At 35.8% G+C, this 59,037-nt stretch overlaps 5 protein-coding genes across 5 annotated transcripts; 2 read left to right on the forward strand and 3 right to left on the reverse strand.

Moving 5' to 3' along the window:
- Positions 1–7,185: 7,185 nt before the first annotated feature.
- LOC136800407 (5-hydroxytryptamine receptor 1D-like) lies at positions 7,186–8,847 on the forward strand. The gene has a single exon (XM_067057068.1). It carries the CDS (start codon positions 7,326–7,328, stop codon positions 8,565–8,567), a length of 1,242 nt encoding a protein of 413 aa, XP_066913169.1. The 5' UTR covers positions 7,186–7,325; the 3' UTR covers positions 8,568–8,847.
- A 2,536-nt stretch (positions 8,848–11,383) lies between these two features.
- On the reverse strand, positions 11,384–11,878 carry LOC136799393 (uncharacterized). Its single transcript, XM_067056109.1, has one exon. The coding sequence runs from the start codon at positions 11,876–11,878 to the stop codon at positions 11,384–11,386; it is 495 nt and encodes a 164-aa protein (XP_066912210.1).
- A 3,925-nt stretch (positions 11,879–15,803) lies between these two features.
- Positions 15,804–25,044, forward strand: LOC136799403 (proteoglycan 4-like). Its single transcript, XM_067056120.1, has 10 exons — positions 15,804–16,111; positions 17,054–17,277; positions 17,849–17,993; positions 18,842–19,248; positions 20,234–20,331; positions 21,026–21,101; positions 22,053–22,152; positions 22,739–22,871; positions 23,843–24,014; positions 24,742–25,044. The coding sequence occupies exons 1-10, from the start codon at positions 15,865–15,867 to the stop codon at positions 25,042–25,044; spliced, it is 1,905 nt and encodes a 634-aa protein (XP_066912221.1). The 5' UTR covers positions 15,804–15,864.
- A 4,726-nt stretch (positions 25,045–29,770) lies between these two features.
- LOC136799426 (uncharacterized) lies at positions 29,771–31,580 on the reverse strand. Its single transcript, XM_067056137.1, has 2 exons — positions 30,665–31,580; positions 29,771–30,117 (listed from the first exon to the last, which is right to left on the reverse strand). The coding sequence occupies exons 1-2, from the start codon at positions 31,578–31,580 to the stop codon at positions 29,771–29,773; spliced, it is 1,263 nt and encodes a 420-aa protein (XP_066912238.1).
- A 1,791-nt stretch (positions 31,581–33,371) lies between these two features.
- Positions 33,372–38,887, reverse strand: LOC136800415 (uncharacterized). Its single transcript, XM_067057077.1, has 5 exons — positions 38,188–38,887; positions 36,893–36,940; positions 35,605–35,721; positions 34,766–34,924; positions 33,372–33,627 (listed from the first exon to the last, which is right to left on the reverse strand). Exons 1-5 carry the CDS (start codon positions 38,222–38,224, stop codon positions 33,536–33,538), a joined length of 453 nt encoding a protein of 150 aa, XP_066913178.1. The 5' UTR covers positions 38,225–38,887; the 3' UTR covers positions 33,372–33,535.
- Between the last annotated feature and the right edge of the window lie 20,150 nt (positions 38,888–59,037).

A 59,037-nucleotide genomic window follows, 5' to 3' on the forward strand; every position in this document is an offset into this window, starting at 1 on the left:
TTTATATATATATTATGGACATTTAAACCTTGAGATATTTGAAAATTTAATTGTACTTATAAAAAAGTGTGTATTTTTGCATTTTCTTTTTTTCGCTTGTGTTTTTTTTTCATCTTCATTTTTTTTTTTCTGAAAATGAAAATAAAAAAAATGAGAAAAGGGTACTTATGCACTGTCCGCTCACACTTTTTCATCTCTGCTAATAACTGTTATTTTTTATCCCAATGAATTGTATTAAAAAAATTGTATTCAAAATAACAATTTTTTCATCGTCTATCATAAACCTATTTTCCTAATTTTTCCTTTTTTTTTCCTACTATCAGATATATCTTTAGTGCATAATAAAAAGAAAACATATATTTTTTTTGTGTCTCATCTTAACCGCTGAGGATTTGATAAGGAAAAAGAAACGCACATTTTTTTTACCATTGTGAAATTCAGAAATGATGAAGTGAAGTTTTAGGTATATTTTTGTTTCCTTTTTTTGGTATGGTATAGACTAAATGCAATGGATCCTGAAATCCTAAGGTTGTGTGGTATCAAAATTTTGCAGGGAATCTTCTCTCAAATATTATGAACTTGATTGTACTAAGTCGGGTACTAACGTTGGCGTTAATGATTTAATACCTGAATTATGGTGATTTATTCGTCCTCACTGTCCTAAATTTACGCCATAAAATTACCGCAAATTAAAAACTTCGAGTACTTTTAATACACGTTTTTTTTTATAAGGAACAGTTTATAAGGAACTCGAGGCTGAAAATGGTCCAAAAAATAAGGAATTGTTAAGGAACTGCTCAGGCTGAGAATAAGAAAACAAGTTTTAAGGAATCCAATTTTTGCGAATTCAAACTTAGCAGCTATGTAAATAAGGAATTCGATAAGGAACTTTGAGGCTGAAATTCTCTGTAAAAATAAGGAACTCCAGGCTCAGAGCAAAGTTAAGGTTCCTTATAAAAAAAAACGTGTAGTTTTTCCTTTATGTTTTTTAAGGGATAACTCATTTTTTGATAACTTGTTTTTACCAATTTGAAACGTATATTTTTTCTGTAACAGACTTCTAGATTCCCACACTTTGGAAGTAAAAAACAAAATAGCGTGCGTAGAGAATCTTTTTTTTTGACACTTTTTCCCATTGTCTATATATGCGAAAAAAGGACTGGGACGGTTTTAGTGGGATAAAACGGACAAAAAAATGCCCGCACGGCAATTGACGGCCTATTTCATCAATCTTCGTTGACAACTTTTAAATAATTCTTTTTTTCCTTTCTTCGACTGCACTCTTTTTTATAAGAACCAGTAAAATTTGACTCAGACTGGACTGTTTTTATTTATTTCAAATTTCAGGCTTAAATCTTTTTACGATGTTCTTAATACGCTTAATTTTTTAACTTAAAAACTGAAAATGTGTTAAAAATCTGCTAAAATTTGTACTTTCTTAGTAATTTCTGAAATCTGAGGCTCAGACTGTTCTTAAGTTGTTCTTAGTTTTTGGCCAATTTTCAGGTTCGTGTTCTTATGAAATTATTAGGATAATAAGTTTTATAGGAAAAAGCGTGTGATCAAAAACAATAAAAAAAACAAAAAAGGTTCTTGTAAATACGAACTAAACACCCTCAACAGTAATCATTTTCTTCTAATACAGGATATATTTACTGGACAAATTTCGAAATTTAGTCTCCTCTTACGCTAAATATACATTAAGCTAAAGGTTAGGGAATACGCTCTTTTTTCATAAGAGCCTGTAAAATTTTGCTTCGCGTAGGTTTGACGATGCTTAAATAAATTGCTCTTATTTGGGACTCTTATTTGATTATGTAACTTTAAAACATTGAATATAAAAATCCTTGTCCAGTTTGTTTCAACTTTGTGATTCAACTGTGATCAGCAATTTCAAGCAAACTTTGACTCGTTCCGTTCTTCAAGATGATGTTAGAACATGAGAAGTTGTAGTTTTGTATTGTTTTCCATAAGAATCTTTATGGAAATATCAATTCAAACTGCAACTCTGAAGCTTTAAAGTAAAGTTTATTGGTTTAGTTAAAGCGTTAATAATGAAGTTAAGTAAATCGGTAAAATCACGACGACGAACGAAAATTTAACAGGCTAGTGAGTTTCAACCAATCAAATTTCGTATTTTCACTAGCCTATTACATTTTTTGTCCGTCGTCGTGATTATCCTGGTATGCTTAACCTCAGTAATAACATTGCTGGATAAGCTCTTATTAACTTTTGATTTCTAAAAGAACTAAAGTGTAGAATCAAAATGCAGCACTTTTTTGACCAGTGACTATGGACAGTGGATAATGTGCCGATAAATAGCCAATAAGCCTACAAAAGATTGAACTATCTAAACTTTTTCAAAAGATTTTTCTAAATCAAAAGTTATTACTCTTTTTGTACGAAAAACTGGAATAAAAAATTGGTCAAAAACCACTATTTTCAAGCTTTTGAGGCGAATAAACTTTTATAAAAATCTTCCAAAAATCCATTTTTGTTTGGCAAAAGATACACCATCTGGTGCAAAAAACTTTTCAAAGTTTTTCGCTGAAAATAAGGTCCTCAAAATTGAAATACTTTTCTTCGCAAAAGTCTTCATTTTCTTCTTCATCAACTTTTTTCATCGCAATTTTTACCTTTTTTTGATTCAGGAATGGTTGACCTAACAGAAAATATATAACATGTCATGGTTTTCCTGCGAAAATCCTGTTGTAAATAATGTCCGATAACAACACCTGCATTCCTTTCAGTTCTCTTTATGTCAAAGGATGCTAAAAGATCTTTTACTCGAAAAGTTGATTTCAGTACAGGGTGTCCCTAATTAAAGTATCGAGTCGAAACACAACTATGAGTAGAAAGTTTTATGTGCGTGTTCACAAAATTGCATTTTAAGCTCTCCCTCTTTTTTCTTTGTCATTACGATTATAATTTATACGTTGTAACTACCTTTTGTAATAAGCCTGTGTGATGGAGAACGTTCTTATATTTTAGCGATAACACACACAAACTTTTCTACTCAATCGCATGTTCAAACTCGATACTTTAATTAGGAACACCCTGTATTTGAACATGAAAGTTATCTTTTAGGTTCTTTAATACATTTAACAAAGAATTGCCTTTATAAATTATTGTTTAATCAAATCCCTTAAGATTAATTAAGAATCTGATTGCGAAAATGACGCTATGAACTTTAAAAAGACGTTAATAATATGTTGCATTACCTTCTTTTATAAAAAGTGCTAAGTTTTAATGGGTAATTAACTTTTTTGTTTCGAAGTTTTTTCAAACTGTTCGCAAAGAGTTGAACTGTTTTAAATTTTTCCGTAAAATTTTCTAGATAAATGCATCGTAAGTTATGACTGTTTTTCTATGAAAAATTGGGATGAAAAATAGGTCAAAAGTCACTATTTTAAAGATTTTGAGACTAATAAGCTTTTAGAAAATTTTTCCAAAAATCTGTTTTTAGTTCGATAAAAGATACACCATCTACCGCAAATAAATTTTCAAAATGTTATTTCTTCGCCGAAAATAAGCCCTTCAAAGTTGAAATACTCTTATTCGTAAAAGTCTTCATTTTCTTCTTCATCAAATTATTTTATTGCGCGATTCTTAAAGGCGTAGTGGCGTAGTGGTTATCTTGCTTGACTTCTGTCCAGGAGGCTCGAGTTCGATACCCACCGTGGCACTACGATTCACTTGGCAAGTGAATGCTTCTTCGCCGGGTCAACCCATGCCATGTGAGGGGAATTGGGTACCATAACTCTGATACAAGAGTATGGGTAGATATTCCAGACATTGTGGTGTGCCGAGACACTTAGGAGGATCTCCGTTCTCCCGTGTAGTTCGAGTGTCGTGGTATACACCATGGCTCGGCAGCTCGCATCTGCAGGGTTGCAATGTCTGCTTGCGCTGTGATTCCTACTCTACCGTCGGAGGGCATATCTATCAGTATCAAGGATAATTGGGCTAACAGAAAGTGTATAACTTAGTTTTGTGGGTTACCTCAAGTAGAAATTTATATTTTGTACATACATAAATATTAGAAATTCACTATGGTCAGAGCCCTTAACCACAATAAGTTGAACCCTTCTCTTACTCTTACTTTGAGACTTTTCTTCATAATATTTATGACGTAATGTTTGATTTCAAAAGAACCGCGTAAAGAGACTCTAAATTTCATCCGTCTGCGGATCTACGGAAGTACACTTTTTGTTCCACATTCGAAATTTCAAAAATCCCATCATGAAATATTTGAAAATTATAAAAATAATTTTTTGGATACTGAAAATCTCAAAATGAGCAGATTTACCACTATAAGCCCGCCCTCACCATAAGGGGTACAGTGCATAATTCGAGCTCAAATTTTAAACATAAATGAAGCCTTCTGCTCAAAATCTATTGCAAAATGTCTCCTCTTTCTGGTTTACCTAAATAACCTCCATATTGTATCCTATTTGTTTTGAAAGTAAAACCTCATTCACGTTTCTTAGGTTTTTGCTTGGTTTGGTTTTTTAGCCTCATCATGTGAATTTTCCAGAAATGTATACTTGTGTACATCATATGATTGAACTGTTTTGAATTTTTCGGTAAAATTTTCTAGATAAATGCATCGTAACTTGTTTTTCTATGAAAAATTGGGATGAAAGATAGGTCAAAAGTCACTATTTTAAAGATTTTGAGACTAATAAGCTTTTAGAAAATTTTTCCAAAAATCTGTCTTTAGTTCGATAAAAGATACACCATCTACCGCAAATAAATTTTCAAAATGTTATTTCTTCGCCGAAAATAAGCCCTTCAAAGTTGAAATACTCTTATTCGTAAAAGTCTTCATTTTCTTCTTCATCAAATTATTTTATTGCGCGATTCTTAAAGGCGTAGTGGTGTAGTGGTTATCTTGCTTGACTTCTGTCCAGGAGGCTCGAGTTCGATACCCACCGTGTCACTACGATTCACTTGGCAAGTGAATGCTTCTTCGCCGGGTCAACCCATGTCATGTGAGGGGAATTGGGTACCATAACTCTGATACAAGAGTATGGGTAGATATTCCAGACATTGTGGTGTGCCGAGACACTTAGGAGGATCTCCGTTCTCCCGTGCAGTTCGAGTATCGTGGTATACACCATGGCTCGGCAGCTCGCATCTGCAGGGTTGCAATGTCTGCTTGCGCTGTGATTCCTACTCTACCGTGGGTAGGACCCATTCCGATGCATCGGAGGGCATATCTATCAGTATCAAGGATAATTGGGCTAACAGAAAGTGTATAACACTTAGTTTTGTGGGTTACCTCAAGTAGAAATTTATATTTTGTACACACATAAATATTAGAAATTCACTATGGTCTGAGCCCTTAACCACAATGTTGAACCCTTCTCTTACTCTTAATTTGAGACTTTTCTTCATAATATTTATGACGTAATGTTTGATTTCAAAAGAACCGCGTAAAGAGACTCTAAATTTCATCCGTCTGCGGATCTACGGAAGTACACTTTTTGTTCCACATTCGAAATTTCAAAAATCCCATCATGAAATAATTGAAAATTATAAAAATAATTTTTTGGATACTGAAAATCTCAAAATGAGCAGTTTTACCACGTAAGCCCGCCCTCACCGTAAGGGGTACAGTGCATAATTCGAGCTCAAATTTTAAAACCTAAATGAAGCCTTCTGCTCAAAATCCATTGCAAAATGTCTCCTCTTTCTGGTTTACCTAAATAACCTCCATATTGTATCCTATTTGTTTTGAAAGTAAAACCTCATTCACGTTTCTTAGGTTTTTGCTTGGTTTGGTTTTTTAGCCTCATCATGTGAATTTTCCAGAAATGTATACTTGTGCTTACAAAGATGGTAGAGTTAAGCACGACTCGCCCCCAGTCCCTTAGTTCACTTATTATGATTTTGTTAGGAGCTCTGGATTGGATTACGTCTATCATTGTAATCAAAAGGTGGTGCAAGTGGTTCTGAGTACAAGATTCCCAGCCGGCCCACAACGTTGTTTTAACGTTCATCTAACGTTATATGGACGTTGTGAACGTTAGATAAACGTTAAAACAACGTTGTGTGCTAGCTGGGTTGAGTAAAGAGTACGAAGCGTTGATGTATGTGGAAACTGTTTTTTATATTTTGTGTTCATTCCAACATGAATACTACGGTGGTTTATGTTGTTAAAGGTTTTGTTTTTAAGTATAAGTGTAATCGTTTGCTTACTCATCAATTTTAATTCTCAAGCTTTTTCACATTGGATTGACACAGATGTGGAGAAAGATTGGTCAGAAAAAGGAAAATAAAAACACTTTTTTTTTGCTTTTATCAGCATAATACAAACCTTTAATTTTTTGACTATCATTTGTATTTAACAATTGAATAAGTCTATTTAATTCGTATTTAGGGTCCAACACTACTGCCTCTAAATGGCAGCTCCTTCTTATGTGGGTAGTTCACTATTAGAATATAATAAGTTGCAGGTCATTAGCAGCACATTCTAAATACACCCCTGTCTCACAGCCCCGGTGGATTTTTTTTCCTTAGTCAAGATAAAAATTCCTATTAAAATCCCAATGGGGATAGAAATTCTATAGTTAAAAAATCCAATGGTGATGGTTTTGGAGTACAATTTTTAAACATTGAGTTTCGGATGGGGATGAAATCAAAGTCAACTTCCCAATGGGGCTGAAATTCTACGATAGTTTCCCACCGGGGACGAAGTTTTTGCCAAATTTTCCAGTGGGGCTGGGCTCCCAGCGGGTCTGTGACACAGAGGTGTCTAAATATTTATAGTAGATCCTATTCATTTACTCAATCCCTGGTTTGCAAAATATTCTCTTTTGTGTGAAGAGTGATATTGATAAACATACTTTTATGACTCTAAATCTTCAACTTTGTCAATATTTTCATAATTTTTCTTTAGGTCTTTCTTAGAAACAAAATAGGAAGACAAAAACAAAACAAAAAAGACAACAAAGAAACCAGAAGGAAAAATCACAATAAAGGAATCAGTCTCTTTTACGAAAAAAGGAAACACCTTGTCACTTTGGAAGTTGTGGGGATTTTCCGTTCTTAAATCGACGGTTAAAGATATCTATTCGCAATAAAAACACCATACGTATCCGATTGCTTTCCCTATATGATCACTACCTCATCACTGAAGTAAAGGGAAATCTATTTTAAAACCTAATACAGAAAAAAAGAAGGACATTCAAGGAAAAAGTGTAATAATTTGTTCGAAGCGAAGATTTCAGCTGAAAGAATTCCAGTTTGGCTATCGTTATTAAGACGTCGGGCGCCAATAAGATAGTTTGACGTGACACATTTTTGCTACAAAACAAGATATGGCTACGCAGGATTTTAACATAACTTTCATGAACTCAAGCACTCAACTTAACAACACTTATAAGCTACGTAACCAAACAGTAATTGGTAGAAGGGTGGTTATGGCGGGATGTGGAAACCTTGAATTTAATCCACCATATCACATCTCGGGCGTTGTTATTGCTTCTTTCATCGTTATGGTGAATATCTTGGTTTTAGCCTTGATAAGTAAAAATAAAAAACTGCGACGGACACCGGCTAACTTTTTACTGTTGAGTTTCTCACTGAATGATATTATAAGTGGATTTTCAATTATTGTTCATATGATACCATATTACTATCTCACGGTAAACGGATGTCTAAAATTCCGCTTAGTCTTCAACCAAAGTTACATGATCGCTTCACATATGATTTCCTATCTTCTTCTACTAAACGCAGTCGGTCATCTCTTACTCCTATCCAGTGAAAGATTCATATCTTTGTACTACGCGCTTAGATATCAATCTCTCGTGACGCGTGGTCGCATCATAATGGCATGTTGTATTGTGTGGACAATTGCTTCACTTATGACTCTGGTTCAACTCTTCTGGATTATTCCTTACATGACCAGTAAGAATCCTGCATCATCTATCGAAATGTTCCGTCTCCACAGTTACAGATATACCTTAGTCATCATAATAGCGTTCTTCTTCATCCCGGCAATCGTTCTTATCACGCAGTACTCATGGTTATTTTTCCTCATTCAGAGACTCATCCAATCAGCACCTGGATCGCGGAAGACAAATCGCTCCTTAAAGGAACGCAAAGCGCTTATCATCTACTGCGCTATGTTCCTATGTTTTCTAGTATGTACATTACCATACATGGTTCTACAACTACTTTACAACATCAAGCCACGATCGCTTCTCAATTTCCCATCCGCTCTTCTTGAAGGTATATTCCTGCTCCGATTCATCGTATCAATTATAAACCCTCTACTATACACTCTCTATAAACGAGACTTCAGGCAAGCAGCTACAGTTACGCTTCTAAATCCTCTTAGAAAACTCTTTCGGAAAGACTTTGATTACTATAACCGGCAGCATATTTACTTAAGCACGCGTGATGCGAATTCAAGTTATATAGATAATACATCGACGTTCGATTCCTCAACTACTCAATACAATAACAATACCTTAATGGCATCACCTTGCACAAACACTGATAAACTAAGCCCAACTTCGTTTTCGAGTTGCGAGAAAAATAGTTTATTATGTAAATGATGTAAGAAATAATATTTTGAGTAGTGGATGTCATTGCTACAGTAGACTCTCTCTAATTCGACCTTCAATAGATCAATAATTTTCTCGCGTAATAGAGGAAAATTCAAAATATGAGAAGTCTTTTGAACAAAATTCAAGCTCAATATTTTGGTTCGAATTACAGAAAGATTCTAATCTTAGAAGTTCGAGTTTGAGGGAGTATTTTCAAGTTTTCTAAATAATTTCGGATAAAATATGGAGCCGGAGGAAAAGCTGCTATGAATGGTTGGAATTGAATACTACAGCTTTTTCTGTTCTACTATGATGCGTCATATGGGCTTAATCAAATAATTAGCGCTGTTAGCAGGTATGGCAACCCAAATAGTTGTAAACTCGGACCTTAAAAATCTAGTTTCCTCACAGCGTAGACAAGAAGGACATAAAATTTTTGATATGTATATAATAATGTTTAAAGAAGATATTTCTTTTTATAATATATAAAAAGTTACACATTGAGAGTAATGTAAATGTTAACTGAAAGATGTTTTTCTTGAATTCAATTTTGCTTGTCATTCTTTATACAAACCTCGTCATAGGAGACAGTGGTATTCCCGCACTCCCACATACACTAGAAAACTCGACCGAAAATCCAAAATTTGAAGATTTATCTTAAATTTCATCTCTTAGGAAAATTACACTAAATTTTTTTTTATCCCCACTGTAAAAAGTCATTAAAAATATCGGATATTTAATTTGTAGATACAGAAGTCCCGATAACTATAGCAAATAGAGGAATTAAGGAAATCTTAGGTGCATAGACGGTTATCAGTCTTGACTTTCGTGCTGGAGAACAGAGTTCAACTCCGATTCAGTGCTGTATATATATAAATTTTACCAAATACTATTCCTAGTAATATAGGGGGGGGGGGTGCTATACACTCCAATCATCATAATAAATTATCAACCAGAAATCATTTCCTTGCAAGTGCCCGGTTGCACAACTCATCCAAAGACAGTCCACTCGAATCAACCACTTGATCAAGAAGAGTTTTACAAGGCCTTCCTCTTTTTGTGTACTTATCACAATTGAAGGCAAGCAATTTAATGGATCGATATACGGGCATTGTAATAAAGTGTTGGACATAATTTTGTTGTTGCTTACGAATAAATGTCGACAAATCTGAAGTCCCACAAAGGTTATGTAGTTGGTGATACAATATCGATAATCATTTTCACTTTCATTTATGTATCGATAACCTCCTCGATGAACCATACGTCGTAGAAATCCACGATAGGTAGCGTCAAGTCAATCCATTTGGTTGGTGTTAGTGTTCCAATTTTGACACGCATATGTCAGCGTGCTTCGTACAAAACTGTTCAGAAATTTTATACGCGTTTTAAGATTTGTCCTCATATTTTGGAGCAAGTTGCCCATATCAGTGAATTTACTGATCGCTAACTGTATTCGATGGTTGATCTCTAGATCTCCTGTGTTAGGTTGATCGAAACGGATCAAGATGGATAAAATTCTCATCATTTTTGATAACAGTTTTCCTTAAGTTGAGAATTGACTTTGGGTATTCACCTTCCGATTGGTTTAGGATCATGGATTCAGTTTTTTGCGCGTTTATGTTCAGTCCGAATTTCGTGAATGTTTCGTTCAAGAGATTCGCCGATTTTCGAAGATCAGATTCAGTGAGAAGGAATAGAATGAGATCGTCTGCATATCCATTCCAGGGTAGTGACTTAGTACCAAACGTGGGTTGATTATTCCATCTCATTTCCATTCTTTCGTCGCGACTGACAGATCTGGGATTAATTCGACAGGAGTGTTCATAAAAATTGATGTTGTCGTTTTCGCATTTATTAACAAATGTAGGCATTACATGATTCATATATAAATTGAAGAGGAGGGGGCTTTCGGGACCTCGGGACCCCCTTGTCGCACACCAGAGGTAGTCGTAAAAGTTTTATCTGCTTCGGGGAATGTCAAAGAAGTTTTATCGTAGAGTTCTTCTAGTATTCTGATAGTGGCGGGGCATTCGTTATTGGGAAATCGAGATGTTATCGATCGAAACAGCCAAGATCGAGAAATGTGGTCATAGGCTGCAGTTAGGTCTACAAAAAAGAGAAATAGTGGTTGCTTTTTCCTATCTGTGATTTGTTAAATTCGTTTTAAAATAAAAATGCCGTCAGTAGTTCCTCTATTTTGTCGGAAGCCGTTTTGTTCATCTGTGAGCTGACCATCATACCAGGGACGGAGGCGTTCAAGGATGATATTAACCAATAACTTGCATATTGTAGAACCGATGCTCAAACCACGATATTTCGTATAGTTTAGTGTTTCTTATTGTAGGAATATTTTCCGATGCGGTTTCGTTAATAGATTTCAGTAGGTTATCGTTGAGTGCTGTATTGTCATTCTGTAAATTCATTATATCAAGACTTTCGGTTGCGGCTTTTTTTAATTTGTGAAGAATTTCTTGATCGTACAGGGAAGTATAGTCAAGGCGTTTAGTTTGGGTTTTCTTTTTCCTTTTTTCATATCGTGCTATCTTAGTGCAGGGTGTTGTTAGTGACGCAATAACCAATCGGTGATCACTATCAAAGTCGTAACTATTGTACACTCTACAGCTTGTTATAAATTGTCTGATCCAGCTACAGTATAGGATGAAATCATAGATCTTTTTGGTAACATTGTCTGGTGAGTGCCAGGTAACGACACTCTTTATGGGTAAACCAAGTATTTATAACCGATAGTTTTTGTGTATTAAACATTTCATGGAATCTTTCACCATTATTATTGGCAATAAGATCGTTGACAATCACGTGTTCTTTTAGCTACGAATTGTATACCAGGAGGCTGAAGTGGTGGCATTGAAATCTCCGATACAAATTATCTTTCTGTTATTGTCTGTATTTAGTTGCTTCCTCAAGCTAGCATAGAAGATGTCTTTACTTGAAGTTGTGCTTTCTTCCGTTGGTGCATAACAGTTAACTATTCTCGTTGAGCAGCCGTATATATTAATATCTGCTACAATAAGTCTCGCATTTATATATTTGATATCCTCGATAGCTATATTACGATCGACTTTTATCGCAATCCCGACTCCATGAATTCGTTTTGTGGCGTATCCAGACCAGTCTTCGTATTTTTTGTTTAGTTCATTAAGTTCTATTAATGCCGAGCCGTTTTTACGGCGGACTTCTTGAAGTCTGCATATGGACAGATTGGCTTTTCCGATCTCCTTGACAACTTTCTCGAGTTTCTCGTCTTCTCTGGTTGTGCGTACATTGATTGTACCGAGTTTCCAGTTGTGGAAATGTTTCATGTAGATAACTAATGTGATGATGTTCGACCAGGTGATTGGGGCGTGCCAGGTCAATGCTCTCGTCCCAAGACAAACAAAATCAGCTCACTCCATTTGTCATGAGTATTAGTTCATGGGTGTTGTCATCAGTTGTTATTATTATCTGAAAGACAAAGCTCCTTGCTCCAACTTTCTTGAGGTATCCGGCTTTTAGTGGCCGGGTTTCCCCCAGTTTATGTGAAGATTGCACCCATAGACTTATTCACTAATTCTTAATGGAGTGACTTTTTTATCTGTGAATATGTGCCATGTGAGGGGAATGGGGTAACAGGGGGGTGTAAATCATCACAAGAGTGTGGAGAGATATGCCTGGCCCTATGATGTGGTACCAAATACTTGTCAGGGTTTAACAATGCGATAATACCCTGTCTTCATGATTAGTTCGAGTATAGTTACTACACCAGCAGCTCTCTTTGTCACAGGCACGAGTTGTCAGAGAGTCAGGTAAGCGTATTAATGTCCCTATCCTAGCGGCAGTGGATACTATGGACTCCCTATTTCTATTTAAAATCCATTTTTGTTAAATCTGAGTTATGTTAAGAGGTTTTATAAATAGGAGTCAATATTTCAGGAAATTTTTACGGTACCAACGAATGTCCATGAAACATTTGGTTTAGAGAGGTTCGAAGGGGAAACTCTTCTATAAAAGTGCCTTATACACGTTTTTTATAAGAACATATCCAAAATCTTTAAAGCCTTCGGATGTTCTTAACTTTTTGAGTTTTAAGCCTAAAATGTTCTTAATATGTTCTTACTCTCACCATTTTTCGAGCATTTTTGCCCATTTTCCTAAATAATTGGATGTTTTAGAGTCTGCAAAGTCTTAACAGTCTTAAATTTTTTTTGGCCATCGAAGCCTTATGTCCTTATAAAAAACGTATAACATCCACCGTCAAAAAGTCAGTTTATGAAGGTTTTATCTTGCCTATTCTCCTCTACAGAGCCTGTATTCGTGCCATGTTACACTGACAGGCTACTTCGTAAAATGCTAACTTCATGGGTCCAAGAAAAACGTCCCAGAGGTGCCCCAGATTACACTGAATTTTGGTCGAGATGAGTGGTATGAATGTGCTCAGGATAGAAATGTTTGGCGTAATGTGATTAATCGTTCTACCTAAATTCTTAGTAATAGTTATTGGTATTATTTTTAGATTATACATTTTCTTTTTTATTTGTCGTCTTTGTCTAGCGCTGTGATTCTTGTCCTTAGGGCAAGGCCTTTTCCCTATGCTTAGTGTAGGCTCTACTAATGTTTGTTTTGCGTTCGTTTAAAAAGGTTCACAATTTAGAAGCAAAATACAGTGACAATTTATCGGTGAATCTCGTATAGAAGGACACAACCTGATGCCCACTGCTCAAATGTTTCAAATACCAGAACTGCTTTGAGTTTAAGTCTTTAGATAAACTTACTGTATATCCTAAGCTTACGTTTTCTTTCGGCCAAGTTCCTCCCTCTAAAGCAAAGTGTGGAGGAAGTTAAAAGATGCTATTTTTTAGTGAGAACTCTACGCACAAAAAGTGATAATTACTTCTTTATTGGTGTAGAGGGTATTTGTAAAATCACATTTTAAAATATGAAAGGACTTGTGATAAATTTTGGATATGATGACACAGAGTTAACAACACCGCCTCCTCAAATCCATTTCTACTTTTTAGCTTGGAGTTGTCAAGTTTATAATATTTACCCTATTCGGTATGCAACTTTTCTAAAAAAAATTTCACCGTATTCCTTATCAATAAGCTTACCTCAAATTCAAAAGAGAACATGGTAGCTTACTTTTGATTACGATATATCTTGCATTTACAAACTCTGATAAAAGCTCTTTTTAGTAAATCTCTGTATAACCATAATGAGGATAACGATCCCTTGTCATAAAGCAATTAACAACGATTGAAACTAATCAGAATAGCCTATTCATTTAATACCCACAGATATCTTCAACAAAATACTAGATAGAGCTACTCATTTTTTTTCTTTATTCTATGCGAGTAGTTTCTTTACTAAAAGTGGTTGTCCACCTATTCCGGCCAATTGAAGAAACCGCCCTTTCACAAATCAAAAATCAGGATTCTCAGAACCCATTAGCCTTTTCACGGTGTGAATTAGAGAGTGCGTGATTTACACGCTTTTATTTTTATAAGAATACACTTTATAAGAATGTCCATGATGAAAACAGCCGAAAAATTAAGAATATGCTAAGAATATCACCATCATAGAATTTTGCTACTCAAGCTAAGAATGCAATTTTTAGACCATTTTAAATTATAAATTGTCAATTAGGATCCTAACCTAAGAATGCTGTAAGCCCGGGGGGGGGGGTACTACCCTTGTCGACCGACGGGGGTGCTCCGCTGAGATTCGAAAAATGGACCCTACGTGGGAAAGGAAATTTGCGAAAAAGTGACCCTGAATGGGACTGAAATTCCAAAATTTTCTCAATATTTCTACTTTTTCCCCTAATTTTCCAAAAATTGGCACCCTACGAGGGACTGATTTTTCTATTTTGATGTTTTTGCGACCCTACCTGGGACTCGTGGAGGTTAAAAAAGGTACCCTGACCAGCGGAGCATCCCCGTAACCCATCTTGCCCTAGTACCCCCCCCCCCCCCGGGGCTGTAAGAATATTTTAGGATGATTTTCCCAAAAAGGTTAAGAATATCCATGATGAAATGGATTTACACCATTCTTATAAAAAAAACGTGTATATAGACAGAATCATTTGAATTAGAGAAGGTGTGATCGATATAAAAAATCATCTGAAATAAAGAAAAAGCGAGATCGGTACCTAGGATATAGTGAGAAGCAGAAAAGCTGATCCATATAACGTTAGATGAACGTTAAAACAACGTTGTGTACTAGCTGGGGAGAAACAGAAGTCAGACCTTTTAATTTCCGAAAAGCTGATTTTTCTTTGGCTGTAAAGGTACCGTAAAGGTTCCGGTCCATAATAAACCGAAATGATGACGTCAAAAATTCAAGCCCCTTTTAGGTTAAACTTTGACGTCATTTTAGTTTATGCTTTGCTTCGGCACCTACAGTCTGTTCCTCTAAAGGATCCTGCATTGTAATACGCATGCGTAATTTGTCGTTCTTTTAGACCACATGTAGTTAATTCCCGTGATAAACGAATGGGAATGAATCGCTAGGGGTGGTACAGTCACTTTCAGTCGGGGTTGTGGACGGCGAAATATGTCGTTTTTTATGAAATTTGTCGTTCTTTTTGTCTATTTTTAGTAATGCAGGATTCTTTAGATAAACCCCCTCCCTAGATCATAGAAGTTCTATCTAGTGTTTAAAATAAGATATCAGTGATGCTACTTGCTTTATTTAAACCTTTTAGCATTATAGTTCCATTCAATAGATAGATCAGTCAAAAGCATATCTGAAATCCTTCATAGATTATTTTGATTCGATGGATTTAAAACTTAATAAAAGCTCAATGTTGTCTGATAATATTTGAAAGTAGGAAAAGTAAAACTGTTCGCCTTTATTTGGTTTATTGTTGCTAACTCGTAGTACAATTTAAAATAAATTTTGATGTTTGATAATTTTGATAAAGTTTGTAAGATTCGATCGCTGAAATCCCATCGAAATCTTACAAAGTTGATATTTGACTGGTCGAGCCAATCAAAGTTTTTTGACCAGATTTGATTAGATTCTATATTCGATTGAGTACATTATTTGATTAATTCAATTAAATTAACAATTGCAGTTCAATCAAGGACACTTGTATAGCGTAGCTGGACTGAGCACAAATTTATTTTCTTTGAACCATGTGTGTCGTCGTAATGCAAGTGTCCTTGGTTCAATTGCACTTTGATTGGCTATGTAATTTTTTTTCATAAGACGGACATTTTTCCCAATAAAATAAGCTATAATATTTGATTCAAATAAATCTGGTTCTCATAGGTTATATGGACTGGTCAATAATAATCAAAAACTTGATATGAAAAATGGCACATTTTTGCCACTTTATATTTTACTTATCTCCCTAATATTTCACCGTGGGGACACACAGACAGTAAGTATCACACGTCAAGATAATGGAGGTGATGTCTTTCAAGGAATAACAGACTGTTCAAAATATGATGGAGAATATTTAAGAGATAATGAATGTGTTTGTAAAAGATTGAATACGCCTGGCACATTTTTTACTGGATGTTTGTATGGAGATGATGTAGCAAGCAAGACAGGTATCTTTTAAAGGGATAATCAGATGGTTTGTAATATTTGGCATGTGGGATCCTTCTATTGTCCTGAGCAAAATCTCAAAATATTGTGGCCTAAATATTTTCCAAAGTCGAGATATTTAAGTTACAAGTTTTTGGCTTTTAGGATGAAAACAATAGAATTTCAACGCAAGAACCGTGTAAGAACTCATCTTTAAAAATATCAAATTTTGATATCTCGATTTTGGAAGATTGTTTCGCAAAAATACTTTGAGGTTTTACTAAGGACCACGGAAGGTTTCTATAATCTAAATATCCCAATATCTTATTTTTCCTTTAACTTTTTTTTCTACCTGTCTTTTCATCTGTCTAAAAAGATTTTGGGCGAGGTTTGGACATTCAGAGAGGTACTTCCAGTGGTTTGCGTGATGGTACTGTCCTGACTGAACTTTCGGGGAAACATGATACAGGGTTGACACAGGGGTTGTTTTTCACCAGGATCAATTTCTTTTCACTTTGCCTGGAGATATCCATGTTATGTTCTCCCCTTTTCAATGTATATATCAAGTTATAAAATCATTGGACGGGTTCCTATCTAGGTGATAACTGATGCAAACACTGCATGTTACCTACGATGTCGGTCAAAATATATTGAGAATTTTAGTTGATTCCTCGTTTTTAGCATTTTAAAGTTTGGGCGAAGAAGTGGCTTTAGGGCTATTTGTTATTTAATCGAATATTTCAATTTGGGTGGTGGGCTTTATAGACTTCCAGGCCATATTCTGAGCCCTTTTGGACCGTTCTTGAACTTTTGGATCCTGAGATCCTAAGGTCCTAAGTCTCATGTTAAAACTAAGAGTTAAAACTACACATCGTTTGTGGTTTTGAAAATTCGTGGGAATTTCCCTTTTTTTCTAAAACATTGCGACCATGATTGTATGAAAGTTCTGTTCTGTTCATATTTAGGTTGTCCTTTGAAGCTTCTTGGTAGCTCCTCCGTCACATATCTTTCTCATCATGACGATCTTTTGCGAAAGAGTATACAATACACAGACAACACACCACTCAATACTTGTACGAAACTCGAGATCCTTAAGGTTGATCAATGGTCAAATGTAGATTTTTGGCAACCTTCTGGAACGCCAGGACTTATTGGAACACTTAAAGTTGACAACGGATTTCAGTTAACGGTCAGTATCTACCAAATTTGTCCCTGGAGTATAATAAGCGCAATTCCATCGAGTTTCTGGTAGCTATTATCAACTTTTTTATGCTTACTGATAGCGCCAAATAATATTCTCTGGGTCAATCAGTAACTTAAATAAAGCCTGGGATACACGGGGACGAGGTTGTTGTTTTTTCAAACGAGTTCTTAAAGACTACTGGTTCGCCAGTCCAATGGGATGGAATCACGTGGGAGTTGGGTAAGTGCATGAAGAAAAAAGTTGTCAGCGGGAGGAGCTGAAAATTAATCAGCAATCTTATACTAACTCTTTTTCTTCCTCCTATACAGATCCTTAGCAAACGCCCGCCACCTACGTTTCCACCCTCCAATATTATATAGTTTTATAATTTAATGAATTCATGATACTCATGACGTAATGTTTTCTACGGAAAGACCCCGGTTTTTGCAAGTAGTGGCAAAATTTTATACAACTTTTGTCTAGTTTAAATTTGCCACTACTGGCTGAAACCGGGGTATTTCCGTAGAAAACATTACGTCATGAATATCATGATTATAAAACTCCTTTCCATTTACAGTGGATACTTACTCCAGACCAAGCAGTATGGGAGAATTTGAAAGGGCGTGTTTTACGAATTTCAATGAAATGTACGTTAGTTGAACAAAACAATGATGTTTCGATCAGAAATCTTTGTCTACCAATCAAAGTTACCGGAACACGAGGTTTGTGAAAACTGTTCTCACTCAAGACCATGTTTAGAAGTTACGGTTTTGTTTCACTCCGTATAAATGTTTGTAACGGACAGGAAGCGTTCATACTGATTTCGGAACGAAATCAATAAATCGAAAAATTTCGGAAATAGGTGGGTTCCGCTCCGATGAAAATAGTGGAGCAAAACCATTTTGACCTGTTCTTCTTTGTGGCATCTTTTTTTTGACGTTTCGAATATTGACCAAACAAAAGACAAGTTGCAATTTGCATACTTTTTGATCACGTTACCAAAGTCTCCTCTTGGGATTGGCCTATTTTTTATGATCAAAAAGTTTGCAAAGTAAAGCGATTTTGGTACGTAAGCTCCATCTTTTAACAATAAAAAGAGGCAAAAGCCTTCCAGACCAGTGTTTTTATAATGACTACGTATTGACGTTCACACAGTGTTTGGGGACGTTTCGTTTCGGAGTGATACAAAACCGTAACGTCTGAACATGGTCTAAGGGTCTAAGTCCTTGGCAAATATTGATGCGCTTTCTTTCTGCTACATTTGCTTTCTGAGTTTGAAGCCTGCAAATTTGGACAACACTTGAAATCACTCAAAAGCAATAAAACATATATATATATAAGCTTTCACATATCAGTTCGGTAAGACATTTGACACTCTCTAATTGGATTATCATTGGGGATTTTCCATCGAATCAGGGAGCTTTCGAATAGTAGAAATTCGTTTATGTGTGTTTCATGTAAAGGATGGCTTTCAATGTTATCGAATAATGGTGCATATCGAATAGTAGAACGTCGAATTAGAGAGCTCTATTGTCAAAACTTTGTTAACTCTATACCTAACTTACTTCAGTTTACGCAACTCCTCTATCTCCGAATTTTCCAACGACAACAACAACAACAACAACCACAACGACTACCACAACCACACCGACTACCACAACCACACCCACAACAACTCCTTTGACTACTACTACAATAAAATCTACTCAAGAGACCACGGCTCCTATAACGACTGCGCCACCAATAGAACCAGTCACCACGACACAGAAAACAACACTTGTAACCATACCTGTCCAAACTGGCGACCCAACAACCAAAGACCCTACGATCCCACAAACAACATCCTCTATAAAGGTAACAACAACACCTTCAGGGACGGAAGACCCTCCCACAACTTTGCAACCAGATCTCACCACATCTCAAACTACTACTGCTGAAAGCAAAAACGAAACGACTCTTGGAGCTCCTATTATTAAGGTTAATTAATCGAACTAGTAATACTATTCAAACCCATTAGCTTACCAAGCCCTTAATACGCTGTTTGTTTGACTTAGGTGTGTCTTAGCAAGTCTTAGGGAAAACAAACTTCAATCCCACCAGGAATCTCTCAAGAAATACTTATTTTAGTGACATTAAAGTAAGTAGGTTTGAGACCGTTGTCGGGGGCGACCTGAAGGCTCCCTTTTCTCTAGCTATCTACCCGAAGGTAGAGGAGAGCACAACTCCTTCCCTTGCGGATTTCTCCCCTACCCTTTATCCGTCTCTTTAGTTGCTGAGCATCAAGCAGAGAGGCATCAAGTACCATTTTGGGAATCTTTGGTATAACTCGGCTGGGGATCGAAATCACAACCTTGCGCACCGTGCCCGGGGGGGGGGGCACTCATATGATCTGGCCGACGTCATGTGCCACGCTTAAGGGTGGGGTTTTTCAGCATCCCAAAATGCACTGTAAGGGTGTGTTTCTGTGAGATTGTACTGCAAGGGTCGAATTTTAAAACAAATTCAAAATAATTGTTAAAAAGAAAGGTTTTTACTTCTCGTTTGTTTGAAAAAACTTCTATTGTCTGATAATTACAGCTGACAAGAATAATTTTCTCAGTTTTTCTTTGAAATTTTCCAAGATTCTTCTTTCACGCTGACTTACCGCTGAGAAACATAGTGCACTATAAGGGTTTGGTAAATCAAGAGAAAATGCACTGAAAGGGTACCTTTTCAGCCATATTGAACTGCACTGTAAGGGTACGATTTTGAAAAGCAGATTTTGCGCGGCACCGTCGTTTCGAAATCGAGTGCCCCCCTTGGATACTCTACCTTCATTTTACGGCCACTGACATTAAACGTGTCTAATAAAAGCCGAAAAACTATAGACTTTGCACTAACGTTACTTTCAACCGATGATATTGTTTCATTTTAAAGATTTATATCACTTTTAACCAATAGAATCGCTCCATTTCTTCATTAGGATGACGATTCAAATGTTGTTGTCATTGCAGGAGGAGCTGCAGGAGGTGTCATATTTTTACTCATTATAATCATCGTGCTATACTGCTTGATCAAAAGGTAATTGACAGTCCCAGCTGGCACACAACGTTGTTTCAACGTCCATCTAATGTTCACAACGTCCATATAACGTTAGATGGACGTTGAAACAACTTTGTGTGCCAGCTGGGGTAACATTGGGCCCCGGTGAGTCGTTTGAAATGAGGGGGGGGGGCGATTTTCTTGGGAAAAAACGATAGTTGGGTGACGAAGAAAATCTCTCCCTTTTATACCTTCTAAACACCATAAAACGCTATCTTATTAGTAAAAACCATGGTTTCAAAGGTTTTTAATTTTTAAAACATTTCGTCTGAAAAACATCTAGTCTGCAAAAAAAGTGAGTGATTTTTCTTGAACTTGGCTAAATTTGAAATCTTCTTCAATTTTTATTTCGGATTTCTATTCAGTTTTTAAAAACAATTTTAATTTAGCTGAAAAAGAACAGCATACCTAAGTAGCTGTAACCAGCAGATCTGCTCCACTGCTGGATTCAGGCTTCATGGATCATCAGGAGAGAATTGTACGACGTTTCGAGGCCTAACTCTCTACGCTTGTTTCCACACACCGACCCCCTTCACTGATACGAGGTCCATTCCTCCTGGATCTGCTAGTCAACTCGGCAAAAACGAAAGAGTGAAAAATCCGAGTTAGATTTAGTTCTTTATTCAAGTTTGTTTTTAAACTCAGTGCTTGAAGAAACATTTTAACGTTTCAGAGAATTCATACACTGTGCAAAGCGATCAAGGAAACCAACCACCGTCAAAAAGCCAACGAGAAAACAAGATATTGAGGTAAATCTTTGTTCACAAACACAAAAAAATCTCCATAACTCGAATTTCTAATACTCGAAGTTTCTTGTTAATTCAAACAAGTTCTATATCTTCAGTTAATTCAATCTTAGAAGTCTCTATAACTTAGAATATTCCATAAATTGGGTAGATTTTGGTTCCAAAAGGCGTGTTCTAGATATGGAGAGTCCAATTTATCAATTTTGGGTGTCTTTTTATCTAGTAAACTTTTCTTTTCTTCGGTATTTTTTTGCACTGTGCTATACAGTCAGGACCATCGCAATTTATTCATAAGAAATAGCGGTACTGTGGGTATAACAACATTGATTAGCTGCTGGTCACACTTTATTGAAGTAGTGTATGCCCAAAAATATTCAAATTGAACACGCTACTCAATAAAAATATGCAAAGTATAGAAAACAAAAACAGTAGAGTCTATCCATGTCATAGACCCGCTGGAACCCCAGCCCCACTGGAAAGTCATAAGGAAAATTTTTGTCCCCGCTTGGAAAATACCCTTGAATTTCAGCCCAATTGGGAAATTGATCTTGATTTCATCCCCACTCGAGATTCCATGTTTAAAAATTGCACTCCAAAACCATCCCCCGTTAGGTTTTCAACCTTGGAACAATAGAATTTCTATCCCCATTAGGATTTCGATAGGAATTTCCATCCCCACTGAGGAAAAAAGTTCCACCGGGGCTGTGAGACAGGGGTGTAGGTGCGGGAACACAATACTGTTCAAGTTATGGAGAAAAGTTTATAAGACATTCCCAGCTGGCACACAACGTTGTTTTAACGTTTGTGTAACGTTATATGGAACGTTGTGTGCCAGCTGGGTTGTTAACTGAAGGGGCCATAAAACATATTCGAGTTAAGGAGACATTCAAGTTATATACATTCGAGTTAAAAAGATCTTTTTTAACACGAAATACTTTTCTATACTCTTGACAGCATAATCCATCGAAAGGAGAAGTAATGGCAAACCTTAATGTGAAAGATGGTGATGATTACCTTGAACCAAAAGATTGGAAACAACCAATAGAGCTTATTGGTAAGACTTTCTACTTAGTAGAAACCAGCTGGCAAACAACGTTGTTTCAAAGTTTTTCTAATATTCACAACGTCCAAACAACGTCCATATATATAATTTTAGATAATATCCCGAGGTGGGAGGGTACTTAGGCAAAAATGGTGCAGACGGTAAGGATCGGTTTTTTCACTTTTCAAAGTCTCTCTAAGGGTCACAAAAATCAAATAAATTGAATTAGTCTCTCTAAGGGTCGGAAAATTCACAGGGTTTTATTCTAAGGGTAGGGAATTTTTCAAAAATCAAGGAAAATATTTCAAAAAAGTCTCTCTAAGGGTCACCTTTTCAGCAAAAATCAGTCTAAGCACGTACAATCAGTCTGCGGAGCAAGAACTCTTTTAGATTCGGTGATTTGGCAGTCTAAAGTTTGAGCTAGCTATAATCAATTTTTGCCACAGCAGAGAGCCATTATTTCATCTTTCTTTTGACCAGTAGCGTGGAAGCTTTGCTCGAAATAGAGCGATTGCAGCGCACACAAGTAGAGACCAGTCTTTAGAGGTAGAACTCCTCAGCCTAGCCAAAAATTTACATTTTGACTTAAAAATTTCAGTGACATCAAAACGCAACGAATCGATAGCTATGACCCGGAAATCGCCGACAACTCCGACACCTTTATTGGACGATTTTTCCAACAACCAAACACTTCCTGAAAGACCTTTTCCAAAGGAGGATAATGCGCACAGGTATACATGATATGCACCACTGCAATGTCTTCTGACATTACATCACGGACCCAACAGATGATTGGTTGTAAGTGACGTAAAATCAGTCAATACGTCACTTTCAACCAATCAGCTATTGGGTGGAACGGAAGACATTGCAATGGTGCATACCATGAATACTCAAATTGTTTGATTAAAGATGTTCTTCTTTATGATATAGGAAAGGAGGCACGCCTCTTATGCTGGCAAAGCCGAAGTAACAAAAAAGTTTCTCAGGATTTGTGCTCGCGTAGCGTAGAGCTTGTAGTTTTAAAAATTCTTTGCAAGCAAACGGTAGAAGATACGCAAAACGTAAAGTTGATGTAATGTATTGTATTTCATTTATTCAGCAAATGCCCTAGTTTAGACTGTGCAATCAGATTAGACAGACTATTAGCTCCACTTGGAGGCATCGGCTTTTTTTCATTATATTACCCTTTGTTATAAGCGTAGGTGAAATGGTGTAACATAATTAATACAGTTAATTCGATTTTCAAGGGGGGGGGGGGGTTTGAAGGGGTCCAAAATACCGTTTCCCCGTCAAAATTTTGGATGAATCCCGGAATCCCGAAAATTGAAAGAAATAATAGCACCGTCACACCGGTTTGTAAAGGTTAAAATACCGGAATACTGACACTGTCACCGTCTGATTTTAGAATATCGTTTTCTCATCTCTTTTTTTCATCAAGACCGGTAATACTGCACTAAAAAAGGGCCAATCCCTTCACAACGTAAAAGCAGAAACCAGCCATTCAAGGGACCAAAACTTTCTTCGAACTATAGAAATATTCGGATTACGAAGAATATTTGATAGGAGTTTCAGCTAAGGGGACCAATGCTTTGGTTCAAATTACAGAAAGATTCGAATACTAAGGGTTCGATTTAGGTATGGTTGACTGTACGAAAAGCACGGTTCAGGCTGACAAGATTTTTTTATTTCCATTTCTTTTCAGTGCCGAGACAACGTTGTCGCTACCCAACAACAGTAAAACAACAACACTTTCCTATGACAACCCTCCAATGGATATACCTCAAAGTGAAAACGAACGAAAAAGTTCTTCTGCTCCATTACTTGACAATAACACCCCTCCAGCTTTTTCACGACCAACTTCTCTAGACTTAACTGTAAGTAATATTTACAATTTTTTCTTTCTCTATAACATTTTTTTCAAAAGACAATGAGGCCTGGGGGGTTGGGGTTGGGTTCATAGGCAAAAACAGGTTCTGGGTATGTGCGGGTGGTAAGGCTTGGTTACAAAAACAACAAAAAGTCCCTCTTAATGTTGGAAATCTGTTGAAAATAGTCTCTCTAAGGATAACCTCCGAGCAGATTCTGATACACGGCACGGCACGTACGACACGTATTAACTTTAAAGGCAATGGATCCGTAATAGAATATTCCCAGGGTGCACCGCTTTGATCTAGTTTTTCATTCAGTTTAGGGATAAATATTAACTAAAGCTTTGGAGTGCGGTAAATGTCTACAGTAGCAAAAAAACGTGTACACCAAAATCAAAAGAAATCAAAAACATAAATATTAGAACCCAGTCGCGTTGGCTTTCATTTTGAAACATAAAACAACTAAGAATACTTAAGGAACAATCCTGGAATGACTGAATAAGAACAATTTGAGACAAAACAAAATTCCAAAAAGGACAACTCCCGGGCATAAACAAAAGTTTTCTGACTCTTTCAAAAAGGTAGTTTTCTTGGATCTCTAATACTTAACATGACAAACTTGGAGAAATATAGAAATCAATACACGAATTTTTCTTTCCATATCATTGTCAGTTCAAGAAAATTAAGCTAAAAAATTTCCTTTCAATCATCGAATCCTAATCTATACTTGTAGAGCCCACACGCAGCAGAAAATATATACAGTAACCTTCCAACATCTCCAATCAAGCAAAATAATCAATCAAATGCACCAAAGAATCCATCAAAACCAATAAAACCTGGTTATTGCACCTTAGAACCACCAAGTAATTCAACTGCTGCACCATCGAAACTGAAGCCTCGAAAAAGAGCAAGTGTTCCTGATAAGAACACTTTGCCAAAAACCATCCCAGAAAATCAAATTCTACCTTCCTCACCAGGGGATATGATTATTCCCCAGAGAAATGGAGTAAGTGACCATATTGCCACATCAATTTAATATTCGTCTAAATAACGTTGAAACAAGGGGTTCTGATACTCCGATATTTTTGCATTCTGGTCCGTAAAATAGACACCTACAAGAAAATTTCGGACAGCAAACAAATAAATTCGGAAACTTCAGATATAGTGCTACATGATGATATATGTTTGCACGTGCCTCTACGACTGTCATAGTTAACCTCCCCCAGCTCCCGGACTATTAGCCAATTTTGATATCAGTCGCAAGCTGTTTGAAGCATAGCCCGTACAGAAAACGCCGTTATGGAAGCCTTCTCTCTTTGTAACTTTAACTTGCGTTGAGAAATTTGTTTGTTGTCAAGAAAAGTTTGGTAACAAGATCAAGAACTGAGCTACTTAACTTTTGACAGTCTGTTATAAACAAAAGCCGAGAATAACCTTACAAAACCATACCCTGAGTATCAGAGGTTAAGTTTTCAAGAATATATTAACCTCTGAAGACCAATAATCGAAATTTTATCGTGCATGTGTCAATCTAATCAATGTAGAAAGAATCAAAGATGAAGAGCAAATATTACCTTATTAATGTCTAGCAGACTGTATCAGTATGCAGTTTACTATTTACGAATTCCCCAGAAACCTCCAAGTGTAATTGAAGTGAGTTTCTTTCGAAAGAAATCTTTTACATGATCCCCAAATGTAAAACAGTAATTACTAAACTATTAATTATGGAAATGTCACTTTAATTGAATCGAAATAATAGACAGACTTTATGTTATGATTCTCTATCACTGACTCTTTTTAAAAAGCATTGATGATATTTTTTAGTTGTGTTTTCAATGACGGGAATAAAAATATCAACTTTGAACTTCATCCAAGATCTTGGATGGTCGTCATGGTTACTTTTGTCTTCGTTGATTGCGCGCTGAATAGAATCTCGATTCGTCGGCACAGTGTCGATATATGATTTCGACCTGTGCTTTTCACGGTAACAAAACCAGGGTTATTTATACGGACTATAAATGTAGACCATCCCCACTAGAAGCTTTCCGTAGATGCTTAAACCATGTATCTTGGTCTTACAATACTCAAATTCATTGTACTATTATGCATTTTTGTTTCAGCAAATCGGGGATAATCGGGATAGCACGAGATCCGATTATTCAGAATGGGGATCCGATTTTGATTATTCGGACGATTATAACACTAAAAATCCGGACACTGAGAACCACTACCAGAGCCCTTTAAACACTCTACCAAGAGGAAATCCTGAAGCTTCTTCCGCTCAATTGAAAAATAACCAACCTCGACATTATCAAGAGCCACAAAAATCATTCAAACAACATGATAATAATTCTGCTGAGCCTTTGAATCAACAAGAAGCAAAGGAGAAATCCCTAACGGCACAGTCTAATGAGTATAATAACCCTGACAGTTTACCAGTAAGTAGGTGTATTAATTTCTTAACCTCGTTCCCTGCGTAATCAGCTTTATTATGCTTACTGATAACTCTGGCGGCGTCAATCAGTAACGTAAATAAAGCCTGGGATACACGGGGACGAGGTTGTTAATTTCTTTCTTAGATAAATCTAACTTATGATGGTCTTAAAGGTTTTACTTTTAAATAAGAGTGATATCGTTTGCTTATTCGTCAATTTTAATTTAAAAGCTTTTTCACATTGAATTAACACAGATGTGGAGCAAGGTTGGTCAGAAAGAGGATTAGAAAAACATTTTTTTGCTTATATCAGCACAATATAACAATAGGCAGACACTGTCCTGATATGAAATATGTGTCTGAATATGAAATGGGAACCGTGGAAATGAAACCTTTAACTTTAGATATTACTAGGTTAGAATCTAGGTTGAACGGTCGACGCTCTCTAATTCGATTTTCAAGGGGAATCCGATTTTCATCAAATAAGGGAGTGCATCGAATAATAGAGCGTCGTTAAAGAGAGTTTCTTGTTGACGCTGACTTACAATATCGTGAATGGAGCCCATCGAATAGTAAAACGTGCGTCAACTGTATAAAGGTTATCGCGAGAGTTAGGATTTAAATGGCTCTAAAACAATTTCTATTTAAAAACAATAACTCGGTATCCCATCTTTAACAAAATTACTTTTTAATTTTTGTACTATCAAAGTCATGATATCTGAGAAAAAAGGGAAATTCCCACGAAATCTTACTAAACTACAAACGATTTAAGAAACGCTCTAAAATAGGTTGGAAAGGGTAGAGTTTTAGCTCTGAGTTTTAACGCTAGACTAGAGGATCAAAAAGTTCAAAGTTGTTCCAATTACAATTGGGTTCAGAATATAGCCTGGAAGTCTATAAACCCCTCCCGAATAATTGAAATATTCGAATAAATTTATCAATTTGCCCAAAAGCGACTTTCTCGCCCGAACTTTAAATTGCTAAAAACGAAAAATTAACCAAAATTCTCAATATATTTAGACCGAGATTATAGTGAATTTTTAATCTTGTGTAACCTCATATTTATTGTTTTAGAGACCACGAGATGCCAGTTTAGCATCAAACGCCTCTGGATGGGGCTCAGATAACAAATCACCACTTGGGAATAAAGAAAGTCAAAAGTACTTTGAGTATAATGAAACTCCGAACAGTGAAAGAATATACGGGAATATTGGCGTCGACTCGAACGGGAATCGACTAGCAGGAACTGACAATTCTGCAGAACCCCCACGTAAGAATCTGCCTGTTAGTGATACCAATAAACCGGACAAAACGTATCAGCATTTAAAGTCGGTCCGTCGACATCAAGAAGAAGGGGTTTACGCAACATTGAAGCAGACATTTTGAAATACTGTTATTAGATATGATTGGTTTGGCTTTACAGTTAACAGAGAATAAGAAAAATCGACCAATAATTGATTAAGGACTAATTGACCAAGGACTAGACTCGAGATGGGAAATGAAGCAACTTTTTTCCATCCATAACGCCTGCGCGTGGTTTTTACACGAACGCCGGATTCAAACTAAGATCTATTATATTTCAAAAAATGCAGTCCTCAAAAACAAAGGAACCGTTAGATAGAATCTGTCATCATGACTGCAGTGCGTTCTAGGCGCGTTCTGGATGGGAAATAAGTGGCTTCACTTTTTCTTGCCTGGGAAAGGTTAGAAATTCTACTCTAGCCCTTCGGGCTTTAAACTCGATTAATCATCCTTTTAAAAGCATTTTTAAATGGACTCTATAATATAGTATTTGCTTATTCTCCATTAGGAAAATCATGGTACCTCTAGATAGGTTTTCAGCCTTACGATTAGAGTTCACTCGTGTGAAATATTGAACAATTATGTCGTTTTAGGTCTAATATCGAATTATCCTCTTCTTATTTTGTCACCCTTTTAGACAGGCATTTCTTCTATATGAAAAACATATTCTCAACCGGTCCTATGCTGTTCCTATCTACAATCACAACAATAATTTGGCAGAAAACACTACAAGTTTGGTGTGTTTCTACCAATTTCCTCCCACAAGCTTCGATAATTCTGTCTGCAGAGTTACTTACCTTACCGGGGCGAGCTCGGCATCTGATGATTTGATCTTTCCACCGTGTTCGATCTCTCATAAGCACCGGGAGGTCTTCTTTCAAGCAGCCTAGATCTTCACAGAGTTGGTCAAGATACGTCTTTGCTGGTCTACCGCGTGTTTTGAAACCGTGAATTTTATTTAGTTGCCAAAGGACAAGATCGCTAGCTAGCTCATCTTTGCTCCTAAAACAATGTCCAGCAAACCTGAGGAGTCTGTCCTTCAATGTTTGACTTATTGGTGGAAGATCTCCGTAGAGTAATCTCTTTGTTGGATGTTCTCTCCACGGAATATTCAGAACTGCCCGAAGCATTTTGGTGTACGCGCCATCCAGCATTTTCTCGAGGGTTTTAGTTAGGGTCCACGAGGTAGCTCCATATAGAAGAACTGACTCGACTGTAGCTCTGAAGAAATTCCTTTTTAATTTTGCTGATAGGTTAGATTTCCATATTTTGTCCAGTTTGTTGAGGGCTGACCAGGCTTTTGCTAGTCTGATTTCCATATCTCGTTTTGTAGAGGAAATGTTACTGCCAAGGTAGGTAAATTCTTGAACAGCTTGGATGTTTTGGTTTGTTTGGGATTTAATTGAACCTGAATGCGCTTGGTTGAAAACCATGAACTCTGTCTTTTTTGCATTGACACAGAGACCTATTTTGATGGACGCTTCTTCAATACGATGTAGGAGGACAGTTGCATCATTGAGAAGGTCAGAAGTGATGCAAAGATCATCGGCATAATCAGCATCAGTAATCATATCGGGGGGATGTCTACGGCTTGTCTGTTGTTTTAGAGTAAAGCCAAGATTCGCATTATCTTCGGTTGCTTTCCTCATTATATGATCAAGGCAAATTACAAAGAGGTATGGTGCGAGCGTGTCACCTTGCAATACTCCTTTGATTATATTTAAAAAATCAGTGTCACCGTCTGGAGATCTGACCATGGATTTTGTATTCTCATAGAGCATCATTATTGCTGAAACTGTTTCTTCAGGTGTGCCATACGAGAATAAGATCTGTTTCATTTTGGTTCTATTTATGGAATCGAATGCTTTAGAAAAATCGATAAATAGAAGGACAAGTGGGAGATTCTTTTCTTTTGCTCCTTCGATTAATCTACGAATGGTCAGGATCTGGCCGTTAGTTGATCTGTTTTGTCGGAAGCCATTTTGGTTTTTTCGCAATAATGGATCAATGTGTGGTCGAAGCCTATTCAGTAGCATGGTATGTAAATTTTAGCTGCTATTGATGTGAGGGTGATTCCTCGATAGTTGGACGCAACACCAAGGTCTCCTTTTTTGGGAAAAGGAAGAATACATCCTTCTCTCCATTTGTCAATTGGCTGTCCTTGATAGACAGAGTTACAAAGTGATAACAGGATATCATCGAAGTTTCTTAGCTTCCAGATTTCAGCGGGTATGTTGTGTAAGCCACATGCTTTCTTGTCTTTTATACTTTTTAAAACAATGTCCAATTCTTCAATGGTGAAATCACCTTTAATTATTGGTAATTCGTGCGAGATAATGTTTATGGTAGATTCGTCAGTGTCTGTTGTCCCACCTAGAAGTGTCTCAAAGTGAGTTTTCCATAATTTTAGCCTTTCTTCGTCATTTAGGGCTTTAAGTTTGGAGTTATTGGATGCTTTTCGACCGGTTATCTCATTGATTATTTTCCAGGCTTCAGAAGATTGTTGGTTAATGGATTTTGATGCAATGTCATCAATTTTCTGGTTTAGATAATTTGTTTGTACCGATTTGTATGTATTTTCAAGGTCAATCCTTGCAGATAGGTATTTATTGATGTTGGTCTGGGAAGGGTTCGAGTTTTTTACTTCTGAGCATTTGCGGAGCTTATCTCTTTTTAGGGATATGTCGTTTGTGTCCCAGGGTATGTGCCTTTTGGCTTTCTTTTTTTATTGGTATGCTATTATGTGCTGCTTCTTCACAGGCAATGACAAAGTTGTTGAAGGTTTGGTTAGGTGAATTGGTTTCATTTGTGTCTTGTAGGGCATCGAATCTGTTTCTTAAGGATATTGTAAAGCGATTTGATATATCTTGGTCATTTTTGAGAGAAGACCAATCAAACGTCGGAGATTTTTTGGATTTACTTTTATTAGCTCTAAGTGTCAGTTTGATATGAGCAGAAACAATTCGATGATCTGTTCTGGCTCCTTGAAATGAGTTGAAAGCTCTGCAGTCTTTTGCACTATTTCGCCATTTAGTGTTGATCAGAAGATAATCGAGTTGGGCCTTTGTTCCGTTTGGTGCAGTGAATGTCCATCTTTGACCAACACGTTTCTGAAAGGATGTGTTAAGAGCTAAGAGGTTTTGTTCCTTGATGAAATTATTCAGCATGGTTCCGTTGCGATTCGTTGTATGGTGATAGGCAAAATGATATCCGTCTTCTTGTCCGAGGTGAGCGTTAAAGTCACCACCTATAAGCAGTAGGTTATGCTTAAGGACTTGTCGAGTGATGAAGTTTTCGACAACAGTTTCATCATCAACGTTGGTTGGACTGTAGCAGTTAATTATGGTCGTTTGTGGGTTTCCGTTAAAGGTAGCTATCATAATTCTCTTAGTAATGCTCTCAATTGATTTTAGAGATTTGTAAGCTAAGGGGATTAAAAGTAATCCAATGCCACCAGTGGAAGCATTGACGCTGTTTTTCCAAGCTGAAGATGTGATAAGTTTCCATTGTTTTCCTAGGTCTTGCTCTTTAATCGGACTTTCTTCATGTAGGTAACGATGTTCTTGAATAAAAATAATCTCTTGTTTTAGCTGTTCAGCAGACGCGACGAGTTCGTAGATTTGGGTATCCCGCAGAGTGCGAGTATTGAAGGTAGAGAGCCATACAGATTTCTTGCATTTAATAAGTCTATCATTTGGGACATTTTGTCTCGCAGGGTCTACGTCCTCAGTAGCATATTTTTCGACTGTAACCTGAGGTGCATTGACAGGACGCGCTCCTTGGTTGACCGCGCGACGAGCGATGCGGGATGAACGTCGGGGTAAGTTTGTAATCATCATAATGCTTTCATGACTAGATATAACTTGCGGGCGTCAGTCCTACAAGAGAGAGCAGTGCCCCGTTTTGGAGCGGGTGTGCTTCGCCAAATTGCAGAGTTAGTGAACCTTCAACTATCGGAATTTTGGGTCGGTGCTTTGGGATTGGTAATGAGTCAAGCGGTTTTTTTGAGACCGGTGCCAATATATTATTTCAGACATTATTGTAGATATTTCAAAAAAGAATTGATGAAAAAGATAGACGATATTAGACCAAATCTTATGATATAGAATATTCCGGTGGAAAGCTGGTATTGCCTCCACCCCTTTGATTTTTTACACCTTAGAATTAGCAAAAAAGAGAGAAAATGCCCAAAAATATTCGTGCTCGTTTTGCACGCATAATTCTTACAAAGATATTTACATTTATTACTCTTGTCTCCCGAATAGACGTCCCCCCCCGCTAATTGTTAAGAGACCAAAAAATCTATCCCCCCGCTCTTATTAAGACCACCACCCCCCCCCCCCCCGCTAATTAAATTCGAATGATTCAATATTTTCTTACAGTGTAGATGGGCCTTAAACTTGTTAAAATTTTCCTTTTTGTTAGTATCGGTTCTTATTTTACGTGTTCATTTGCTAAAGTTTCTTTTTTGTTGTTGAAATCGATATCAGTTGAAAAAAATTATGTCTTCAAATTACCCCCCCCCCTCTTATTCCATCCCCCCCCCCCCCACGCTTATTAGAATTCAGGAGATTTGGTTGATTTTCAGGAGATAATTGCCAACACGTTTGCATCCTACATAACATAGAGTCCAATTCTGTCTCAGTAAAATTCATAATATTTCGAAATTTATCTTACAAAAAAGGATATGATAATATATATAACTAAAATACAAGAAGATTAATAAATTTGTTTTTCTTTCAAGATAATAAATAAAACAACCCTACTACTATACCTCATATTTTTCTCATAAATATAACTCAAGAAATAAGAGCCGAAAGATTGCTTTTCCGGACTTAGATTTAAGAAATTTTACCTGTTCCAAATCTAAACAGACACGACGCTCCAGGTACGGCAGGTAGCAGTTGTCGTACCAGATTTTTTCAAAAAAACCCTAAATTTCTCTTTTAGTCGGTAAAATGGCTTGAAATTCAACATTTACCGTACCAGATTGAAAGAGCTCCGTCATGCCTGCTAAATGTATTATAGACAATATCCAAGCACTCTACTTTCTCCTGGGAAAACTATATGGGTTCCCAAGGCAGAGAAAGTTTTGAATCAGACAGAAGTTTGAGGCATAGAAATTATGGATAACACTGGAATATGAGCAGGACTTTGGCAATTTATTTTGTAAGCTTTAATAGCAAAGAATTTCGTGTACTGTCGTTGTGTATAAGTTTCCCATTTCCGCACTAAAATTCTTGTCACTTTTCTGGAATCTCCCCGCTATTTTTTCTGGGATAACCGGCATGAGATTGGAAAAGGTTTGTTTCTAAAGTTATGGAAAATAGTTACTTATGAAACTGTCTAACTTCCGCCAAAAGCTTATTTTTCAACTACTCTGAGTCCTGGTCTTTTCCTGCTAGAAAAGTGACAAAGGAATCTTAGTGCGGAAATGGGAAACTTATACAAAACGACGGTAATACGGAAACGCTAGTATCACACTCAAACTCAATTTTTCCACACCAAAGATTTTCCCTTTTTATTCTTATTTCTTAGATAACAAAGACGTTGATAGAAATTCATGACTTTTCTCATGACTAAGCCCTTATACGGAACACCCTGAAAAAGACCAACAATGGCTGATTTAATGTGGTGCTTTCGTATGACACAAGTATTATGAATACCGAAAAAAAGTAGCAATTCCCTCCAAGAAAGTGTTTTGATTTGTAAATATTATAAACGGGTGTCCATGCGAAAAAGTTGTCTTTGAGTCATTTTTATAATGCTTTTTTTATGATTCCATTGTCTATTATTTGTCTTCACAGCTTATAAGGGCGGGATTCGGCCAGCCGAGGTTCCTCATGAAGGGCGTGCACAGTGGACTGCAGCAGTATTGTCGCTCTGCAATATAAAATAAATTCTAAATTAAAAAAATGTTCAACAAAAGAAAATGAATACACCTTTTCGACCGTAGTCGCGCGGTCAGACGTGTGCCACTATTATTTAGTTATCCCTCTAAACTCGATCCAATCCTTTTTTACACCTTTTTTTATTGTCTATAGGAGCGAAAAAAAGACTGGGACAGTTTTAGGGTGGTAAAACGGACAAAAAAAACCCGAGCAGCAATTAGGTAATAGGGCTTCAAATAAAAATCATAAGAGTATAAGTAGCAAGTATGGAAAAAATGAAGTGACTGTTTGTTATTGCTGCTCGGGCTTCATAAAGGATATACAAGAGGGCAAACCTCAAGAATCAATCTACTCAATAAGCGTTGACTACACCCTTGTGTTACCTTGTGTGACAGACCTTGCCAGTCCCCGTCACTAGCGAGTTTATGTGTTTGCACTTTTGAGGACGGTAGAGTGACTGTAGCGATTTGGAATAACCCACGCTTATGACCCGCAAAATCAAGGACGGTAAAAGAGCTGATATACCGTCGTCCTCAGTTGGTCAGGATCTAGTCAAATTAGAACTTTACCGTCTCCTTCCCAAAAAAAGACACATACATAAACTCGGTACTATTCCAAAAGGGGAAGAGCTATGGTTTCCGAATGAGATGATTTTCCAAAAATTCCATTGATTAGTTTTAAGTGTGCTGTACACTCTTCTTGTTACCGTGGAGAAACCACAGTCAGTCACAGTCCACAGAGGGAATTACTCTTAATTGCGCTGACATGGTTTCTACATGGCAGCAAAAGAAGGGTACGCACTTAAGGGCTCTGACCATAGTCGAAAAATTGATTTTAGTATTTGAACATAAAAGTTATGTTTTAGGTTCTTTAACACTTTTAACAAAGAATTGCCTTTATAAATTGCTTTTTAATCAAATCCCTTAAGAGTAATTAAGAATTTAATTGCAAAACTGACACTATGAACTTTAAAAAGACGTTAATAATATGTTACATTACCTTCTTTTATAAAAAGTGCTAAGTTTTAATGGGTAATTAACCAGTTTTTTCAAACTGTCCGCAAAGAATTGAACTGTTTTAAATTTTTCGGAAAAATGTTCTAAATTAATGCATCAAAAGTCAACATTTACCTCGTTTTCCGTGGAAAATATCTTTGAACACTTGGTCCAATTCAATTTCCACTTGATCCCAATTATCTTTAGGTTGGAGAATGTTGCTTCTTTTCTGTGATACTCCTCTCGTATATTCTGGTTCAATGTTTAAATATGTTGATACAAGGTTTGCAATATCTGGGTAACAAAACAGTTTTAAAATATACTACAGTCCTGGACGTCTTCAGTGTTGGTGTGGGGTCAGTGGGAGTTATAACATTCCTCCCTTCATAATTACCGAGTTTATGTATCGGAGAATATCGAGGGAGACGGTAAGTGAAATCGATACAAAACAAAAGTCGATAGTTGATGTACAGCTCTATATCACCTTTGCTTACCTAAACAGACGACGGTATCTTGGTGTTTTTACCGTCGTCGAGCAAAGTGGACGGTGATTTTGGACTAGACATGTCAACTTTGCTTCATATCGTCCCCCTCGATTTATCTCGAATACATAAACTCGCTATTGAAAGCTGGGGAAGGGGGACTCAGCATTGAGAAATAGGTTATTGGGCAGTATTAGACAGTAGTTCTGTCAACGATTGTGAATGATATGACATGTACCCTCCTTATTGGGGAATGGATCCTATTCCCTAATCCCTCCTTCTTTAAAGTAGGAATGCAAAGTGCTGTCCAGACACATACATACACCATTGGTTATGTGAATACAAGATACTATGACCCGCGTTCTTTACCAGTAGTGGTACCTAATTATTCCACTCATATGGTATATGGGTGGACCGGAGCAAAAGCGTGTTCATTTATTTACCAAGTGAACCTTAAGTGGGAATCTTACTACTGACTCAAAATTGTTTTACCTCTTTTTGAGTTAATAATACACTTTTTTATATTCGTGATACCAAGTGATTTTAACATTTTTCGAGTTGCTGATATTTGGCATAGTTCACCGTCTGAATACTGCTGTGATGTATTTCCTAAGAAAGAGAAAGAATGAAAATAAATTGCAAAGTCAAGTAGAAAAAAACACCCCCTTCTCACAGACCCACTAAAAAAAGTCGCCAAAATATCGTCCTCAGTGAAAACTATATTCCATTTTTTGTCCCCGCTGAAATTAATCAGGTAAGCAAATCTACATTTTAAAATATTATGCTATTTTTTCCATCGACTCTGAATTTTCTGGCCCGAAAATAATATCAAAATCCTCAGGGGATTATCGACCCCTATCGAGTTAAATGAATGCTAGAATACCAAACGGATACATTTATGAAATCTGGTGTGAGAAAAAAATCATCAGATAAGTAAAACCAAGAAAATGCTTATAATGACACGAAATTTTGAATTGGGAATATCTTTCCAATATTTCTCCGAGAAGAGCTGAGATTGACATATATAAGATGTGAGTCTCATAGCTGCACTGTGGTATAAAAATCTTTTGGTGGCACGTGGTGGCACAGTGGATTTTTTTAGGTTGAAGTTTAAAAATTTCTGGTGTCAATATTCAATTTTTTATACAGGGTGTCCCTAATTAAAGTATCGAGTCGAAACACAACTAAGAGTAGAAAAGTTTTATGTGCGTGTTCACAAAATTGTATTTTAAGCTCTCCCTCCTTTTTCTTTGTCATTACGATTAATTTATACGTTGTAACTACCTTTTGTAATAAGCCTGTGTGATGGAGAACGTTCTTATATTTTAGTGATAACACACAAAAACTTTTCTACTCAATCGCATGTTCAAACTCGATACTTTAATTAGGGACACCCTGTACATAACATGTTTTTCCTTCTTTCTCGAAATTTAAAACGTCAGAACGACGTATAATTAGTAATTAACTAGACGAGTTTGAATCTCGGAGGAGAACTTAAAGTCTCATTTGGGAATTGGATAAGTGTATTTTGATGAGAAATGTAATTAAAATAATACGGAAAATCATTTAATGGTGGAAGGAGGGTGAACAATAATGTCATTACTGCGGACAAGGCTTGTACATGAGAAATTGGCAAAAATCAGCTCATTGTTTTTCCAGTGTCTATAATAATTCCATGCTCTTACTAAGAATAAACAATAGAACTTCTCAACATATAAGCTCGCACGACTTGGAAAAGTGAAAATCCTTTAAATTAATTTAGAGTTTGACAAAAAATTACCGTCATATTGTTTGTGATCACCAGAAACTGTCGAAATTAAGAAGCCTCCTAAAACAAGAATAAAAACAAATCAATTTTTTGGATTTTTTGAAAAATCAGTACAACCTGTCAAAAAGTCACATTCACTTGGCTTGAATGAACTTGAATGTACCTTGACCTGGATCAACCCATACCAAGTGAGGGGAATTAGGTACCATCACTCTGATACAAGAGTGTGGGGAGATTTGCCGAACATTGAATGTGGTGTGGTGAGGGTACTCATATGTTCAGTACCTGCGAGAATTGTTTTTCATTTTATCCTGTCTTATTGCGAGAATTGTTTTCATTTTATCCTGTCATATTGCCTCGGTGGAACATTTTCTCACAGTGAGGATACAAGCTTCTAAGTTTGAAATTCCAGATAGGGATGGTTTTGATTCGCATCTTTCCCCATTGAATTACAAATGGGAATAATATCAAATTCAATTTCCCAGTACAGCTGAACTTGTAAGGTATAGGCACAGATATCTTACAATATATGAAACACTAGATAGAACCAGTCTGTATTTCCCAAACAACGGCGGGTGAAGCAAAATAATCCACCATCTTTGCTGAAAGTAGGCCACAAGCCTTTTTGATACTGGCAACGACTTCAAAATTTCGAGGATCTCGCAAGCTAAATTGTGACGTCACTACATCCAAGATGGCGATTTTTTTTGCTTGAAATAGGGTAGGAAAAGCTCGATCTAGTATAAGATATCTGTAATCCCAATAGGTCTGGGATACAGATAAGATTCAGTAAAACACTGAAATCTTGATTGAAAGGGGAAAATGCAGCTGAAAATAAACATCTAAGGTCAAGGTAATGATTTGTTTCTCAGTAACTAAAGAAAGTGTTTTCCCGAAAAAACCTAAATATGCAGTTCACATTGCCGGGTTACGTTACATCGTTTAACTCTTGGACTTGGAATAAAAATTTTAAACCTATTGAGCACACAAAAGACTTTAACGAGAGCCTTTAAATGGAATATCTCCTTCAATTATGGGCGGCAAAGAAAATACCTCATAATTGATTTATAAATTTGAGAAATATAAGTCATTGTTTAGGGATAGTTAGGCCTAACATAAAGTCAAAACAGAAAATTTGATTTACCTGGTAAAATTTAGTTTATATTTAAAGTCCTCTTTGATATTAAACTGAAAATCGTTAAAAAGATTCTTCCTTCATTTCGAGCGCAAAACTCCTACTCATAAGAGTAAGGCTAAAAAGCGAATTGCCTATTGTATAGTAAACGAATCTAAGACGAAATACATACCTATAAGTGCCAGCCAAACAGTATATAGTTTATCCATTTCGTAAAATTATTGTGTCCTCTTTAATCTCAATCCTTTGAGATTTTTATTCCCAAGTAGCTCTTCCCCGATTCGTATACTTTCTCGACCTTTCAAGATTGATCTTTATATATCTTCTATATCCAAGCCGATAAAAAACAATGTTCATTCACAAACCAATTTACAATAACTGTAAACGAAATGTACCAGGTGTCCGAAAAAGACACAATAAGACTTTGTCTGTCCGGATGGTTTGGATTGATGTGTTTTTTCCGTTTACCCCACGTCCAATCTTCTTCTATTGAATGAATATCCACTTTCCTCTTGGAAATTTGTTGGCTTATAAAGTATATTTGTACCAATATACTGAAACAATAGTTCTTCTAAAATAGCACAGTTTAAAATTTTGTCTTTATCTTATTGGTCTGTTTTTTTTTATTCAATGTATTTTGTTTTTTTGGATTTGATAGTATAATATTTCAACTTTAATATCAATGAAAGTTATAAATAAGGTATTGATATCCTTAATTATGCGCCATTTTGTTTCAATTTCGTTGGGATCCTTTTTATATTGATAGAATGTTTCAATGTACAAGATGTTTTTTCCTTTGTTAGGTTTAATTTATATACAACTTTTATCCTTATTTTTTATCCGTTCTTCTCTTGTTGGGCCACCTGAAAAATATCAAAAACGAGAAAAATTTTGTTAAGAAAATATTAGAAGTGAGGGAAGTTTTAAATGAAAGATCTTAATTACTGTAAAATGCTTTTTTAAATGAGGTATTTCACACTTTATGTAAAAAATAACAAGTAAATTTCAAAATAATCATCATAATAGAAAAAACACCCATTCTCAAAACAGTCTAAAAAATTATTAGGAAAATATAATGAGGAAGATATTTTCCGTGTGAAACGTCACTATTCGAACCAGATGTTCTATTCGTCATAAATTAGCGTATAAAATTTCTACCTTTCCGCTTTTCCTCTCTAATTAACTATCATGTTTTTCTAAATTTCAAAGATTAAAAAAAACTTGAACCTTCAATTTTATTTTTGGGACAATGATAAGCCAATTCTCGTTGTATATTCTCTTTATATTCGCGAAATACCTTCTTTTTTAGAAATCGCTCGTCTTTTTTTACAGGATAGTATATTTCAATCAAAATAGCCGTAGAAATGATTAAGAAAACTCTCATAACAATTTTGGGCGATATTTTTATGATCCGTTATTAGATTTTCAATAAACAAAAGGGTTTCCCCACTGGTACACAACGTCGTTTCAACGTCCATCTAACGTTCATAACGTCCATATAATGTTGGATGAACGTTGAAACGACGTTGCGTGTGAGCTGGGTTCGAACTGGGTGGTAAATAAAAAATGCTTTCATTAAAAAAAATTATACAATCAAACTCAAAATGCCAGAAATTTATAACAAATTAACCCTGGGCCTTGATTGGACTCGAGAATAGATTTCGTCTCAAGAGCCACTTGCACTATTTTTTGATTTTACCAATGGACGTGTTAGAATCATAAAAAAGTGAATTAAGGGACTGGGTCCATGATAGGACATTCGATGCTTTACAATTCGATGTTTACAAACGTACAAAATGTAGACGAGTTTTAGATATGGTAACACCACCTACTCACAGACCCACTGGGCGCCTTTCCCACTGGAAAAGTATCCAAAGTCTCGTCCCCGGTGAAAAAATTATCGTCCAATTTCTGTCCCCACTGATAATAATCAAATAAACCAATCTTCACTGCAAAATATTATGACATTTTCCCAATCCACATTGAATTTTCTGACCTGAAAACAAAAGAATTGAAATCCCCAGCCATAAAAAAATATAGCAATATCAATCCCCATCGAGTTACAGTCCGTTACTTTTATCCCTGCTGGCTGAAAAAATTCTACCGGGTGTGTGAGAAGGGGGTGTATGGTATAACCTCAAAACCATTCTACTTTTACCCAGCTAATTCAAGCCAAATGCTAGAGACGAATCTTCAACCTTACCCTAGTACGGAAAATAGATACATCTCTGTGTCACAGGGTCGCTGGGACCCAAGCCCCACTGAAAATTTTTGCCGAAATTTCTTCCCTGGTGGGAAAATACCTTTAGATTTCAGCTCCTAGTACGGAAAAGCCTATGAAGATTTGCGTCAATTTCGGGTGAAGGATTAAATTTGCAGCAGCATTTTCTTTGTGTTTTTAGTAGTACGGAAAAGCCTATGAAGATTTGCGTCAATTTCGGGTGAAGGATTAAATTTGCAGCAGCATTTTCTTTGTGTTTTCGCTACTTTACATCTTTCAAATTCGGTTGGAAAGTATTACTTCCATTTCAGTGTTTGTATAAAAACACGCAGATGGCTCATCTTATGTAAAAATTAAGTTGCTTCGAATGCCAATCTCCCAGAGCAGAGCCACTTGCACCTTGTTTTTATCGACGGACGTGATTTAATCTTGGGTGCTATCAGGATCACAGATTTCTGTAAAGCCCAAGGACTAGATGTCGTGCTTTAAGCTCTTCATCCAACCAAAAAAAGTGAATATCGCAAAAAAATATTGCTGTTATCATTTTCGAAAACACGCGAATTCGAAAGCTTCTTACTGGCCAAGCGCTGAAATTCTAATATAATGTCATGTGACCTAGGTAGGTTTTCCTAACCACAGCACACTTTTCAGCCAAATCATTTCAGGATCAGGACAAAGGGACTAGGTCCGAATTTGTTTGAATCCTACATAAAAGATTTGAATCTAAACTCCGGCTATACCTTCATTTGTCTATTCCCAACACCATAAAATCTAAATCTGTTCACAAAATTTCGTTAAAATATGACTAAAATATTGAAAGATTATTTTATACCTATTATTTTTTACTAACACAATTTATAATTCAATGAAACTGATGATTGTAAAAAGCAAAAAGAAGAAAAGGGGAAAATATCGAAAAAAAAGGAACTATGATGCGCAGGAGATACACTGTCAGGGATCTTTCTAACTCCCTTTGTAGTTTTCAACATTTTTTTTAAAAAACTCATAAAAAAAATATTTTATTATCAAATGAATAAAATAGATTTTTGATACATGTTAATAAACGTTTTTTTAATAAGAACATCCAAAATTTTTAGAGCCTTTCGCATGTTCTTGATTTTTTGAGTTTTGAGTTTGTGAGTTTTAAGCCTTAGAATATTCTCAATATGTTCGCAATTTCACTAATTAGTCACTATTTTTGTGTAATTTCCTAAGGAATTATGTGTTTAGAGTCCATAAACCCTTTTAAAGTGTTCTTAACTTGTTCTTAGTGTTTTAGCCATTGCAGCATTTTGTTCTTACATCGTTTGTTCTTATGAAAAAACGTGTAGTAGCATAAAACGCATGTTATAACGATAAGCGTCCCCTGGGAAAAAAATCGAATAAAGGAAGAAAAAATAACGCTGTTTAAAATTGTACGAGAAAAATATCATAGTATTAAAACATAACGAATTTTAAAAGTTTCTTGATCACACTGTAGTTGTTATTTTATCACAAATTTAAAACAAACCATCCCATTGAATTCTACATCGATACACCTGAAAATATTTGCAAAAAATTAAAACATAGATATAGTTGAAGTAACCTGGGGCTAAATCGTCTTGACTGCAGGGGGTCACAGTGCAAAACTTAACTTTCCAGTTATGAGGCTATATTCCAGGTGCAAAATATCCCCCAGAAAGACATAGTTTTCTTACAAGTAAAGTGAATCTTTTATGCATTTTTCCCAACTTTTTCCCAGAGTACTATCAGCTCTCCTGGGCTTCCTGATGGACACCAAATAATTGTACAAGCGAGAAATAATTGTCGAAAAATAACAGAGGAACATGGTTGTCTGTCAGTAGCGTAGACAAGGGGGGGGGGCGCAAAATTTGTGTTGGAGAGCAGATTTTTATGACACAGTAATTATCTTTTTATATTATGAATAGATAATTACAGTGTCATAAAAATCTGCTCTCCTGCACAAATTTTCTGCCCCTCCTGTCTACGCTACTGTCTATATTTCCTTATATTTAAGTGAAGAAGACCTTTTATCAGTCTGATTCAGCCTCGTATAATTTCAGATTTCAGACTTTGTGACGATTTTTGATGGGTGCGAAAAGATAAACTTATCATTTCGGCTGTTTTGAAATTCAAAAGAAAATCTATGTGCTTGTTTTGTATGCTTGTTTCTCACAGATACACTGGGAACCCTTCGTAGGAAAAACTGGCCAAAATATCGTCCCCGATCTGCAAAGTATTCACTATTTTTCCCATCCCCACTGAATTTTATGACTTGAAAACAAAAGAATTGAAATCCCCAGCCATAGAAAATATGGGAATATCAATCCCCATTGAGTTTCAGTCCTTATTTTTATCTCCACTGGCTGAAAACCCTACCGGGTCTGTGAAAAGGGGGTATATTAGTCGTCACAGTGTAAATTTCATACACCGTAATACTCTACTCACACTAGGGATAACCATGTAACACTTTTCAATAAAACTGGTTTTATTTACCTTACAAGCTGAAAAAAATCCATCTATGAAACTTGACTTTCATGATAAAAATCGACAAATAGTGTCCAAAAAAAATGAACTCATAAACTTGATTTTTTTGGCCAATTTCGTGAAATATGACTAAAATGCTAGTTTGACAATCCATCGCTAAAATTCCCATTTGAGAAAGATGTTTTAAAAATGTAATGTTGACATCATATGCATACAATAGACTCACGTTAGTTTGAACTTCTATTATTCGAATTTTTCTATAATTTTGACTTATTCTAAGCTCTAATCAAGAGGGATCGTTGTCCAGTAGCGTGGTGGGTCGACAAAAATTCGGGCCAACTGGAGAGGAAAATTTCGAATATTATGATTTTGGCAACCCTATAAAATATAAACATCTTTATAAAGATAACGCCAGTGTAAATGCGTAAGGTGTAAAAGAGTAAATGGGCGCCGTGATTAATAATCAGAGCCGTTTTTTTTGCGCCCTTTGTATTTTGGCGCCCCCAAAAAAATCTTAGTGAGAGTGACTTATACACTTGGTGCCCAAAGGTAAATTTACTGACCGAAAGTAAACCCGCTTACCTCTCCCCCCAGTTTCACTGATACGCTTCGCACCCAAAACGCCTTAGAACCACACCCTTCCACTGATAAGCTTCGCACCCAAAATGCATTAGACCCTAGACCTTTCACTGATACGCCTCGCACCCAAAACTTAATAGAGCCACACCCTTCCACTGATGTGCTTCGTACACAATATCGTATGCCTTAGAACCTAGACCCTTCACTGATACGCCAAACCCAAAACGCCTTAGAACCACACCATTCCACTGATACGCTTGGCACCCATGGGCACTGTAATGTTAACCTAATCCGGCTATCCCACTAAGAAAAGCTTTCCACTGTGGCAGTGATATAGTAGTGTTTTTTGTTTGTCGTCATTTATAAAAGTAGCATGAAGGTAGGGCATCGAGCTAGGGTGCACAAGATTTTAGGTTTGACTCCAATCAGGTCATACTAAAGACTCACAAAATAATACTTGATACCTCTCTGCTTGATGCTTAGCAACTAAAGAGATGGATCAAGGGTAATTGGATCAGCAATCCAGTAAAATACATAGAATAGCAAACTAGTCTGTTAATAAATCATGTCAAAGGGTGGGAACATAAAGGCGGCGAGCGTTTTCTAAAATAGGACTAAAATAGGAGCTGCGTAGGAGAACAAAACTTAGCAAGAGGCTGCTGATAGCCCTTGCCGCCAAAAACTCATACGCTCACTTTTCCCGCTTGATACTGTTCCAGCCCGAATGGCGTGTCAGTCTATAAAATACAGTGCTTCAGTACTACCTTCACGTAAACAGCTGAAGAAAGGGAGCCTTGGAGTCGTCCTTGACTGCGGTCGCAAACTTACTGTATTACTAAACGATGAGCATTCACCTAAACTCAACTATCATGCACCATCGTTTTACGAAAACACTTCCACGTTTTTATGTACTTTGAAAATAAGAATTTAACAACTCTCTCTCTTGTTGAAATTCAACTCTACTTGCCTCCTTTGAACCTTGCCGTAATTTTTTTAAACTTTTCCTTTGGTGCGAATTTTAAGAGGATTTAGAACGTAATGAACGTTTAGTAATGAGTCAAAGCCATCGAAGGTATGGTGAAATGCTTTTTCAATGAGACGGTTGATAAAGGTTGTAAACAATATATTGGACGGAGGATCAAGACAAAAATACTATTAGATGCTAGAAATTTCCAAATTTGTTGTTGTAAAAAATACGTATACAATTGACTCTCCCTAATTCGATTTTCAAGGGGGGACTGGATTCTTTATCGAATACAGAAGCCTATCGAATTGTCGAAAATCGAATTATATTGTGTCATAATTATTACAGAACTGGGGAAAAACATTCTTGCCTCATTTCCAAGATCGTTGAATATTAGAAAAACTTTAAGTTCGTTTCCTACCAAGAGGTAAAATCAAATCAAATCGAATCAAAAAAGTTCAGCGTGAATTTCATGGTGGAGTTCTATGATATAAATATGCAATCTATAAGAAACTATCTTTCAGTTCTGCACACATCGTCGAAAGATTGCAGTTTTTTTTTACCATGAATGCACCAGAAAAGTAAATTTCCGTGAATTATAAAGACCAATCTTCTGTCTCCAACGTGATCAAATGTTTCAGCCAGCTATAAAAAGTCCGAAAATCCTTTCATTAAATATCTAATATCATCTCTCCAGTTTAATTAATGTCCGGAAAAGCGGAAAAATATTACTAAAGAATACGTGTTCTTAATCCGTTTATTACGAATAACCCCTTGTGATTACAAGAGCTTTAAAACGGAATTACAATTCGCCAAAACAAGTCCTTAAGTAGAGCACTACTTGATGATAATTTCCGATTGAAAAACGCGTATTTAATCATATGAAACTTATATGAAATTTTCTTAATTCTATTGTCCCAAAAATATAAGGGAGGGGGCTTTTAAAACCTTTGAGAGAAACAGCATATGAAAATCTCAAAGACTCTCTCCCTTTTTTTTAATATTCTTTCATAGGCTTTATTTTACAGACTAAAAAGTAAAGGACTCAACGATTTTAGAAATAAATGGAAATATATTTTTAGTCAACACTTGGTACCGACAATGAAATTTCTATTGACTTTAAGACTATTTAGATATATGATTACCATTGACAAAGTGAAGAGCTCATAAGAAATTCCCTATTGAATTCATCATTTGGATTTCATTAGATTTCAATTCGTTGGGAATTTCACGCACTGTATCGTACTTCTTAATTCGACTTCCTTTCTTTTTCTTTCTCGACGTAATAGATTTTTCTAGCAAAAAGATTTAAGCCTTAATGACGAAAAACGATGAAAAATGAAATGGTCATTTTATTAAAGCTCATTGGTAGAAGATTATTTCCAGACATTTCTAATTTAAAGTGTCACGAGCTTTCAGGAAAAACAGATCTTGAAGATTTTTAAAAATTTCATTTTTCTTTTCAACTAGCTACTCAAACTGAGGTTTCAAATCCTTTAGATAATCTACTGTACTGTCCCACAACTGATATCACAGACCCGGTATACGTTTGACCATAGTCCGTATAAAAAATCTGGTCTGGAAGCTTATTGTTTAAACATTTTGTTAGCTTTTTCCTTTGTTAATATCAAAAGATAAAAATCGATTTGCTCAGTTTTTGATCACGTTGCCAAGTATTCCTCTTGGGATTGGTTTAAGATTTAATCACATGATCAAAAAGCGAGCAAAAGAAACTAATTTCTCAAACACAAGTTTAAGTAAGAAACAATAGAAAGAAACAACAGGCTTCCAGACCGGGATTTTTTTATACGGAATATGGTTTGACGGAAAAAAAGCACTTTATAAGATTCGACCGTCTCCCATTTCTTTCAAAGGAATCGTTTGTTTGGCTTAGATATTCAGTGCCGTTGGCCCAAAAAGAAAATTTGAAAAGTTGAGCCGATACATTGCTGTAAAAAAACACCTAAAATCAACGAATTCAAGCAAAGAATTTTCTTTAATGTTTCGAATAGTCGTCTTTAAGAAACCATCTTCGAAAAAATGGCGCCCGATTGCAACGGTCCTGAATTTGTTATTACCCACACTTAGCCCTTACAATACAAAAGATCGCTCAATAATCAAATGGCTTTTGATTTTGACCAATCAGATTTTTTTTGTTTATTGGGCGGAATTTTGAATTGTAAGAGCTATGTACAGTAAGCTAGGGCTAGCATATTGGCACTCAGTAGCCAGATAAATTAAATTCAAGATTTGCTGCCTTCTCATATTGTAACATCGCCTTCTTAAGAGAAAAAAGTTCTGTCAATCTTGGTAGTTTACAGTTCCGAAGCATTTGAATTTTTATACTACAGATATTGCCACCATAAATATTGCCACCATAAATATTGCCATCCAACGACAACAATAATTATCAGAAATATAAATCAAAGAGTAACGCCTCATGTTGGAATTTGTTCAATGGTTATTTTCCTCATTTTTCACCTTCTTCATCTTCAAGCTAAGAATGATCCACTTAAAACTATCTTTCCAACATGAATTTCGATCAAATCTTTTGCTTGCCACCCAAAAGATTCTGTATCAAAATGCACTGACTGCCAACTTTTTGCTGAACAGATCATTAAAGCTGCCTTCAAGCAGCTAGAGGAGATTCTTTTGGATGGGAAATAAAATCTCTAATTCAAAACGCGTGGCCCGCGTGGTTTTCACACAAATGTTGTATCAATAGTAAAATCTGTCGCTTTTTTACGAAAAATGCACCACTCGAAAACAAAGATACCACGAATTCGATCATCTATCAAGAATTCACTGTAAATCTTAAAGTTTCACTTTTGCCCTATATGTAAAAGATTGTAAGATTTTCATCTAGTCATTAAGACTTTTTTCTTATTTTGGTAGGATTTATTGGCTTCAAATCATACCAATGAGATTCGCTTCTAGCCTTTCGGGCTTATACTTCATCACTGAATCAAATAGACAATTTGAAATTTGGATGTTGAAAATGTTGAATAAAAACAGAGTGAAAGACAAAATGTTTTAAAGTTTTTAATATAACAGCTTACAAGCGTCTAGCTTTTCAATGGAACCGATGTTGTATAACTGAGGAAGTAAGATTGACATCATATCCCTACCCAAATATAGAGAACGAAATAATGTTTTAAGCAACAATCATGGTGTCAATATTTTGAATATACCCATTTTCAAATATTCTATTTTCTCGTTTAGTAGAGCCTTTACTATAACTTTTATTTCTAACAATTTGAAAACTATCCCTTCCTTTGTTGTGATTTCAAGACATGCTATGAGAAAATACTACTAGATTTTGCAATCCTCGGATTTTGTGACTGGCATTGCGAAAAGTTATATTAATGAAGAAGTAAATCGCATTAATAGCACAGGATTACTGACATTGAGGGCCGATGAGGACGTGCTATGGAGATCAAAATATTGTCAAGAAGCAATTTTTAGACCCTTCAAATGAAATTTCAACGATATCTAGGTCTTAACAAACAAAATTTGGATCAATTCTGACGTCATTTGGACCCTTTCAATGCAAAATTTCAATTCTTTTTTTAAACCTCACCCTGATAATTACTGGGAATGTCAAAAAATTGACCCTGACAGGTGCTTCTGCTTTCAAAATTTATTGAATCTACAACCCTGTCAAATATTTACAGAAAAAGTGAAGCTGATGACCAGCGTATTTCTCCGTACCCTATCTCGTCTGAGTCAATCCTCTCCCCAGAGAAATAGACCCTGTTTTCGGGTCACCCTTATCTGCAGTTTTAAACTTACCTACTTACTTTCAAAGCAGAGCCTTTAAACATCTCTTTCTCAGCTACAAGACAGAAAGAACAATTTAAGAATGGCAGTGAATTTTATCTCTGTCAAAGAATTTTGAAATTCTGTAGAAAAACGTAGAAAAGCTATATATTATATCATACCTAAACACCTAACTAACATACTAATAAACTGGTACTCTTTTCAATGGACCGAAATATGTTAATATGTTTTTATAGCATAATCACTAATCAGTTGCGACAAAATTATAACGTCACGGGGAAAGACCATTTAGCATAGCCTAGGAAAAAAATATCAACTCATTTCATCTAAATAAGCGCCCCACCCCCTCATTGGCACCACTCATCAAGACATCACGTTAAACTTATTGCTCTCATTACAATCACGAAAATCCATCCTCAAAATCTGTTCATGACACTAAAATAGTAAAATAAAACAAATCAAGCTACTAATAATATCTCCCCTATCACGGATCACGCAAAAAATCACGATCACACCGTCATGCCGGAAAATTGTGATCTTACCATCACGTAAATCACTCAGGGGCCTCCAAAAGCGAAATTGAACAAGGATTTACCAAATGTGTAGGTTATTTGTATTATCCACTAAAACATATGAAACATATGTTTTGAAATATTTATTTCGGTAATTCAGCAACTCCAACGGAGAAAACACCCCTGTGTCACAGACCCAGTGGGACCTCCACCTTGAAAATTTGGCTATAACTTTGTTCCCATTTAGAAAAATAGTCACCCCCGCTCCCTGGAAAATTAAGTCGCAGTTTGTCGTCACAGTACTCATACAAAGCGATACTCTACAATGAGTATCACAACCAGTACTGTAGCCAAGAGGAGCGCAAAATAATATAAAAATATGATTTACTGTGTCATAAAAATCTGCTCTCCTACACAAATTTTGGGCGTCTCTTGGCTACGCTAAGGTATGAATATTACATATCATGCTGTGAAGACGGATCCTGATTTCATTCATCGCCCACTCAGCGAGAACGAAAATAACCATGGCAATCATCCAGAAACTTGGATGAAGCCGTACCAATCAAATCCCAAATAAGAAACTCAATCGTTCCGGATTCTCTGTATATTTTCCTCGCCTAAAGGCTAGCAAAATAGTGTACGGAAAAATCTCGGAACTCGTAAAATATTTTTCACATTGTACTCGCAACTGTCCGATTACTATTACATATTCTGAATGGCTAAAGCAAAACAAGAATGGCATCAAAATCAAACGCTTATTATTAACATAGAAATTAAAAGTCAGTTGCTTTCGGTTTCGTTTAGAGAAAGATTTTTGATTGTTGGCTGAGCAACCAGGCCAAGATCGTTCATATCTGTTTTGATCAACCTCCAATAAACTCAAAAACTCAAAAATCGATTGACTCCAACAGAAAACTTAACAGAAAACTACAATTTTTGAAATCGAGAAAGGATACATCCATCAAAAACATTATATTTGTATGTCAATATCGTCAATATATATTTTCAAGTTATCTTAACATGAACAAGTGTTTCATAATACGAAGAAAAAAAAACGTTCAAATTTTAGATTTGTTCCGATTTAATAAGCTAGGTTTAGTAGCAAGACACATAAGCCCCTGAGATAGATTTGTTTGTACTCATACGAAAAGATGTGATTCTTATAGCTGGAGTTGATTTTTTACCCAACCGAGACGTTTAAAATTATACAATTATTTACTGAATTTTACCTTAGATTCTTATCTTAATTGACTGGAAACTTAATTGTTGAAATGGTATAAAACACCCGATGAACAAGCTAAAAGCTGATATTTTCTTAAGAATGTTACTCTGCTAGAAAATATAACAAAATATTCTTACAGAAAAACGTTGTTTTACTTTCGTGATTTGTTGACATAACTCATTACCAACACAGTGATTTGTTTGTGATGTTTTTTCCTCTGTTTATTTTACGGTTTCACGAAATCTAATGTGAAACAAACATCACCAAAACCAAAAAGACAGGTTTAAGGGAGTTTCTAAACATCGACCAGAAATGACGACCACGACCAGCGACCACGACCGGCGACCAGATAAATTTGGGTTATCGAGTTTTTCCTCTTTCTCCACCGTAGAGTCTTTCTCTTATGATCATTTATTTATCGAATTGAAGAGTAAAGCTCACCCCTGTCTCACCTACAGTGGTTATAAAGCCACGTGCAAAACGTGTAGAGCAGCCATTTCAACGCTCTTGGAGCTTGAATAGAGTGTCAATTTCTATCCTTTTGTATTTTCGGCATCAAATTAATTAGTAGCAAAATTTGTGCTGGAATTTATTTAGGAAGCTTTATATTTGATCATCAGATCATTATTTTGTCAAAATAATTCATTTTGACAATGTAAGGAGAATAGAATAATTGATGAGATTGATATCTCTAAAACTGGCCTTCCCAGCTTTTTCCTACTGACAATTTCTATCTATTCATACTAAAGGCATCTCATTCGGTACAATTAAAATATTTGGTGTAATAAAGTTTACAGGCATCACACTCAATTGCCCTGTCAATATTTTTGTCAAAAAAGTGTCACTTTGTCTAGAAAATGACTGGTAAAGTCAAAAGTCACTTTTAGTATTCTCTAGCTAGAGTAATTCTCAGCCACGTGCTCAGTGGTTCATTTGAAAGCCACATCAGGACTCGATTTGGATGCTCTCTACGGTGGAGAGAACAGGTAAACTCGATAACCCAAATTTATCTGGTCGCCGGTCGTGGTCGCTGGTCGTGGTCGCCATTTCTGGTCGATGTTTAGAAACTCCCCAGGTTTAAGCGTCATAACACATTTTTTTATATACACGCTTTTTTTATTAGAGCATCTTTATTTTAATTGCGAACATAGCTTCGCGTCGGGCGTGAATGACACTGTCGGCCCGATAATCATACTGTGCGGGCCAAAAATGATAAGAACTATCTCAGACTGAACGCTATTGTTATATTATAATTCATATATAAGTCAAAGTACGCGAGGCTTCGATTGCCAAGAACAAATCTGACAAAAATGCTCACAAATGGTGAAAATAAGAACTTGTTAAGAAACATCCTAAGGCTTCAAAAATTTCGTCATTATGACGTCATCACAAATATGATTACTCGAGTTTTTTTCATGCCTTTAACTTTTCGAGTAAATAAATCAATAATAAATCATAAATCAAAAGTAAATCGTAAATCTCGTACATTTTTTTCGAGTAATTTACCCCTCGGGCTAGCGCATCGTGTGTACAGTGTAGACACTTTGAAAGACTTTGAAAATCGTTGGGAATGTTTCTCGTAAAAATTTAAAATGAAGTCTTAGTCTAATTTCAAAATAGTCTTCTATAACCTGAGAAATAGTAGAGGCGCTTCTGAAATTCTTTGAAATACCACAAATTTAGAAAGATGACGGATCACTCAAAATTCAATGTGGGGGGTGCATGAATTTTCCACAACCTATTGTTAAAATTTGTAAAAGTCATGGACACTAATCAAGGGGCAAGAATTACCAATATCATCTGTGTTCAGGCTAAAAATGTTGAAGCAAATATAAAACAGCGAAAATCAAAACGCTGCAGTAAAAGGCTTCAGACAGTACGGCTATTATCATATTGACGAAAATGTAAAGTAAATTTAAAATAAAATAAAATCGGGTGAAGTTAAAATCAGAACTCGATGATTCCATGGATGTCTACAACCGATATACCTAATGAAAATATTCCATCTGTTATTTCTAATGATGTTTGGTTACCTTAGTAACAACATTTGAAAATGAGACTAGAAGAAATTCAGTACTTCGTGAAGAGTCCAAAGCCAATCCAAATTAAAACATAAAATAAAACAAAAGAATGGGTCTAAAATATCAATTTTCATCAATAAAGCAATTAATCAAATCAAGAATAATAGTTTATCTCAATTATAGCAAATATCAATCCTTCCTTTTTCAGGTCAAATTTCATCAATTAAAGATTCTTGGTAAGAAACAACAATATAACCAAATCGAAACAAAATATATTCTAAATTTTTGATACTTTTTCTTCGTTTTTTTCCTGCCCGTGGGAATAAAATAAACTTCCACAACCATCAGCGACTAAACTAATAGTTTGAAAATAAAAATTACAATAAAAGAAACCTTTAAAAGTATTCGGTCAAAATGCACTTTATTGTACGATCATTGGTTAAGTTCCTTTGACTAATAATTCTTCTGTTCTATATTTTAGACCCCATTTACACGATGAAAAATCTTTCTTTTTTTTGTATTATTTATTTTAGTCTAAAGTTGACAGAAGTCTTTAATTAATTCGAAATACCTGTCGGGGTGAAATTCGTCTACCAAGCTATGTTTGCAAAAATCTTTGAAACTCAAATAGCAAGTCTTTGTCCACCGATCTTAAAGGTGTCAATTTTTCCAGGTCAGTCATATAACACATCCTTAATAAAGTATATAATTTTATATCCAATAAAGAGACGTATTAAGTTACCATTGTAATCCTGATTTTAATTTTGATAAGTGAAGTCAAAATAAATTTCATACCAGGATCATACATTTATAAGTTTATTAAACCTCTAATATCAAAACGGTAGATATAGTCTAAACGGGGCCTTATAAGAATGCTCCGAATGACCAATCAGAAAACGGTTCTCCAGATCTTCATTGGAGATAGAACCAAAAAATAATATGAGAAAAGTAACCGTTCGAAAACGAATAATGAAAAATACATTTTTCAGAGAAATGCTTTTGATACATGACTAAAACTTTATAATAATTTTCAAAGAATATTATAAGGAAATTATATGACCTCATGCTGATTTATATATCTTCCTAAAACACGAGTGACCCTAAATTGACTAAAAACTCTAGTGTTTAATATAGTTTCAAGGGAGGAATTTTCTACAAATAGCTAGTATCTAAAGTATCATTTTCTAAATACGGCCGTACGGAGGAAAAAAAAGAAGAAATTATATGCCCACGACGCGAGAGTAAATTTATTTCCTATCAAACCTAAAAATAGTTTCGATTTGTCATGTTTCATAGCAAAATAAAGTTTGTTTTCCAAGCAGTAACATAGACGGGGGAGTGCTTTCACTTTCTATTTTTGAAGTAGTTGCACCAAAAAGACTCTCTGCCATTGTCTCTTGGTTATAGGATATCGGTTGATTTTAATGTTCACTTCACACCCTTGCGTCTTGGGGGCGTGGTAAAACCTAAGAAATATTTTTTCTTATTGTGTTATACTACTGTGCCTGGAATATTATAGTCATTTTTAAGGAAATGACGTGTAATTTCTCTGCTAGAGGAGACCAGGGAATGATAAGAAGAAATCAACGCCAATGGCTGTAGCAAGAGGGTATATAACACCCTCTTCTCACAGACCCACTTTGAGACCTTTGGTCAAAAAATTTTTTTCAAAATATCGTCCACGGTGGAATATCATCCTCCAATTTTTAACCCCACTGAAAATAATCAAATAAACCAATCCTCACCACAAAATGTCATGCTATTTTTTCATCCTAACTGATTTTTCTGACTTGAAAACAAAAGAATTTAAATCCCCGGTCATAAAAAATATGGGAATATCAATACAGTTTCAGTCCGTTATTTTTATCCCCCCCACTGGCTGAAAAAATCATACCGGGTCTGTGAGAAGGGGGTGTTATATAGCATCTGGTTACGGTGCACGTAAGCTTGTGGCTTCAAACCCCAGTCGAGTCATACCAAAGACCTCAAAATGGTACTTGACACCTCTCTGTTTGATGCTCAGCAGCTAAAAAGTAGGGTCAATGTACCAGTAAAGACCGAATTTTGGGCTGCACGTACGGTCGTTTCTGGATCACGAATACACCCCTCCGAGATTGTTATAAAGTGTCTGTACAATACATCCCAGTGTCACACACCAGGTGAAATATTGGAATAATAATACAAAACGTCATCTTGTGACAGAAAAATAGCTGTTAATTCCTCCCTGAAAATAGAAATAAGGAGAGATGGATGAGTGATCTAAGGCCGTAAGGGTCGAACCCACTGGTCATGGATCCCATGAAAACAATCTAAATAATGTTTAAAAGTCCTAGATAATTGGACTATCCACATGGCGTTCTAAATCTTTCTAAAGACTATCTACGTAAAATATCCATTCTATCTAAATAACCAGGTTATCGAGACAGGGTTGGAATGATATCAGATGAGATGGAGTTTTTATAAGATACTTTAATAATTGGTCATTTGAAGCAATAAAAATGACGCATTCTTTAGAAAAAGTAACAAAATTGTTTTATTACTGGTTAACGACCAACCAAATCAAATAAGAGCTTGTAAAAACTCCATCTCGTCCCAATGATATCAACAGTCTTACTGGTCCATTGTTGATAATGCTTGATTTGCTTCAAAGTATCTTCACAGAGAAAATTTATCAAAAATCTAATTAAAAACCTCATAACAGAACCCTAGCTAGGTGAACTTTCCCTTGCAGAAAATTTTTTTTCGAGGCCCACCCCTTAATAATCGATCTCGTAAACTTCAGTTTTCAGCCATAAATGAAGAGATATCGAACACCTTTTGCATTTTTGACACATATTTCTTGCTAGTAAAGGCGCTAATTTTCACAATTTGAAATTCCAATTCAGATCAAGCCTTTACCCTTATAGTTGTTATTCTCTCCTACGTAGAACGACACTAGAAGATTAAAACTTGCGTCTGGCCCTGAAAACATTTAATGTTTGCTTTTTTAACCATTTTCCATCTTCATGATTACAATCAAAACCAGTCTGGATTCGTCACCAAATCAATACATTGTGTCTACGTCATTGACTTCCAAGCCCGATGGGCTAGACTCCAGACTCCATCCAGAACGACCACGCGTGGTTTTTATACAAACACCAGATTGAAAGTAAAATCTATTGCCAAATTTCAAAAATTCAGTCCTCAAAAACACAGGAACCGCTAGATACAACCCGTCGTCATGATTGCGGCGTGTTCTAGACGTGTTCTGAATGGGAAATAAGTGGCTTCACTTTTTCATGCCTGCGAAAGGTTAGAGATTCTACTCTAGCCCTTCGGGCTTCAAACTCAATGGTCTACGCTAATGAAAATCTATAGAAAAATCCACCCAGGAAATAAATAAAATTATTTGTCTGAGAAAAATGAGATTGTCCTCTTATTGAAAATCTTAAGTAGTGACATATGGTGTAAAAGAGGTTGTGCCAAAGGTTTTCTTTTTCGAAAATGAATTCTGAAATTTTTACTTCAAATGGTACTTATGAGGGAAATCCGTCCCTCTTAAAGTCTACGAAGGGAGCTTAATCATTAAGTCCCCAATCAAGGTGGTATTTCCATCAATAGAAAGAGTAAGTACTTAAATAGTGCTTTTAGAAATTCGACCCCACCCCCATCCTTGATAGGGCATACTAAATCGAAATGAAGGATATAATTTTTCTCATCATTTTCTTATGCTATTCAGGCCCTGGATTAATGTTTTTTTCTCAAAGAGGATGGACCTGCTTTTGTTTTTTTTTTAGGATGAAATTTCCAGGTAACCTTGTCACGACAGCGAACTTTTGACTGAATTTTTCTTCACAAAATAGGAAGGGTCTGTGATGTGTGATCCAGTAATCCAATCATTGAATCTACTGTCTTTATTTTTATTGCATTGACAAGACGACGAAATTCCATCGAAAATTACACAGAGGATTGCCACCGTACAAAACACAAAAACAAGTTCTATCACTTTTCTACCAACAAAGAGATTTACCCTGAGATGGGCTAGAAATTCATATTTCGTATTAAGAGATACATCAATTTGGAATGAGCTAGAGTTTTTATATGGGTGCGTTTAGACCAACTGGCATTTGTAATTTGGCATTTGCTCATGAGGGATTCGATTTTAATAGCTTTTCCATTGTATTTTCTGTCATGGCATTTAAGGAATCGTCTTTTTAAAGTCATTACTGAAAAGGTGATTCCCTCAAGTTCAACTTTGACAAATCAAACAATGAAAAGCATGGAATTTCTCAAAAACTGCAGTCATTAAGACTGAAACTTTTTGCCGTAGGGCTAGGCTATGGCAAATCTTGCAAATTTTACAATCTATAGAAAGAACTGAATAAAAAATGTGCAAATACTTTAAAAAATCAAAAATGTCATTTTTTCTCTTTGTTTTGGTTCCTTTGTTTGATTTGAAATGCCAGAAAAGGGGATTCCTTTGCTCAAAATGGCATTTCAAATGCCAACGAAATGCCAACACGCTGGCATCATTAGGCATTTGACAAACTGAACAATTGCGCGGAACAATAGAATTTAAAAGAATACTGCAAGCAATTACAAATGCCAGGCTGGTCTAAACGCAGCCTATGATGCTTTATTCATTAGTTATTTGAAATAATAGAGATGACGCGTTCTTTAGAAAAAAAGTAATAAAATCTTTTGTCTCAAGATTCAACGACCAACCAAATCATCGAAAACCTTGTAAAGACTCCATCCTGACCTATCAATTTAAATCAACAAAATATCAATCAACGACAAGAATGTTAAAAATCTCAGTGTTCCAAGAATAATATTTTTTTTTCAAAACGCAGGCCCCAGGGCCAAGATTTAGTAAAGTAAAATCTAAACATAAACTTTAATGATGTTGGTCCTGGGATCAAGGGTGCACAATAACAGAAAATCAAAGAATTATTATAATACTACACAAATTAGGCGAAGCCAACTTAATTTGTTGTTTTACGCACCAAGCTACCTAAAAAAGAGGGTTGGTTGGTCGGCAGAAAAATAAGAATAAAGTAGAATTTCACCTATAAAATCGGCTTAAAAGGCAATAAAAGCTACTACATCTTGAAAATAATGTGAAAAAGAAAATAAAAAGACACAAAAAAGATTCATGGATAAAATGAAAAATTGAACATAAAATTCTCAAAACCTAAGAAAAACCAAAAAACTACCAAAATTCTAAAAAATTAGACAGTCTGTAAAGCAATGGCGGCGTTAATCTTTGACCATTTTTTATCAGTTTAAAGGATTTTAGGCATGATTAAAGGATGAAAACTATCCATTTTTTACACTATATCCAAAACTTTACGAATATCAATGATTTTCAATGGAATTTTCAACAGTATAATACTGAAAGATGACATTTTTATGTAAATTTTAGTTAATACTTACTGTTTTGAATCCTGAATAGCGATTTTTACAAGTTTTGGCGTTATTTAATGGCCATAATTGGCGTAAGCCCAAAATTAGAATGTGGCGGAATAAGGGCCGGCGTAAAAGGGGCCGGCGTTAAATTAGGGCCGGCGTAAAAAGGGCCGATAAGGTAATCAAATTGCTCTCGCCCTATTATTTTCCTATTTTTAGGTATAAAAAAATAAGTTTCTCACGTCAAGATTCTATTCTTTTCTTGCTAAGTCAAAAACACCTTCTCATAGACCCACTGGGACCCGTTCCCACTGGAAAATTTGGCCAAAATATCGTCCCCGGTGGACAAAATACCCTACAATTTCAGCCCCACTGGAAATAACCAAATAAACGAATCCTCACTGCAAAATATTATGCTATTTTTCCCATCCCCACTAATTTTTTTGACTTAAAGAATTGAAATCCCCAGCCATAAAAAGATTGGAATATAAACCTCCATTGAGTTTTAGCCCGTTATTTTCATCCACACAGGCTGAAAAACTCCTACTGGGTCTTTGAGAAGGGGGTGTTCAAAAACTTGCGACTTTAATACCTCAACTTTGGAAAAGATTTAGGGAAATAGTTTTTGAGGTTTTACTAACTGAGCAGGGCCATGGGTGAGCAAAATATCTCAAACCATCTAATTATTCCTTCAAACTAGCATCAACAAATACCAAAAACAAAAAAATCGAAACAATATATTCTCAAATTCCCTTCAAGAAGTCACAAAACTTTTAGGATAGAAAAGAAAATTTAAAATTTCATTATCTCAAAGAAATAAAGACAAAATATTTTCCCGAAAATATTTCATTATTTTTACAAAAAGTATTCATGTTTCTTTGAAAATTTTATACTTATTCTATATTTTCTTAATTTTTAATCATTCTTTTTTCGCGGGGAATGGTTATCAAGATAAACCTCAAATTTTATAGTCGCTTAAGCTCGTGTTTTGTCCCATCATACGAGACTGTCCAGGATGTAATAAAAGCCAAGTATCAATTTCAAACCCTTTGTTATCAAATTTTTTATCTTTTCAATATACCGCAAAAAGAAACTTTTCGTTTAATTTTTTTTACAACTTCATTTTCAAATTTTGAAAAATATATTTATCCTCATGTTAACTTATCAATCCTTATCTTTATTAAAATGTTCAAGTTTTGTAATTTTTAGTTTATTTTCTTTATGAAGAAGTTTTCAATCTGATAATTTACTAGGACCCAGGGTGCACTTAGATGAAATGCATGATGGGTCTGGCGAGCCATAAAAAGTAATCATTTAGTCTCTAGGGTTTTATAATACACCCCTATCTCACAGCCCCGATGGAACTTTTTTCCTCAGTGGAGATAAAATTTCTATTGAAATCCCAATAGGGATAGAAATTCCATTGTTCCAATGTTAGAAAACCCAGTGGGATGTTTTGAGAATTCAATTTAAACATTGAATTTCGAGTGTGTATTAACTCAAAGTCAATTTCCAAGTGGGGCCGAAATCCCAGGGTATTTTCTCACCGGGGACGAAATTATTGCCAAATTTTCCAGTGGGGGTGGGTTCCCAATGGGTTTGTGAAACAGGGGTGTTATAATTAAGAATTTAAGAACTGATCCCTCAAAGGTTCATAAATTCTTGAAATGGGCTTTTCCAGAAAAAAACCGTACACCCCCTGTTGAAGAGCTCCAACCTTTTGTGAACTACCCCCTTGTGAATTCCAGGATTTCCATACCCCTCTGGAATTCCGAATTTTGATAATTCGGCTTCCGAATTTTTTCGGCTTAATTTTGACCAATATTTGATGATATAGGTTGATATTTC

Source organism: Clytia hemisphaerica, unplaced genomic scaffold (genome assembly GCF_902728285.1).
Source record: "Clytia hemisphaerica strain Z4C2 unplaced genomic scaffold, Clytia hemisphaerica genome assembly, whole genome shotgun sequence".
NCBI classification, from domain to species: domain Eukaryota; kingdom Metazoa; phylum Cnidaria; class Hydrozoa; order Leptothecata; family Clytiidae; genus Clytia; species Clytia hemisphaerica.

Bases quoted from the DNA above. Each gene is read 5' to 3' on its own strand.
- LOC136799403 (XM_067056120.1), top strand. From the start codon at position 15,865: ATGAAAAATGGCACATTTTTGCCACTTTATATTTTACTTATCTCCCTA. The intron at 17,994-18,841 runs GTTTGTGAAAAC...AACTTACTTCAG, and splicing joins CAAAGTTACCGGAACACGAG to TTTACGCAACTCCTCTATCT. The intron at 22,153-22,738 runs GTAAGACTTTCT...TAAAAATTTCAG, and splicing joins ACAACCAATAGAGCTTATTG to TGACATCAAAACGCAACGAA.
- LOC136800415 (XM_067057077.1), bottom strand. From the start codon at position 38,224: ATGGATAAACTATATACTGTTTGGCTGGCACTTATAG. The intron at 36,941-38,187 runs GTATGTATTTCG...TTCTTGTTTTAG, and splicing joins TGTTTGGCTGGCACTTATAG to GAGGCTTCTTAATTTCGACA. The intron at 35,722-36,892 runs GTAATTTTTTGT...TCTCTTTCTTAG, and splicing joins TGATCACAAACAATATGACG to GAAATACATCACAGCAGTAT.
- LOC136799426 (XM_067056137.1), bottom strand. From the start codon at position 31,580: ATGATTACAAACTTACCCCGACGTTCATCCCGCATCGCTCGTCGCGCG. The intron at 30,118-30,664 runs GTAAATCCAAAA...AGACACTTCTAG, and splicing joins GACACTTAGAGCTAATAAAA to GTGGGACAACAGACACTGAC.
- LOC136800407 (XM_067057068.1), top strand. From the start codon at position 7,326: ATGGCTACGCAGGATTTTAACATAACTTTCATGAACTCAAGCACTCAA.
- LOC136799393 (XM_067056109.1), bottom strand. From the start codon at position 11,878: ATGAAACATTTCCACAACTGGAAACTCGGTACAATCAATGTACGCACA.